General features: G+C 36.2%; 2 protein-coding genes across 2 annotated transcripts; both read right to left on the bottom strand.

Moving 5' to 3' along the window:
• Positions 1 to 9,655: 9,655 nt before the first annotated feature.
• LOC126779209 (uncharacterized) lies at positions 9,656 to 20,833 on the bottom strand. The gene is made up of 4 exons (XM_050503126.1): positions 20,551 to 20,833; positions 14,621 to 14,790; positions 10,530 to 10,653; positions 9,656 to 9,876 (listed from the first exon to the last, which is right to left on the bottom strand). The coding sequence occupies exons 1-4, from the start codon at positions 20,831 to 20,833 to the stop codon at positions 9,728 to 9,730; spliced, it is 726 nt and encodes a 241-aa protein (XP_050359083.1). The 3' UTR covers positions 9,656 to 9,727.
• Positions 20,834 to 33,195: 12,362 nt separating this feature from the next.
• On the bottom strand, positions 33,196 to 43,178 carry LOC126779188 (UBX domain-containing protein 4). The gene is made up of 12 exons (XM_050503100.1): positions 42,945 to 43,178; positions 40,947 to 41,084; positions 40,522 to 40,647; positions 39,522 to 39,764; positions 38,887 to 39,044; positions 37,925 to 38,029; positions 37,296 to 37,391; positions 36,531 to 36,666; positions 36,134 to 36,261; positions 35,486 to 35,660; positions 34,295 to 34,584; positions 33,196 to 33,634 (listed from the first exon to the last, which is right to left on the bottom strand). Exons 1-11 carry the CDS (start codon positions 43,024 to 43,026, stop codon positions 34,304 to 34,306), a joined length of 1,668 nt encoding a protein of 555 aa, XP_050359057.1. The 5' UTR covers positions 43,027 to 43,178; the 3' UTR covers positions 33,196 to 33,634; positions 34,295 to 34,303.
• Positions 43,179 to 60,948: the final 17,770 nt, after the last annotated feature.

The raw sequence follows: 60,948 nt of genomic DNA, 5'->3' as shown, positions 1-60,948 counted from the left end.
TGGCCCGACCTAGGAATTGAACTCAAGACCTCCGGGTCTGCGGCCTTACATCAAGCCACTGGACCAACGAGGCAGTTATTTTTAATATACTTTGTAACCAATGGCGCAACCTCAAGGGGAACGCACTCTGGGCCACGGGCACACAGAATGAAAATATTACGCTGACACAAATAAAATTAACTTAATAATATAGGCGATGTTAAATGGAACTTTTTTTAATATCTAAGTAGTTAAAAACGTGCTTAAAGCTAGAAAAATTCAGATTTCAACCAAGTGTAATAATGTATTTTTTCAAAACTTAGTAACTTAAACTTTAGAGGTTTTATATTTAAAATGTTTGCATCGATTCATCCCTCAACTTCGTTCAATTCCATTTTTTTAAGCATACTAAAGTAAGAGACGTGATGACCCAGTGGTTAATAAAGTGGATTTCAACCGATTATGCAGGTTCCACCCAGAGCAATCATAACTGAATTATCGTTCTATACAAGTCAAATAAAAATCTTGTATCCATCAACCCGCATTGGAGTATCTTGGAATAAGCTCCTGAGCCTTAGAATTAAGCCTTAGCCAAGCGGTGGTACATTCATTTTATATACATTACTTATGTAGTTGAGAAAAAAATGCAAAAACAGGCCCAGAAACAGAATCTGAGCACACAGGCAAGCCAGAACAGAGCTCTCTGGCGCAGACGTACAAGGAGATCCGACCCCAGCTGAACTGGGTAGAAGGACAAAGAAGATGAAGCCTTATGTAGTTGAGAAAGAAATATTTATTCATGGTTTTTTTATTGGACATATTTGTGTGTACACAAATCTCCTACACATAGTTTATTATCTATTATACTTTTGATATATTAAGTTACATGCTCAAAATGTATGTCTAGAACTTAGCACTTTCAATTGTCTCGTAAGTGACCTTAGGCTTACAGAATATTGTGAATTAGAATTGCATTTTTGCTCTTTATATACTTACGCAACGAACAATTTGCATCGAGATCTATTTGTACAGTCTAATCTAGATAAATATTCCAGAACGTATGCCACGTTACGTCTAGAGAAACAATGTTCTATGGAATATTTCTGAATATCATTCGTTCATTCCATAACGCTGCTTCAAATTCATCGTCGTCTTCAAATAATCGTCAGATACATGCAGATACGTGAAAGAGCTATGTGCAAGCTCGTCTCGGTCGATACCACCCACTTATCAGATATTCTACCGCAAAACAGTACTTGGTATTGTTGTTTTCTGGTTTGAAGAGAGCCAGTGTAACAGGCACAAGGGAAATTACATCTTATTTCCATTTCTTACAGCTTCAATAGGTCCTACACTCTATGGGCGATGGTGACCATTTACCGTCCGGTGGGCCCGTCCGCCGGAACTTTATAAAAAAATCTCAAGCAGTCTCTTTAGATACTAACGCTTACTATTTTTATTTTAATCTACATACAAGTTTTTTTTGTGCGTTTGTTTTCAAATGTTTGTAATTTGTTGACATGTTACTTAGTATCATCTACTAAAAAATATCTCACTATGTTTTATCGCTCCCTAAATTTTGTCGCTCCAGAATTTATTTATTTATTTAATTATTTCGAACAAATTATACATTTCATAAACAATATATGCGATAGTAACTACAATAGTATAATACTGTGTCGTAACTACTAACGCCCTCCAATTCGACAGCACATTTATTTATTATTTGTTCATTGCAGACATAAAAATAAAATATCATTTTATTTAACAAAATATACATCTAAATATACATATATACTAAAAATATTTGTACAGTTATTGTTATTTTTTCTTCCTATCCCATCCCTTCCTTAGGGATAGGGTAGGAAGAAAAAATAAGTTAAGTCAATGTTATATTAATCGTTTTAGTAATAATTCAGTCTCATCATAGCCCAAATTGAAAAGCCAGTTGGTCATTTGCATTTTACATTGGTAAGTCGTAAGTGAGTAAATATTAATCTTCTTATTTATTCTATTATATAGAATCGAGCTCAAGTATTTGTATTGTTGATTTGCTATTGCTGTTTTGCGTTTGTTAGATACAAACTTAGCATTATATGGAATATTTTTGTGCTTACGAAGAACATTTTTGCAGTATATACAGTTGACGCACTGTGAGAACTTTACAGGGTTTATATCGTTCAACTGTAGGGAAACGGATAGGCTGAGAGATCATATTTTTTAATAAAAGTCTTTGCGCTCTCTCTAATCGAAGTATATTGATCTTAGCAGCACCTCCCCACGCTGTGATGCAGTAAGTGATATTAGACTGCACAAGTGCGTAATATACAGATTTAAAGTCTGGAAACAAACAGATGCCCTAAGATATCTAAAATACATACATTATTTTCCTTATACGTGAAATTATAGATTGAATGTGATCATTCCAATTTAGCCCCTCATCTATCGTTACTCCGAGATACTTAATGGGTTTAGTGAGAGAGATTTTATTACAGTTGCAAGGAACAGTAACCTGGTATTCAGAACAGTTATGAGCGACTACAGGAAATGACGTAGCCGGTAAAGTATAGCTGGAGCCAAAATTCATATAATGCGTTTTATCTATGTTAAGAGTCAATAAGTTAAATAACAGCCAGTTCATTACAATATCAAGGGACAATTCAGCCTTATTTCGATCATCTGACCAATTTTCACCATGGACAATTAGTGAGGTGTCGGCATATGTTACGATTTTGCAGTTTGGTAATTTAAGCCTCCACAGATCATTAATGTAGACCAAGAATAAAGTCGGCCCGAGCACGCTGCCTTGAGGAACACCATAGAAAAGATCTTCCTCATAACTTACTTGATTATTTATAGAGACATATTGAGTCTGTTCACTAAGATAACTTTCGAAGATACTTAAGGCCAATCCTCCGATGCCAATTCTATCCAATTTATGTAGTAATAAAGTTAGAGAAACGGTGTCGAATGCTTTCGAAAAGTCCAAAAAAATGCGAATGGTGTTCTTATTATTATAAATGTTTTGAACGGTGTCGTTAATCATGCTCATAACAGCATCTTCCGTGGATCTGCTAGTTCTGAACCCGTATTGATTATTAGCCAATATACCGAAATTGTTTAAATAATAGATAAGCCTACGATTAAGGACCTTTTCCAGTACTTTCGAAAAAGTGGTCAGGATTGAAATGGGTTTGTAGTTATTGACATTGTCCTTCGCTCCTTTTTTATGAATAGGGTGGACGATGGCCATATTAAAGACCCTGGGGAAAACTCCTTTAGTCAGGCAAAGATTAAAAACATGTGTAAGCAAAGGGGTAAAAATAGGTTCAGAAGTTTTCACAATAGATTTTGTAATGCCGTCCCAACCCACCGCACAGTTATTTTTTAGGCCGAAAATAATAGATCTGATTCATCATCGACGTTATCTAAAACCATTTAGTTAGACATAGGAAGAGTATTGGGGAGGTATGGGCTATACTTCTGCTGTGGAACTATTGTACTAGAAAGCCAAATTTTTCCCAATATTAGCAAATAATTTTTTAACTTTGTATAGAGGACTAATTGGATCAGAGCATGCCTTAAACAAGTCATCAGAGTCTTAAACAAGTCATCACAGTCTTTGATTTTTTGTTAGGTTAGGTTAGATTTTTTGTTAGGTATATTACCAAACAATTTGACCAATTTTCAAGTATTTTTGTTGCTCTTCCTAGCTTTCTCAAATTCGTTGCATTCGTATTCGAACTTATTTTTTTTAATAAATGATTCCAGAAGTTTTTGTTAGTTTTTGGATATATGTTGTTTTTAAAATAGTATTGTCTGGATTTTTTTTATTCAGTTTACCACGATTACGAATGCAACGAAGTAATCCAGGGGTCATCCAAGGCTTGATTATTCTTTTCCTGCTAGGAACAGGAATAAGACGCGTGTGATTTTTAACGATGGAAGACACCGTTTCCAAAAGTTAAGTGGCTGATTTCTCCGGATTAGTTGAATTAGAGATGGCCGTAAAATCACAGATCGCAAGGTCAGCAACGATAGCGACCTCATTGCAACGAATATAACTACCAGCGGATTTAGTAGATTTGGGTTTAAAGTCACAGTAAAAAATAACCGGAACATGATCTGTAAAAGGAGCGTCAAACACAGCAGTGGTGGTGTTTTTGTTACTTCTTAGGATGACATGATCAAGACACTTCTCATTTCTAGTTGGAGTTACATATGCAGGCAGCATTCCATGGATGGCAGAGATGTTAAGGTAATCATCCATACGAGGATCCTTAATAGCTGGGTTAATATTAATGTTTATATCTCCAATGATTGCTGCAGTTTTAAAGCTCGATAAACTAAGTAGGACTTTATCAAGACTTTGACAGTCGTTATAAAGTCCTACTTCATCCTACTAAATGAAGAAATGTTGTGATGAGCGGTAAATGGTTACTAGAGCAATATCAGAAAGGAATTTTAAAACTAGACAGTTAGCTTCTGCAAAAAGAAACTCCTCAACACGACAATCTAAACAGCTTCTGAAGTATGCAACGACGCAATCATTTTGGTTAGTGTACTGTGGCTTAAAAAAACTGAAACCCGGTAATGTAGGTAGGACTGACAACTTTCTTAACCAACATTCAGATAAAATAAGCACGTCAACCTGGTTGTTCAATCTATTTAGCAAAACCAAGAGTCTATCGAAATTACAGTTCAAGCTTCTTATGTTAACGTGAAACACCTTTAACCCCGTTTCGCATTTAAAAAAATCGCCACACTGCTCAGGGCAAGATATTATGAAATCTGAAGCTGTTATAGCTTCAATATTTTCGTTAATTAAGTTTAGATCATTCATAAAGAAATATTATGAATTGAACAATGGCGTATCATTACTCGTAAGTAACAATCGTTCTAGGGAATTTTTATTTTTATCTGGGCCTTATTAGAAATATTTTGCCATTGGACGTTCTGCAATAGGCGTACTCATAGGGTTTGGCGAAATCACGACTAAGATAAAATAACCTCTTCATTTTAGATGAAAGACTTTCCGAGTTAAAAATCGGTTGAAAGAGGCCATTTATTCCGAGTTTTACTGTTGTTAATACATTTTTTTCTCGGCTCGATTTCTTATACATCCTGATAATCTTCTCTTTCATCATTACACTAGTGAAATCGACGAGCACTGTTCTGTTACTGGTATCGCGGAAATTGAGACGGAAGACATCCTTAATTTCATAACGGTTAATGGCGACGTTGTAAAGCTTGCCAATAGAAACAATCCTATTTTACAAATTTTCTTAGGTTTCAGATTTATCCGATGGTATATTTTTAATTTCAATACAAGTAGACCTGGAAAACCGTTCAAAGTTGTCGAGCCTTACTTCTAAAAGTTGTAAAAATCGAAGATTCTTTTGTTTCTCATTTTCTAGTTTCTCAATTTGATCATATTATATATTATGATAATAATTGATTCATATTTCTGTGACAAAAAATCAATAGACGCCTGAATTTCGTTATTTTGTTTCAAGATTTCACCCACCGCTGAGGAAATTTTCTCAATTTTTTTATTCTGGTCATTGTTAAAAGATTCTAATATGTCCTTTATTTCGCACATGAAAGAGGCAAATCGTTCGCCATCATCGTCAGAACGTCGCCGCTTATGACGGTAAGTGTCATTTGTTGTTTGGGAAACAATTTCTTGAGACGCCTCTTTATTAAGATTAATTCCGAAGGTCTGAGCAGAAGCCAACGAAGCTGGAGGTGGAGTTCTGTTGAGTGGCATGGTTGTTGTTAAATAAGACCCGGCCTAAGCGGCCTTTATGGAAATTCTCGCCTACGAGGAACAGGGGGAATATAACCAACTTCCTGAATCCAGACTGTGGTTAAGAAAACCAACAACTTTTAATATATTATTATTTGACCAACTTAAATGTGCATGAGATAATATATTACCAAGATGGCCCAGTGGTAAGAACGCGTGAATCTTAACCGATGACCGTGGTTGACTGGATAATCTCGGTAATATATACCCGGGCAAGCACCAATGAATTTTCATATGCTTAATTTGTTGTTATAATTCATCTCGTGCTTGACGGTGAACGAAAACATCGTGAGGAAGCCTGCATGTGTCTAATTTCACTGAAATTCTGCCACATGTGTATTCCACCGACCCGCATTGGAGCAGCGTGGTGGAATAAGCTCGAAACCTTCTCCTCAAAAAGGGAGAGGAGGCTAAGGCCTCCCAGCAATGGGACAATCACAGGCTGTTACTGTACACATTTAGCGACTCTGGGAATGACATTGGATTGTATGGTCAAATTTTACATGAAGAATATTATATTATAAATAAATAATAAACTTTATTGTCAAAAATATTTTTTTATCTTTATAAACAACTTTGACATCGAATTGACGCCATATAATTGGTCGAGATCTTTTTTTAATGTAAGTAGGCGGAAAATAAACGGCATATGGGCCACCTGATGATAAATGGCAACCAACCATAGACATTGGCATTGTAAGAAATTTTAACCATCGCTTACATTGCCAATGCGCCAGCGACCTTGGGAACTAAAATGTTATGTCCCATGTGCCTGTGACTGGCTCACTCACCCTTCAAATCGGAACACAACAATAACAAGTACTGCTATTTTGCAGTAGAATATCTAATAAGTGGGTAACCTACCCAGACGAGCTTGTAAAAAGGCCTACCATTTACTATGGATTAGCGAATGGCGTTTTGATTGTCGGCGTAGTTGATTTGAAACTTTGGAAGTAAAATTAAATTTTAACTTTATTTATAAACTTTATTATCACATAATAATATAATAAATAAACATCGGGTATATTAATCTAGAACTGTTTATATATAGCAGAGCTATCAGCAAATCCCATGGAATATATGTCTTTGGTTTGTTCATTTTTACTTCTTATTTTGGAATATAATAGTGATAGAAGTTGCGTGCTAAGGTACAATATTAAAATTGTAATGAAAACGAACTATCGTGTCAAGGAAAACGCGGTCGTGTGACGTCAGGTTAGATTAAACTCTAATGACTTTATAGTGGACTAGTTACCGGCTTTGCTTGTGTGTGTGTGCAGAGAGGGGAAGTCAGGTTTTAGATACCATATGTCCTCTGTAATGTATAATGTTTCTGTATTGTATGTAAAATATAATGATGATCAATTAAGAAGTTAAGATGTGAAAGCGTTTGACAAAGTGACTTTCGCATTTCTAGTATTAGTAAGGTTTTTTATTGGTCTCTCTGCCTCGTTGGTCTAGTGGCTTGATGTAATTCCAGACCCGAAAGTTCAATTCCTAGGTTGGGCCAATAAAAAAGTCATTGGGGTTTTCTGTCAGAAAAAATCTCAGTAGCAGTAACGGATTATGAGAGTCAGGGAATAGAGAGTGCACCTGTGTTTGCTTTAACACTTGTGCACTATATCCCCTGCGTAGTTGGCTAATCTCTCTTGAGATTGACCGCCGTGGCCGAAATCAGTCTGGAGGACATTATTATTATTATTAAAGTCTTTTATTATATCAGAAGACATGATCAACTTAGTATGTTGTGCTAGGTAATATTTACCACCCCTGAGGAGAGCTCCGCCGAGCCACGAGCGGAGCAAAGCAGGGGAGAGGCCGCGGATGCGTTGTATCAACACGATCCCGCAGCCTCTCCGATCCGTGCCGAGGACGGCCATCGCAGGGGTTTTAGTGGGGAAGAATCCCACATAACCCACTTTTCTCCCCCCCTATGGGAGCTAGATACATTTCTGAAGGTTTCCACTGCGTGAAAAAAAAGGTAATATTTACAAGCATTTAAGGACAGTCAATGATCTAAATTTAAGCGAGTGAAACTGCGAAGCGCAGCTACTTATGTAATAATATTATATACTAACCCCTTCTCCGAAACGCGCCGTGTCATCTTTTATAAGTTTCATTAATATTGGTTTAGTAGATTAGTTTTAGTTATTACCAAAATACATAATCAGTTCTTAACTGTTATTATAATACAATTCTTCTTCTTTTTCTTTGTCGTGACACTCTTGTCAGAGCGGTCGTGGTCGCCATGAAGTATTATAAATTATTCGGCGCAGATGTTATTCGCCTCACGAGCCTGCGCCATATACAATTGACTTTATATATACTAGTTAAGGAAATAAAATATATATAGGTTGACAAAAAGACCCCGTGTTTATTCTGATTAACAGATCTGGGTTGTTTTTTTCCGAAATGGTGACAGTTTTTAATAAAAAAAAAAATAGCACGGATGTGTCATAATTTTATTTGATACAGTTTGAAATTGAAGCCTGGCAACATTTCTCAATTAAATAGCGAAAGTACTTCCAAGAAACTTCAACAAAAGAAATATCCTATAATTTCAAAGTAGTTATAATAATAATAATAATATCCTGGGACATTTTTCACACACGGCCATCTGATCCCAAATTAAGCTTGTACAAAGCTTGTGCTATGGAAACCAGACAACTGATATACTACATATACTACTTTTCTTTTGTAAATACATACTTATATAGATAATTACACCCAGACTCAGGACAAACAGACATGTTCATGCACACAAATGTCCTGGGTGGGAATCGAACCCACAACTTTCGATGTGAAAGGAAAGCATCCACCAACCACGCCAACCGGCTCCGCGGAGTAGGGAAATTAAAACTCAATATGACAATTATATTTTTATTGTAATCATACGAATATTGAGGAACTTATTATATTTAGTCTTTTTACCGCCATCTTGAATATATTGGTCACATTACTAAATCACGCCTTTCAATAAATTTATAATAATATGTGCATATTAGTTTAAGTTATGAATAACTACGTACTAAGTACTGAGTAACTAAATAAATAAAATATTGACTGCCTCGTTGGTCTAGCGGCTAAATAGTAAGGCCGCAGACCCGGAGGTTCTGAGTTAAATTCCCAGGTCGTAAACGCGTTTTTCCAGCGAAAAAAAAAATAAGATAAAAGGTCGGCCCAATAAAAAGTCATTGGGTTTTTCTGTCAGAAAATTCTCAGCAGCAGCCCGGAGTCGGAAGTTGGAAGTGTGTACACTCCCGTGCCTCGGAAAGCACGTAAAGCCGTTGGTCCTGCGTCTGAACTCTTTCCGGTCGTGTCGGATTGCCGTCCCGTCGGATTATGAGAGTCAGGGAATAGAGAGTGCACTATAATACCTCCAGCGCAGTTCGCTAATCTCTCTTGAGATGGGCCGCCGTGGCCGAAATCGGGAGGACATTATTATTTATAAAAATTAAATAAATAAATTAACTTTATACAAGTATCTTATTGTTTTAAGGTAACTACGATATTAAGATATCATTAATACTTTCAGTTTAAGAACTAATTAAAATACTGGAATATATATTTGTCTTCTAAATATATTATCTAGAAGAATTTAATAATTACTAGTTTTGTAGCCTCGTTCATCTTTTTTAAAATTAATATAATAAAATACTTATAAAATACAATTTTCTTATTAAATTTATATAATTTATACAAAAAAAAGGCATTATTATATGAATTTAACAGTTACAATATTTTAAGTTGCAATCAACTTAAAATATATTCATATAGATACCAGCCTCATTGCCAATTATACTGGCTCGCTCACTCAAATCATATTAACAAATGTTGCTGCTAAATAACCCGGTGGATAAGTTGACCCAGCACGTACCACCAATTTAATCTTCGAAACTTTCATATTTGGTCAGTAGGTACTCATATGTCTATTTATTGTCATTGCGTGGCTTGGGCCCCAGGTTCGATTTTCACGTAGTGTCCATACGGTGTCCGTATGGTTTGAGGTCCGGGATACGAGTCGTAAATAACGTTGACATTTTTGGTGTCTGCTTCACCAGGATCAGAACCCGCCTTGCTCCAGGGGGCTGTGAAATATAAATAATTATAATTGTCTAAAATTAAAAACATACCGCCATCTAGTGTCGATTAGATGAACTTACCATGTTTCACAGTGACATCTAGTAACTGTGTTATTCATTCAATTCGTGTAGAATTAAGATACCATATTACAGAATTAAAAAAAATGTTTAGAGAATAGATTTTAAGATATATATAAATGTATATATATTTTAAACTTGGTTTATTATTAGCATTTTCAGTTTTCATTCCAATATATTAAATATTAAGTATTGTTAACTAGCTCGCCATCTAGTGAACAAGTGTTCACTTACAAAGGGTTTATCGTCTTAAACCTTCCAAGTTCGTTAACGATATTACTATTCGCCGCTAGATGTCGCTATAAATAATTATTTATATCAATTCCATAGTTACATACGGCCTTATAAACGATGGCGGGTGAATAATGCTGTGTCTTCTTTCGAATCATTGATGATAAATAGACAGAAACAAATCTGTATTTAAGTTAACAGCCGTTAAGCAACGTTTATAAGTAATTATATTGAAAATTAAGAAATACTGGATAAAAATCTAAGACATAAAGACAGCATTTTTATATTACTATTGACAAAAAACTTGTCCGGTTTTGATGAAACTTTCAAAATTGAAACATTTTTCTTACATATAGGAAAACTGTGTTCGTCTCCGTGCAATCCATTATTGTGTATATGGAGGTGTATTTCCTTCTGCTGCGGGGTCCATCCTTGATGATGATCATGACCCTTGGAACCGAACAGCGCTCCAATCTGTAATAAAACACATGTTTTCATCACTACATATTATAAAACAAAGCCCCCCCCGTCATGTATGTCTGTATGAACGGGATAAGCTTAAAAATTACTAATTTTTACTGCTGGTAGAGCTTTGTGCAAGCTCGTCTGGGTAGGTACCAACCACTCATCAGATATTCTACCGCAAAACAGCAGTACTTGGTATTGTTGTGTATCGATTTGAAGGGTGAGTGAGCCAGTGTAACTACAGGCACAAGGGTCATAACATCTTAGTTCACAAGGTTGGTGGCGCATTGGTGATGTAAGCGATGGTTAACATTTCTTACAATGCCAATGTCTATGGACGTTGTTGACAACTTACACTGTGGCCCATATGCTCGTCCGCCTTCCTATTCTATACAAAAAATAATTAACGAACATATTTTCATAGGGTTTTCACCAATGAACGAAGTGATTCACGTGGAACTTTTAGGTACATTAAAATTGTAGGTAATAAATGAAAACCAAAAAATGTGACCGTCATAAGACGACTGTCGTCTATACTAATATTATAAATGCGCTGTCTGTTGGCTGCTGTTTACAGTTTTCTCTAAAAGTTTTCTATTCATTTCAACACACAGTCTACCATGTACATTTTTAATAATATATTACAAATCAAACGATCTTTGTGTTTCATAATAAAGATTTCCTGTCACGGTACAAAACGAAAGTATATAATAATTATCAGATTATTTATAGCAATTATAATATTTAATTGAAATTTCAACTTATATAAAATAAAAAAAAATACTTAGAAAGTTAGGAAAGGGTAAAAATTTTCGTCATTTGAGCCTTTTTCTGAAGGGGTGAGTGATTAAAATTTGTAAGTGTTGAGCTTAATTTTAAAAATAATTTACAATTATAATTATTTAACTCTACATGAAACTGTTAATGTATTTTTCATCCACCGGACAAGAACCGGTAAGAAGCAGTAATCATAACAGCTCACTGAGCTGGGCTCAACTGGGATCAGCCTGGCTCACTTGATGGAAATTCATGAAGCAATCTTAAAACATTGTAAGATTGTAACATTTACTGTACAGGTAACCAGTCACCAGATAATCTACCGCTGACAGCAACACTTAAACAGCAGTACTTAGTATATGCGTTCCAGTTTGAAGGGTGAGTGAGCCAGTGTAACTACAGGCACAACGGTCATAACATCTTAGTTCACAAGGTTGGTGGCGCATTGGCGATGCAAGGAATAGTTAATATTTCTCACATCGTCAATGTCTTTGGGCTGTATTGACCACTTACCATCATCTGGCCCTTTGCTCGCCTTGCCTTCCTATAACATTAAAAAAGCAGCTACATATTTATACAATAGATAATTTGTGCATGTGTGTGTGCGCGCGTGTATGTAAGTGTGTGCGCGCACGCGTATTACAGAATATATAGTACCTATTACATATATAAAATTGTATTGTTAGCAGCTTCAAAAGGTGGTTTTAAATCAGCGTAAACTTATGTCAATATATTAAAAACTATTTATGAGTCGCCAGTACCGGCAATAAACATTAAATCCTCTTTGCAACCTTATCACTACATATTAAAAAAGAAAATCGCCGTTGTGTGTGTTTGTCTGAGATAAACGCAATAAAAACCAAGCGGGCTTTCATACGGTTCTCACCATTGGACGCTGTGATTCATGAGGAATGTTTAGGTGTATCATTCATTATGGTTTTGTGTAAATTGACTTAAATATGACAAATATTAAAGATGTCGGAAAAAAACATTCCGAAAGGGAGTTTTACTGGCGAGCGTACGTAAACCAAGAGTTATATTTATTACGATATAAAAGTTTTATACGAAAGCCGTGCGAAACCGGGACTTAACTAGTTCGATTAAATCACACTTCCAGACGGCGTATTCTTTTTTCTTTAAACATAATATACATGTTTAGTGACTGTATTTTTGAAATGCAAATATTTGAACTTAAATTATACATTAATCTTATTTAAGCTAATTACAAGAAATTTCATTACATACTAAATAAATGTCAAATATTTATTGAAGGAATTCTTTAATCGCGTAAAATCATTTGTCAATCAACCAGTCATGTAATTTTTTTCTTAAATCTTAAATGAGGCAGATCCTTAATGTCGGAAGGTAACTTATTATAAATTTTCACTAACATAGGGTCACGACTCTGAGCAGAGAGCTGTTTTACACGGTGGCATGTACAATTTATTTGGATATCGCGTTTTAATGACAGTGTTATCTGATTAGTCTCAAAGTAATTGTTTTTTAATTTCTTTACGAAACATGCTGCAATATATTAGTACCTGATGGTTTATTTATGAATCTTTCATGTGGATTGCGGGTTCAAATCCTCGTGTGATTAATTTGTTTGTAATTCATCACTTGCTCGGTGTGGAACGAAAACAACACGTCTAGGATGAAGTTCTGCCTCATTCATATCTACCAACCTACATTGAAGCGTGGTGGAATGAGTTTTTCAAACGTTTTCAAGAGATATTTAACTTTACTTTTGATAAAAATATGGATAACGTTACTGACACACATTACCCTAAATTATAATTTTTAGTGTATTAATAACGTATTTAATAAAAACTATATGAATTTTTGAACGAATTATTGAGATACCAATTCATCCATCTCTCTCTATATCCAAGTAAATATATCTCTTATCCTCTTCACTCACACGTTAGAAAGTTACTTTCACTCCATTGCCTGATATTTAACATAGATTTTTGTAAATAAAAAATGACATTCTACTTCTTCCAAGTTGCTTAGTGGATAGAACAGGTGGATATCAATCAAAGGTCATGGGTTTATATCCAACAACTGATTGTATTGCTTATTTTGCTACCTAAAAGAATTGATTCGTTTAAGATGTTTGTCGTATGAAATCTAACACATATGTTAACTTTACTTACCCACCGAACCGCATTAGAGCAACGTGGTGGAACGGAATATGACTCAAAATATTTCCATAACAGACGAGAGGAGATCCAGCATTGGGAAAATTAGATTACATTTTAGGGGTATACAATCATAAAACATTTACCCTAATGATAAACACTCCGGAATTTTACTTTAGCTTACAAATTTATTATACATTCATTGTTTGTGATATATTTGTGTGTGTGCAATACAAATACTATAAAGCATAAGTGTGAGTGCTTTTGGAGGCAGAAGACTTGTTACTTTACTAAGAATATATTAATATAAAGCCCATAAAGAACAATAACAGATTTAAAAAAAATTATCGTCACAAGACAAAAATCCTCGTAATTATGTACTTGGTTTGTATGGGTTTAGATGAGTGAGCCAATAACTACAGACACAAGGGACATAACATCTTAGTTCTCAAGTTTGGTGGCGCATTGTAAGGAATGGTTGTTAAACCGCAAATGTCTGGACGGTGGTGACAAATTACCATCAGGGGCAACACCTGCCCGTCCACCTACCTATATAAAAAATTGAATGAATTTTTAATTAAATCAAAACAAATAATTATTAACAATCTCGTTAAAAATATATGTCTTACTTATAATTATAATATTGTATAGCAACGAAATATATAGTGTACGCACAACGCACACAACAATTAATAATATTAATAATAATATCCTGGGACATTTTTCACACACGGCCATCTGATCCCAAATTAAGCTTATACAAAGCTTGTGCTATGGAAACCAGACAACTGATATACTACATATACTACTTTTCTTTTGTAAATACATACTTATATAGATAATTACACCCAGACCCAGGACAAACAGACATGTTCATGCACACAAATGTCTTTCCTGGGTGGGAATCGAACCCACAACCTTCGGCGTGAAAGGCAAGTATCTACCAACTACGCCAACCAGCTCGTCAACAACAACAAAAGGGAGTATAGAGCAGCATACGAGTCAGGCGTACGCCCAAGGGGCGCCAATCCACGTGGTGTGGTATTAGGAACGCTTACCTTAGCAGCACCAGCAATCAGGAGTAGTTTCAGTATGATCAAGGTAACAGCCAGGGTCTTGACGCCCACTATGGCTGCCACCGTCGCCCAAGTCGCTGCGGCTCCAAGCTGGAACGCGAGAGGTATCATAGCTTGGATCATTTTCTTGAACGGCCGGCCAAATGTTCGTCCTGAAATTTTAATGATAAATTTGTATTCTTGAATCCACTAATCACTTGGTAGGGCTTCGTATAAGTCCGTCTGGGTAGGTACCACAATTTTACCGCCAAATAGCATTACTTAATATCGTGTTCCGTTTTGGAGGGTGAGTGAGCCAGTATTATCCCTTAATTCCCTCTTAGTTCTCAAAGTTGGTGCCGCATTGACGATGTAAGGGACTGTTTACATTTCTTACACTGTCAATGTCTATGGGCATCCTTGACCAAATTTTTAGTTAAAAAAAAAGTAAAAACCCGTACATTTCCCATGGGACAAAAACCTCATTCACGGTATGCGTAAGCGATCCCGTAACATCCCACTAAGAGACGGAGAGTTATACCGACGGCGAGTCCCACATACCCCACCCCACTTCACGTATTGAAAACGCGTAAACGCGGTTTTTCAAAGAGGAAAAAAACCCTTTGTTCTCCAGGACATGGTTTGATTTTACACGAATCCGTATTGCACATGACATCACAAAAGTAACAGATTATAAATGTCCCACTGCTGGGTTAAGAGCTCCTCTTCTTTTTTAAGAAGTCTTGTAACTTATTCCACCACGCTGCTCGAATTCGGGTTGGTGTATACACATATGGCAGATTTTAATTGATTTCTTAACGACGTGAATAAGAGATAAATAACTTTAAAACAATACAAATGCTGCGGCTTCGTTCGCGTCATGATTCAGAATTGCTAAGTACCAATTTCCATAGCTCTTTCATCAAAAACGAAGGAATTCATACTTTCACCCCCTTTATCACTAACTTAGGAGTTAAATTTTCAAGAATCCTTCTTATTGTAAAAGGAACCGTATGCAAATTATCATAGTGCTAAAATATTACAACTTTTTCCTATACTAACAGGATCGAATTCTGATAAGAAATATTGTAGTGTTATGTACCCATGCCAGTTGTCTCCAATTAGCAAGCATTTATTTTCATAAGCCGAGATGGCCCAGTGGTAATGCGTGAATCTTAACCGATGATCGTGGTTCAAACCCGGACAAGCACCACTGAATATGTATGTGCTAAATTTGTAATTATAATTCATCTCGTGCTTGACGGTGAAGGAAAACATCGTGTCAAACAACCTAACCTGCATGTGTCTAATTTCACTGAAATTCTGCCACATGTGTATTCCACCAACCCGCATTGGAGCAGCATGGTGTAATAAGCTGCAAACCTTCTCCTCAAAAGGAGGAGGAGGCCTTAGCCCAGCAGTGGGACATTCACAGGCTGTTACTGTATTTTCATAGAAAAGAAAATCGTTTGTGTTTTTTATATTTCGTGTTTTCCATATAATAATACCGTTTGTTTCCAAAATAAATAAGTCCTTAATGTAAATAATTATTATGTAAGTTAAGTTAGTGTTAAAGTTATTATTGTAATTATTAAAACACTTATAATATTTTAATTTATATAATATACAATTTCATTCTGGGTACAGGACAATCTTTTGGAAGGCGTGTTTTTTCAATGTATAGTTTTATTTTATTCGTTTCTTTTTTGTCAGTGTTTTTATAATATTGTAAATGAACAAATGAAGTGGAACATGAATTGCAAAAAAAAAATAAGTGTGCATGCAGGTAAATTTTTAGTTTTTTTTTTCAAATAAGATCGAAGTACGCGCTGACCATTGCCAATTCGGATTTGCGTTGTCCTTACAGATAATCACTACATATTACAAAGCAAAGTCTGTCTGTCTCTCTGTCTGAACGCGATAAACTCAAGAGCCATTCATGAGGAAGATCTAGGTGTATAATTCAATTAGATTTTGTGTAAATTGGCTTAAATATGAGGAATGTTGAAGATGCCGGAAAAAATCAATCCGACTGGGAGCTTTGCTGTGTTAAATCAATGAAGTTATGTGTGTTACCATATGAAAGTTTTTGTCGTTATTATATAAGTGGGAAGCCAGGACGGGTAGGTCTTTGAGCAAGCTCGTCTGGGTAGGTACCACCCACTCATCTGATATTCTACCGTAAAATAGCAGTAATTGGTATTGTAGTGTTACGGTTTGAAGGGTGTGTGAGCCAGTGTAATTACAGGCACAAGGGACATAACATCTTAGTTCCAACGGTGGTGGCGCATTGGCGATGTAAGAAATGGTTAAAATTTCTTACAATGCCAATGTCTACGGGCGTTGGTGACCACTTACCATCAGGTGGCCCACACCTACCTACCATTTCTATAAAAAAAAAAATTATAAAAACGAATACTGACGCAATCTTTAAATTTGTTATATAATATTCAATCGAATTCGTTAATAACAAGCGAACAAAAATATATTGATTACAACTTTCTATCAATACCATCTGGTAACACTTTCGTTTGATAATAATTTCCATCACCGCAAGCACGAGATGAATTATAAACACAAATTGAGCACACGATAGCTCAGTAGTGCTTATCCGGGTTCGAATCCGTAAAGATAAACGTCATCTATTATTTTGTGCGCTTAATAATTAATTATACATTTATTATATATATGAAATAAAGTCTTTTTATTTCCTATAACTATTTTAACGGTCAATGTTTATTACCAGGCAACATCATAAGCGGGGTAAGGGGGTTTCTGTACCCCTAGAAACCCCTAGGACTTGGACTAAGACTTCACGTGGGGGAAATGCGTTTTTCCAGCGAGTAAGGTAACATTATAAGCTTTACAGGCTTAAAAACGTACAGAGACAAGTAAGCCAAAGGTAATCAATTGCAGTATAAATATTTGTTTGCATTTGATACGTAAGCCTGGACGATTTCTTCATTGACTTGGAAAGTGTGCCAGGTGACTTATTTAAGAGGGGTTTTTTTATTTAAAAAAACAACTTACACCCCTTCAACGTCTCTTCGTCGCCTCTCCCGTGCTTTGCTCCGCTCGTGGCTCGGCGGAGCTCTCCTCAGGGGTGGTAAATACATTAAGATTTATTTATGTAAAATCAATATAAAATGATTTCTTATTTCTTTAAAAAAAATCTGAGATAAAAAAATGGAAAATATTTACTAAAATTTTATTGTGAAGGTACGGAATATGTCCTTTATCATACATATTTCAATCTTAGCAAAAGGCTGTTTTCTTGTAAAAATATGATGATGGACAGGCAAATGGGCCACCTAATGGTACGTGGTCACCACCATATAGACATGGCAAAAACACAACCAACTTTGGAAACTAAGATGTTACGTCCCTTGTGCCTGTAGTTACACCGGCTCATTCGTACTTCAGAGCGAAACTCAACAATACCAAGTACTGCTGTTTAGCGGTAGAATATCTGATGAGTGGGTGGTACCCACCAAGACAATCCCAAAGCCCTACCAACGGTAAAGTACTGAGTTTTTCGATCGCTGTATTCATGTTCGCGATTCATAATGAACTCCGTTAAGGTAAACAGTATGGAGCAATTTGCATATCTTGAATTTCTCATACATCCGCATCGCATCGTTACTGGGTTTTTCTGGCGAGAAATTCTCAATTCGGAGTCGGGAAGTTAAGTGTTTACAACTATATGCTTCGGAAATTATGTTTTTTTTTATTTACTTTGTAATAGTTTCCTAAAAATCTATGGCCATTCTTGCGATTCAAGCTTGCTTCATACTGAATTTAATCAAAATCAGTTGTTTTATAGTCGTGAAAGTATAAAAAACAAATTTACTTACGCATTTAATATTAGTTGGGTGGTTTGAAGCTAAACCCACGACCTCGATCGACAGCCTTATGCGTAAAACCACTGCGTCAATACCAATTAAATAATATAAGGGAAAATGACCAGTTATCATGACGATAGATTTAAATTTACGATTAATTTATTTACCTATTTCCTATATTAAGTACTTTTAGGAAGCCGAGATGGCCTAGTGGTTAGAACGCGTGAATCTTAACCAATGATCGTGGGTCAAACCCGGGCAAGCACCACTGAATATTCATGTGCTTAATTTGTATTTATAATTCATCTTCTCCTTTTTTTAGGAGAAGGTTTGGAGCTTATTCCACCACTTGCTCCAATGCGGGTTGGCAGAATACACATGTAGCAGAGTTTCAATTAAATTAGGCATATGCAGGTTTCCTCAAAATGTTTTCCTTCACCGTCAAGCACGAGAATTACTAACACAAATTAAACACATGAAAATTCAGTATTGCTTGCCCGGGCTTGAACCCACGATCATCGGTTAAGATTCACGCGTTCTAACCACTCAGCCATCTCGGCTTTTTTAGCTTTTTCAGATTAGTTATTGTGAGTTCGTTAATGTGTGCGTGACATTTACACATCAATACTCGTGAGTACCTACGCACTCATACCATTTTTTCTTATTGTGTTTATTTATATACTACATAATGTATTCAGTTTTACGAAATAAATAAATTATAAGTTATAAAGTAGGTGTAAGTCTAGTGGGTCACGCTGACGCGCGATATCAATTCATTCGTGTCAAAATGAAAATATGCGTGTTAACTTGTTTGTAAACAGGTAAATGGTACATATAATTTATAGGATATATTATATAGGTGTAAACTATGTTTGCTTGTTTGAAAAACTTTTTAAAAAGCTTTTTACGTTATATAGCAAATTTATTAAGAAAAGTTGATTACAGTTTCGTAACTAGTATATAAGCTATTAATAAAAAGTGTTTAGCCAATGCACCAACCATTTGTGTGAGAGTATTATTCATATGGCCATATAGTTAAGCATATTATTATTTAAATAATCAAAAAAATTTCGCAGATTGACATTAGCGATGTAAGAAATGTTAACCATCCCTTACATCGCCAAAGCGCCACCAACCTTGGGAACTAAGATGTGCCTGTAATTACACTGGCTACTGACCCTTCAAACCGGAACACACCAATATTAAGTACTGTTTTGCGGAAGAATGATGAGTGGGTGGTGCTTACCCAGACGAGCTTGCACAAGGCCCTGCCATCAAGTATTCCGGTTTATCATGTTTCACGCAATATAAAGCCTTAAATAAGTTATACTATACCCTTAAGCACCATGTCTGTGTCTAGACTTCTATAGTTATTAAGCGATCACTTGTATATACAAATTGCTTATATAGTACGTACACTCCGAGAGTAAAATGTATTTTTTTACATCTTACTAATAATAGATAGCAAGGTATATAGATTATTTGATATAGAGCCAAGTTAAAATTCGGATTCAGCATCACAGAAATATATAATCTGTATCCTATCACCGTTTGAGTGGACTAATGTAGTTAAGTGAAATTGTGTTGTATTATAAATATTTATATATTAATCAAGATATGTTTGTAGTACATAATAGAGTATTAGCAGCATTGGAATATGTAAATCGAGGGTTTATTTTTACTTCAGACATTGCAAAATAATACCTACTTTTATTAAATTGATATAATACAAAAATGGTGCGTAATTTCATTAATACTTAACTCAAATCAAACTAGAAATAATATAAAAACAACATTTGAAAATAGACCAGTATAAATGTTTTTTTTATTTTTTTTATTTACGAAAAGTTCTGCACAACTTTGTACAGGTTGAGAATAACTTTTTAATATATATAAAAACTTTCTGCGTGGTTATGTGGAATGCGCTATCGTGTGTTATTTACCTTATTATTAAAAGAGAAATCGGCATACTCTTTATATGTTCGAGTTAAATTTTTGTGCCTTTAAAATAATACGTTCGATTTCATAATCCACAATTAAAAAAAAAACGATTAGGAATTTTAGAATTAATATTTAAATGTATAAACTTACCGACAGAATTATCCTCAAAATATTTATAAGTACGAGGGGCATTAATCCTATCATGGCCGCTTTGGTCCTGATATTCGTTAAATAAACCTAAATATTTGGTATTATTATTTATATTATCACTACCTAAAACAACGTCACTATGGTACACTTTGCCCGCGAAACTGGGACACGGAAAAAGTAAAAACAAACAAATAGTCAAACGAAAGTCCATTTTGTATATTCTATAATATAGTAAAACGTGGAAACACGGTATAAACCATTTTATAATCTCTTTTAAGTCCATTTTAATTTAATAATAAATTTATGTTATAATTTACGAACTTTTCGCGCGATTTATGTTATGAAAACGAAATACGTCATGGCGCATCGAACGCGCCGTCAAAACTGACAGTGAACGCGAGTCACGAATGGCAATGGCCGCCGTGCAATTCTCTATTCAACGGATATGGCCCCTTTCACACTGGCAAAAGTAATTAGCAAGGAATTATACAGTTATGCTTCGGAAGATCATGTAATGAAACATTATTAGTAACAATGTAGACACATAGATAGTACTCATAGTCGCAATATTAAAAAACGCCTTGTTTTATCATAAATTTCTTGCGAATTTCAAAATCCGGTATGGAACTCATGGAATTAATGGCATATGTCAGCGCATACCCCTCATAGATCTCGCTTGCTCGTTTTTAGGGTTCCGTACCTCTGAAGGAAAAAAGGAACCCTTGTAAGATCACTTCTGTCTATCTGTCCGTCAAAACCCTTTTTCTTAGGAAGGCGTAGAGGTATAAGGGTCCGTTCACACAGACCGGCTCGGAGAGGAGAGCAGATTTTTATCACGTTGGAAACAGTGTTTTGAGTGATTGTAGTAAAGTTTATTTTTGCATTTGCACCTTTTTTGTCATTAAAAATGCCTGAACGCGCTTCGTGTGAAGTAATAAAAGGAGCCGACCGGCTCCGCTTGCGTGCTCTTTCTCGCTCGCACCCGCTTTCAGATCTCTTCCAGCCGGTCGATGTGAAATAGTTGGCGGCTCCGCTCCGGCCAATTCCAAGCGTATACGACCCGGTCTGTGTGAAAAGAAAAAAGCAGGCCGATGCTCTCCGAGCCGGTCTGTGTGAACGGACCCTAAAGTTGAAATTTCTACTTAATACTGAGGTTAAAGGTCCCGTGGAGCCGTGAAAAAAATTAAACATCTAAGTCTACGCAATCAAAAGATTCAGAAGTCTTTTATTTGCATTTCCCATACATTCGCAAAGGGAATCAAAACCCATAGGGTACTTTTGCCTAGAATCATGAAATTTGGCAAGAAGAAATTTCTTGTAGCACGAGTATAGGAAAAAATCCGAAAACCAAAAAATTGTTGTTTAAAAAAATTAAGGAAATTAATTTTAACGAACAAATTAAAGGCAAACCAATGAAAAGTCAAAATTTTTAAAATAACCTGGTAAATATATTGCGTGGTGGTACGGAACCCTCACCCTTTTTTATGTTTCTGATTATTTATTACAAATTGGTAAGTGATTAACAACACAATTGTTTTTTATGTACCTACTTATGTATTGACGCATGTCAGTTCGTCTCCCGATAATGTTGGTGCGCATGTCGCCAAAAGTTATTATATCAAATCAATTGAATTAAAATCCGATAGTTGGTTCTTTCGCGTATGCAATTGGTTCATCGTACCCTGAAAGCTCGTATGCATACCAACAACTTATTGCATCTACAGTAATAAGGAAACCTTAAAATATCACATTTGAACTAAAGCCGCTTTGGGATAAGTTTCAAACATTTTCCTTAGGAATAAGAGAAATCTACTCTCCATATTATACATTATCACGGTTTTGAACATGGCGTTTATAATTCATCAACATGGCGTATTATAATTCATCTCGTGCTTGACGGTGAAGGAAAACATCTTGAGGAAACCTGCACGTGTCTAATTTCAATGAAATTCTGCCACATGTGTATTCCACCAACCCGCATTGGAGCAGCGTGGTGGAATAAGCTCCAAACCTTCTCCTCAAAAAGAGGTGCGGAGGCCTTTAGCCCAGCAGTGGGACATTCACAGGCTGTTACGGTACGGAACATGGCGTTTATAAAACGCCACTGTGAAAGAATCTTTAAGCGGCATTTGAAGAAATTATGCGTCTAACCTTAGGAGAATTAATTAATACAAATACGTAATTTAGTTATGGTTGAAAACATTATGCTTATGCTTACTATGCAATATGCATATTTGTTTTTATTATTGTTTTCATAACATCTATGGGAGGTATTAACCACTTATCATTCTTTTAATCGTTTAATTTAAATCGTCAATGGTTTACTTCACGAGGTTTAAATTTTTTTAGTATTTAATAAAATTCAAATATTATTCTTATATATATTATGTTTTACGTATGGATGTGTGTGTATTATACATATATCTTCATATACTTCATAAGTAGATGAAGGTAATAAGTCACAAATTTGTAATTTTATAGAAATGTGCATCAAAGTTTCAATTATTATTTTGCAAATAATTGAACTTTATGTTATATGTATATAAAGCTTACAATAAATAGATTTATATTAAAAATAGGTACATAATACCTTCCGTCGGTTCATGTAATAAGCAAATGCACTAATAGAGAATAAATGAAAGTAATAGATAAAAATACGAATAAATTTCATGGTTCTTATAAGAAACGTAAGAAATTATGTGAAGGGCCATAATGCCTTATATTATGACATAAAATTAAAAAATGTTACTTATCACCTTTATCCACTCATGTCTTTATATTAAGCTAAGCTTTAGTTTCTTTGTGAACGCTTTATATTTAACAATGATGACAATAAATACCGTTACACGTCACTTACTGACCTACTAGTCAGTGGCAACAACGGAAAACTTTCGTTTTTTATCTATGCATGTCCCGTAAAGCCACAGATAATTTAAATAAATATATAAAATAAACTACGTTTTAGTTAACAGATTTAAAAAGGTTTTAGAAAATTCGAAAGCGATTTTCCTTTACAGAAATTTGAATATTTACATGTTCGATTTGTAAAGGACGGTTTTGAATTTTTAAATTTGTTGACTTTGTTCAAGTAATACAAATACAAAATGGTGGAGAAATTTTACAATATTATCTTTAACGTTTCTTAATGCTATACGCATATATTTCCTCTTTTCATAATGTTCAAAATAGTTATAAATGTATATTTTTTTTTAATTTTTATGAATAAATAATATATAGCCGAGATGGCCCAGTGGTTAGAACGCGTGAATCTTATCCGATGATCGTGGGTTCAAACCCGGGCAAGCACCACTGTATTTTCATGTGCTTAATTTGTGATTATAATTCATCTCGTGCTTAACGGTGAAGGAAAACATCGTGAGGAAACCTGCATGTGTCTCATTTCATTGAAATTCTGCCACATGTGTATTCTACCAACCCGCATTGGAGCAGCGTGGTGGAATAAGTTCCACAACCTTCTCCTCAAAAGGGAGAGGAGGCCTTAGCCCAGCAGTGGGACATTAACAGGCTGTTACTATACTATTACTATAAATAATATATAAGAACTTTTTAAGCTATAATTTATTTTTTGTATTGAAACAGTACAATTGTAATAATATATTATTATATTGTATTGTAATAATATATTATATTATATATAGTAATATATTATTACAATTGTACTGTTATGCCAGAATTAAAAGTGCAAAATTGCAGTTTAATTAGTTGCTTAGAAGTGGTTTAAAATTGGAGTTATAATAGTTTGACCCGCTACATACCTAATATTAATAACTACTTTCCGTTTCATTTAGCCAGTAATTCTAGATCAACAAGAAATCGAATTAAAAATAGTTAATCAACATAAGTCAAAAAAACTCAATACGGACAAATCCGAATGGATTGCCAGGGGTGGATTAGACACTAGGGTCTTTAACTCCTAGAGAATTTAAAGAATAATTAGGTCATTTGAAGGTTGAGTGTGCCAGTGTAAAGTCAGTGCTAGTCTGATTGTGAACGAATCGTTCAGGATATAAAAATAAACAAAAAAATTACATAAAAACTTTTAGCAAACAGTAAGCAGTTAAATAAACTCTAAGTCCCTTTCAATATCTAACTCGTTGAACCGAAAAGGTCATTACACCATATTTGCACCGTTACTAGTCGTAACGGATGCGATGACTCGATAACGTTACAACACAGATGATTATAGAATCTGTAAGCTTATTAGAATCTGATATGTGGATAAACATCCGTGCAGTGACGGAGAAAGAATACATTTCACTGCCCCTCTCTTTCCCATGGGTGTCGTAAGAGGCGACTAAGGGATATCTGAGCGACCATCTGCTCATCTGGTGGTAGGATGCTAACATCCGCCTGGCTTGTTACCACCGTACGCATGGTGAAAAACTCGTGAAGTGGCTTGCAGCCGCGTTTCGAGGTCAGCCAGCGTACAGCCAGAGCCCGAGCGAGTATTGCCGCGATGGGTGTCGGTCCGGTTGGAGACGGCTGTTGAACCAATGCCGGGGGAAACTGTATTGACCTGCCGGTCAGGGAGACCCGAAGAAACGGCTGTTCCGCTGGCCGCCCGTGGCATAGTACAGGGGCCCGAGCGTGCCTAACCAGCTCGTGAGGCTGCCCCACCAGGCCACGCATAATCTCGGGGTGGACCGTCGTGCCGGTTGGTGACCGGTAGGTGGGGTCCCGGCGGCCACTTCCGGGGGGGTTCGGGGGCCCTTCCGTCCGGCGGGTCAGTGTATTTTTCCTTTTGGCAACCACTTGGGGAAACACGCCTCCACACTTTGCCCATCCCTATCGTGGCAATACATCGCTCGCTTCACGTCTCTTTTCCATTTAATTTCTCCCAAATGGCGCAACAAAAAAGAAATAACGGTCGTACAGCGGTGCTCACCCCCACCATACCCTCGCTGTTTGAGGTCGAGTTCTCTAACATCCGAGGACTCCACACTAACCTCAACGCTGTCCACCACCATCTCGAGACAGCACGGCCAGCAATGTTGTTTCTCACGGAGACACAAATACTCCGTCCTGCCGATACCAGCTACCTTAATTATCCCGGCTACACGCTTGAAGAATCCTTCAAAGCGAAAGCCGGAGTATGCTTGTTCGTCAGGACGGATGTTTGCTGTCACCGACTGCGCTGTTTGGAGGACCCCTCCTTCTCCATGTTGGTGGTACGTGTGGACCTGGTTCGTCAGAGCCGAGTCTACGTGTGCCTCTACAGATCCCACAATGGTGACTTGGAGACAAGCCGACTATTTGACCATCTTAGTCGGGTGGCAGATGCTGCGCAAGAGCAATTTCCTAACGCGGAATTGGTGTTTTTGGGGGACTTTAATGCTCACCACGAATCCTGGTTGAAATCCCTCAAAACTGACCATGCTGGAAGGACTGCTCATGCTTTTGCTCTCACACATGACTTGACCCAACTGGTTGATCAGCCCACCAGGATCCCAGACATTGATGGGCAAGCACCTTCTCTACTGGACCTTCTGCTGACTTCTCACCCGGTGGAATATCAGGTTGTGGTTCAGGCTCCTCTTGGCTCTTCGGATCACAGCCTTATTTCTACCAGAGTGCCACAGGCCAAGCTGCCGCCACTAGCGGTATGCAAACGTCGCGTTTGGCACTATAAGTCGGCGGATTGGGACGGTATGCGCGATTACTATGCGTCGGTCCCTTGGAAGGAACGTTGCTTCAGTGGGAATGACCCGACAGCTAGTGCCGCTGCTGTTGCTGGCGAGATCATGCTGGGAATGGAATACTACATTCCTAGCTCAGATCTCGTCAGTAGGAGTACGCGTAACCGTTGGTTCACTCGTGAATGTGCCGATGCTGTATCAGCTAAGCAGGCGGCATATCGCAAGTGGATCAACGGCTGCATTAGCGGGGCATCTAACATTGACTCACTGAAAGCAAACTATAATAAAAATTCCAAGTCCTGTAGAAAGGCATACACGAAAGCGGATGCACAGCGCATTGTACAGATTGGTCATGACCTTGTTTCGCATCCTAGGGGCTCCCGTAGCTTCTGGCGTCTGACCAAGTCTGTGCAAAACAATTTCTGCCAACCTTCGCTGCCACCGCTCAGAAATCCGGACGGATCGCTAGCTCACAGTCCGCAAGAGCAAGCTGATCTCCTGGCTAAACTCTTTGCCGACAATTCCGTCATCGATGATTGTAGTGCACTGCCACCTACAATACCTGCATGTGGCCATACGATGCCTGACATTAAAATCAGGCAACGTGATGTGCGTGCGGAGCTGCAATCACTTGATGTACGAAAAGCTAGCGGTCCCGATGGAATACCAGCCATAGTGCTGAAGAAGTGCGCAGCGGAGCTGTCTCCTGTGTTAACGCGCCTGTTCCAACTTTCTCTCTCTTCGGGAAGTGTGCCGGAGGCTTGGAGAAGAGCTAATGTGCAAGCGGTTCCCAAAAAAGGGGATCGGTCTGACCCGGCAAATTATCGGCCAATAGCTATCACCTCAGTACTTTGTAAGGTGATGGAACGGATTTTAAACAACCAACTGATCCATTACCTAGAAGATCACTGTCTGATTAATGATCGTCAGTACGGGTTTCGACCAAAACGGTCCACAGGTGATCTTCTAGCGTACGTAACACACCTCTGGGGTGAGGCTATCGACAAGCATGGAGAATCGTTGGCTGTCAGCCTCGATATCTCCAAGGCTTTCGACAGGGTCTGGCACAGAAGTCTTCTCTCCAAGCTACCGGCATATGGTCTGCCTGCTCAGCTATGCACCTGGATTGCCAGCTTCCTACACAAGCGTAGCCTTCGTGTTTTAGTAGATGGTTGCGCTTCACAATTCTATGTAGTGAATGCTGGGGTCCCCCAGGGATCTGTGCTATCTCCCACACTCTTTCTTTTGCATATCAATGATATGCTCTCCCTTGGGAACATACATTGCTATGCAGATGATAGTACAGTGCATGGTGGATACCACGGACGCGCAGTGGCTGGGCGGGCGGAAACTGAGGAGAGGCGGGAGAATCTTGTCATTGAACTCGATAGGACGTTAGATCTCATCGCCAAATGGGGCTCTGATAATCTTGTTGAGTTTAATGCCAAGAAAACACAGGTATGCGCTCTCACGGCGAAAAAGTCAACATTTTCCCCTCTTCCCTCCCTCTGTGGTACTCCGCTGGTGATGCAAAGCAAAATCGCCATGCTGGGGATTGACGTTCGCTGCGACCTTAGTCCAAGGGATTACATCGAGGCTGTTATAAAAACAGCTTCACGGAAACTCGGAGTTCTGAACAAGGTGCGGCGCTTTTTCACGCCACAACAACTGTGCCTGCTGTACAAAACACAGGTACGGTCTTGCGTGGAATATTGCTCGCACCTTTGGTATGGCTCCGCTAAGTACCTACTTGAGGCCTTGGACCGGTTGCAGCGACGTGCCGTACGCATTATTGGCGACGTAAAGGTCACAAACACCCTTGAACCTTTACAATTGCGTCGTGAGATAGCAGCACTGAGCGCTTTCTATCGACTGTATCACGGCGAGTGCTCTGAGGAATTATTCTCTCTAATTCCTGCTTCCCCCTTCCTTCTTAAGTCCACGCGAGCTGGTTCTCGATGTCACCGCCTAACTGTGACATCAATTCCATCGCGAACAAAGAAATTTGGCAACTCCTTTCTTTGTCGCACTTCCAAAAAATGGAATTCCTTACCAGCTCACGTATTTCCCTCCTCTTACAACCCGGGTTCCTTCAAACGAGGCGTGAAGAGGCATCTTGCGGGCCGGCAAGGCGAAGGTGGCTAGTGCAGAACGTTTTTCCCGTCTGTACTGGCCGTAGTCGCGTTTGGACTCTACTACCACTTACCATCAGGTGGAGTAGAGTCATTTGCCCTCCCGGCGATATAAAAAAAAAAAAAAAAAAAATAAATAAACAAAATGGTCAACGTTATTTAAATTAATTAATTAATCAGTATTTATGCAAACCCCGTGTAAATCTACTGTCCCTCTGCTGAGCTAAAAACTCCTCTTCTATTGAGGAGAAGAGTTGGAGCCTATTCCTCAACGCTGCGATGCAGGTTGGTGTGTAAAAATTTAGTAAAATTTCATACGACACATGTAGGTTTCCTCACGACGTTTTTCTTCATCACCGAGCACGACATGAATTATAAACACAAATTAAACATATGAAAACTCAGTGGTGCTTGCCGAGTTTGAACCATTAATCTTCAATTAAGATTTACATAATTTGCACATTGACTTATGTAATTAATAACATTCCATATTTGGAACAACATTTATATCAATATATTTGGGCCGGTAGGCGTGGCGTGGTTGTTGGCAGAATTTAAAAAACCAACCAACCGAATATGTATTCCTGGTCATATGGCTTTATTGTCTCATCTTTGACGAGCCGGTTGGCGTTGTTGGTAGATACTTGCTTTTCACGCCGAAGGTTATGGGTTCGATTCCCACCCAGGACAGATATTTGTGTGCATGAACCTGTCTATATAAGTATGTATTTACAAAAGAAAAGTATATATAGTATTAGTTGTCTGGTTTCCATAGTACAAGCTCTGCTTAGTTTGGAATTAAATGGCCGTGTGTGAATAACGTCCGAGGATATTATCATTATATGTTTTAAATAATTTTAAAATTTATATCAGTCGTTCAGCAGCACGGCCAGTAAATAGACGCATTGTATTATTGATTTTACTATCCTAAGTAAGGTATATTTGGTGACCCGAAGTGAAGTATGATAAGCTACTGGGCCATCTCCTTGATTATCTTTATAAAAAAACAAAAGACTATTACTTTTAATTAACTTATATCCACTTTAATTTTACTTTCAAAGCTCCGATAACAATTTCTTCGGATAAACACATTTTTTTCACGACATCCAAATTAATACTATAAATTATTATTTAAAATCTCGACCAATGATGAGATATCAATAAAAGGTCAAAGTTGTTTATTAGGGGGGTGGGTATGTGGGGCTCGCCGGTGTCCAAGGCGCCGAGTGCGCCCCGAACATCGGAATACCCAGTAAAAAACCAGCGGTACCCTTTCCGTCTTAACGAGGAGCGCCACGGGATCGCTTTCGCATGCTACCGTGAAAAGGAACCTATACCATATTCTAATCGGAGTAGGAATAAAGGTAAACAAGCCTTAGATTTACAAATTGAATGCGACTTTCTAATTGTTCAGCTGTATTCCGCACTTTAAATTGTTCTTGATTAATTTACCTTTATTTATAATACAACACAATTCCACTTAACTATTTATAACCGCATTAATTTAACTTTCGAAGTTCCGATTACAACTCTGTGGACATTGAATACGCCATTTTTTCGCAAATCCATAGTGAATATCATAGATTATTCAAGATCTCGACCAATGGTGTCGGTGTCAAAATTGTTTATTTTGGTTTATTTCTTTTGTGGTTGGAATAGGCTATATACTAATATTATAAATGCGAAAGTATGTCTGTATGTTCCGCTTTCACGGCGAGACCACTAAACCGATTTTGGTAAAATTTGGTACGAAGTAAGCTTGAACTCCAAGAAAGGATATAGATTTTTCATGTTTATTTCTAATTGCCTTACATAAACAAAATAAATACGTTCATTAACGCATTATACATACCATCTTTCGTGCAAAACAGCACGTGTGTTATCAGTCATAACAAGTGAAAGCGACTTGTAGGAAGTCACGCTTTAGTTACTTCATTAATTTGTTGTGATATATTGTGTACCGTTTTAGTGATTAGCGTTCAGTACCGATCCTAAAATCCCGGGTTCAAACCCGTTTCGATCAAGTATAATTTTGGATATATATGTCAATAAATCTCAGCAGCAGACCAGTAATTTGGAGTTTATATTAACATGCCTCGGATTGCACGTAAAGCCGATGATTCTGGGCGTGAATATCTTTTTTTGTACTTCTTTCAGCGCGGATAACCGCAGTGGAATGTCAGAAAGTGATATGTGACATTGACCGTAATAATTATAACATTTCAAGAATACACGCATCATAATACTTCAGGTTTCAGACGAGATTGAAACAGATATTGTTTGCAAGGAATTTTTGTTAACTATTTATACTTCCTTGTATTCGTTGTTATTTTTTCTTTAGATAAGTACAACTTACGTCTCTTTACTTCTCGTTTATTTATCTATACATACAAATAAATAAAAGTGAAGTGACATTTAATATGGTTATTTGCGAAATAACAGAACCAACACAATCATTGTTTTATTTTTGTCTGTCTGTTTGTATAGGGTACTATATAAAAAGTCTTCATAATGGATATAATATATTATAAAATATCATATATTATATCTATGTTTATTTCATTTAAATAACTGAATTATTATAAACAGTATTTCAAGGTATATTTTAATCTTTATTTGATCAAAATCTATATATATATACTTATTCTTATATTATTATACAATCTATTTACCTACTACCACCAGATTAATTAAAGCAATACTGTGGCAAACCTACGCTGTTTTTTATGTCGGCATGTGTGGATGCGCCATTATATCATAAGATCATAACTCCAGCGTGACTCAATTCTACTTAGTTTAGTGAAAGCAAACGCCGACAAGCACTATTTCACTTCAAAACAGGAAAAAGTTCGAATGAATTTTAATTGTAAATGGTTATTTTATTTTCACTAACGAATGCTCGCAAGAGATGGCTCAGTGAATAGATATCTTAAACGATGATACCGGGTTCCAATCCAGGTGAGCACCACTGAATTTTCATGTCCTTTTTTTGTGTATTTTGATGTGTGTATCCTTTAAATTGTATTATTATTAATTACATAATCGTTCCGGCTTCACGCGAGTACAAAAGAAGAGAAATGTATTTTTGATAGAATTTGCGTACTGTCCGTTCTCAGTGAGCGTCTACGTCGGGGAAGGAGTAACTGCTTCAAGTCAATCGGGCGCATAGTTTAAGAGATCTCGTGATGAGTGGTATTTTGTCTGTTTGTCTTGAGTCTGGGTGTGATTATCTATATAAGTATGTTTTTACAAAAGAAAAGTAGTGTATATAGTATCAGTTGTCTGGTTTCCATAGTACAAGCTCTGTACAAGCTTAATTTGGGATCAGATGGCCGTGTGTGAGTAATGTCCCAGGATATTATTATTATATATAGGTTAAATCCAATGTCGCCACTGTCTGATATTTCACAATTGGGTTCTTTTTAATTAGTATGTGGCCGGAATATGTGCTACCTGATGGTAAGTTTTCACTGCCCATAGACAATGGCATCGTAAAAAATATTAACAGTTACATCCTTAATTCGCCAATGTGCCACAAACCTTGGGATCTAAGATGTTGTCACTTGTGCCTGTAGTTACACTGGCCTAATCACCGTTTCAATCGGTAAACAACAATACGCTAGTTGCCTTTTACATTACGATATAGCTATTTATTTTTGTGAGTACTTAATAAGGCTTGGCGTATAAGTAGTACACACTTAACGTTGGAAAAACTCGTTACGCGTTTCCTCCACGGGAACAGTGGGGGTGGATGTGGGGCTCGCCGGAGTCCAAGCCGACGAGATCATCGGTACCCTTTCGGTCTTAACGAGGAGAACCACGGGGTCGCTTTTGCATGCTACCGTGACGCATAAGTAGGTCTCACTGGGTAACCCAAACAGTATCAATTTTGAATTTAAGCTCTATTAATCAAAGCGTAAAGAGAAATTGTAATAACCAAGTACACTGTTTCATTGTCTTCGGCTTCATTATAATAGCAGCGGAATAGTAACTTGATGTTAAATGGTCACTATTACCATTTTTATTTAAATCAATTGTTTTCAATAGATCGGCAGACTGCCATATTAGCCACCTGAATGTAAGTCACTACCACTGCACTGCTGACCTTTGGAACTAAAAAATATTATTATTTTTAAATATATTGATTATAATTAAAAAACCGAATATCTAACACGGCAGCAATTTATTATATCACCCGTAAACGGTTACAACACTATTTATTACGTCCTTTTTTTTTAAAAAAAAAAACGATGTTGCCATCCTAAATATATTAAAGACAGTTACCACTTAACAGGAAAATTATACGACATACTTATTTATAAATTATAACCAAATCAATTAAACATGAGAAAAAAGTAAACGTAGTATTTATATGAAATATTTATAAATCTCCTTAATCTCTTATGTAGATAGTTTAGATAGGCGATTTACTTACCTTCCAAACCGGAACACAACAATACTAAGTACTCCGGTTTCGCTATAGAATATCTGATGAGTGTGGTACTAACACAGATGAGCTTGCCAGAACACAATACCGCCAAGTCCAAATGTGACCCTTTCCTTTTTTAACGCTGTAAAAACGCATTATCCGTTTCCCCCACGGGAGCAGTCGTATGTGGGGCTCGCCGATGTCCAATGCGCCGACTAAAAAAACAGCGGTACCTTTTTCGTCTTAACGAGGTGCGCCATGGGATCGCTTGCGCATGCTACCGTGAAGCGACCTAACCCGTTCATCTACTTATGTCTTCCATGAACTTAATTTTAACTCACAGTGAAAAAAAATCGTATAAGGATGAAGAGAAATAAGCAATATGGTTATTTAAAAAAAAAAAACATTCTCCGTACGAATTACTATATTTTCCATAAATACGTCAAAATTAAAACCTAAACTATTAAACCAGGAGCAAAGAAAATACTTAAATAAATGCTGTAATTTTACATTCATCAATTAAAATATATATATCACAATAACAAATATTATAAAATATACAATTGCCAGTAAAAAAAAATCAGATAGGAAATAAATTATTGCCATTACAACCTTTTTTAAAATAATATATAGATAATAAAAAAATATAATCGAAAATCCTAGTCGGTAAATTATTGTTTAGATAGAAGGCAACATTCATTTAGACTATCTAAATGTATTTTAATTACACAGATTATATAAAATTTATAAATTAATTTTACAGCATATATTTTTAATTGCCTAGCGATATTTAACGAACATATGTGATTATCTATCATATTTTTATTTGTATATGAAACCATTTTTTAATGGACACGCTGGATTACCTGTAAGAAGAAAAAATATGTCATTAATTGCATAAATAGTTGGGGGGGGGGGGGGAAGGGATTTTCGTAACCAATGTCTCTTTCGTCGTGAAAGCGTAACAAACTAACAAACAAACTCACTTTTCCATTTATAATATTAGTAAGGATAGCTGCTTTGTACGTTTCCTCTGCGTTAAACGTGATTGTTCCACCCCCGTGGATGCGTTTTAAAGTTAATATTATAAAATTAATAATAACATGAAATTTACGCTTCAAGCGCTTCTAAGCGACTGCGAAGTGCAGTTAGTTGTATAATAATATTATACTATAAACTTTCACCGAAACGCGCTACATCTGCTCGTATAATTTTTATGTATGCTGGTCTAGTAGTTTTCTTAGTTAGCATTACAAAAAAAAAAATCTCGATCGATCGATGGGCGTTTGGTTTTTTGTTTTTTATTTCAAATAAGTAGAGAAATTTAGAACTGCAAGATTTTTTTTTTTAACTAACCCTTGCATCGTCAATGCTCAACCAACCTTGGGGACTAAGATGTTTTGTCTCTTGTGTTGGTAGTTACATTGGCTCACTGATCCTTCAAATAATACTAAGGATTTCTGTTTGGAGGTAGAGTATGTAGAGTGGTGTGGCCTTAAAACCAAGCAAATATAATTTGTACTTACCACGAATAATTACATCTGCTGTGTTGAGTTACCATTCCAGGTGTTATTTTCATCATCACCAGACCTGTCGCCCGTTAGCCTGTGGATGTTGCCCCTTCGCCTCAGACCGGGGAGGGTGGAAGGGTTGGCTGGGCCGGTGGGACTAGTGGGAGTGGTCGGACTGGTGGGCCTGGGTGTAGTGGGTTCCGTGGGATTGGTCGGGGGCGCAGCGAAGAAGCGGCTGTGGATCCAGTTGTATATCTGGTAGGTGGGGTCGACCACCAGCGATGTGAAGATCTGGGTGATGAATGCTAGAACAATTTTTTATTGTTATTTTATTTTTATTAGGAAAACAAATAGTATAGAATCACATTCAATAAACATTAATTTCCGGACAAAAACTATCAAATTTACTTCTTAAAAATATGTAGTACAAAAATAGAACAGTGTAACGAGAAAACAAAACTATTAAATGATCACAAATAATCTACATAAAAATAAAATCAAGATAAATTAACAAATTACCAGACAATAATAATAAAATTATACTAATACTACATATATTTATTTATGTTTTGCCATTTTGTGATTTCAAAGCATCTGCACAATAGTATGTATAACTTCAGGTTCAGATTTGTGTCTACAATAGTATATGAAAAAATATTGCTAATATTATTTATGTAACATAATAATGTAGTGTGCATGTAGGTGGTATGGTGCGTGCGATGCGTTGTAGTGTGGTGTGGTGTGGTGTGGTGTGGTGTGGTGCGGTGCGGTGCGGTGCGGTGCGGTGCAGTGCGGCGCGGTGCGGTACGGTGCGGTGCGGTGCGGTGTGATGTAGTGTGGTGTGGTGTGGTGTGGTGTGGTGTGGTTTGGTGTGGTGTGTTGTGGTGTGTTGTGGTGCGGTGCAGTGTGGTGTGTTGTGGTGCGGTGCAGTGTGGTGTGTTGTGGTGTAGTGTAGTGTGGTGTGGTGTGGTGTGGTGTGATGTGGTGTGGTGTGGTGTGGTGTGGTGTGGTGTGGTGTGGTGTGGTGTGGTGTGGTGTGGTGTGGTGTGGTGTGGTGTGGTGTGGTGTGGTGTGGTGTGGTGTGGTGTGGTGTGGTGTAGTGTGGTGTGGTGTAGTGTAGTGTGGTGTGTTGTGGTGTAGTGTGGTGTGGTGCGGGGCGGTGCGGTGTGGTGCGGTGCGGGGTGGGGCGGTGCGGTGCGCGCTCACCGAGCAGCGCGGCGAAGGGCGCGGGCGCGGGCGCGGGCGCGAGCGCGGCGGCCCCGCGCGGCAGCACGAGCAGCGCGGCGGAGGGCGCGAGCTGCAGCGCGCGCAGGCTGGCGCCGCCATCCGTCAGCTCGCGGCGCGGGAACGCCGTCCACAGCGAGAACGACGACGCCGACAGCTGTCGAGACCGATGGGTTTACGTAATCGTTTATTTTTTTTAAATAATCTCCTTTAATAAGGCAATGGTTTTCCTCTATTCGGCTTCTAGCTCAGTGTTGTTGTCCAAACTTTCGTTTTTACTTATGAATTGGAAAAAAAACTTTAGTTACGCCTTTTAATACGGAACTAAAATTGAACGAGTCATTTAATAGAACAATTTATAACAATGAAAATATTACATTTTTAATACAGAATACATTATCAATTTCGCTATCCGTCTACTACAGGTAAGATTGGCAAACCTCAGTAACAGTTATAGTACCGGCTATAATCGATCGATCCTGGTACTAAATTTTCAGCAGCCTCTGTACCCACACTGTAGTGTAATGTAGCCCACATTAATTATTCCAAGATAATTTTTAAGAATAACTACCTAACCGTTAAAACACGTGCAAAATTTTAAAAGTACAATAAAGGCGTGTTGGTACTCACGTGCAGGTTGTCGGCCACGTAGCGCTGCAGGTCGGCCAGCGTGTCGGCCGCGTCGAAGTGCGCCGTGTGCGCGCCGCCGTCCGGCAACTTGAACTGCACGCGCGCGCGCCCCGACGTGTCACCCACCACTGGGGGGAGGGGGGGGCTTTATGAGACAAACACTTGCTCATTTGTTACTTTTGAATAATTCATTTGTTTAAAGTTAACCTCGTACTCGATGACGGTTATTTTAAGGATAAATAGCATGTTTAGATTAAAATTCAATCAAATTCAAGGCCACAAGAGAAATGACCTTTTAACCTCTCGTTAAAATGAGACGAAATATCTCACGGAGAACTTACAGACTGTTCATAATTATACTTATAATAATGTGATTGACAGGTTAACGAATTCTAACCGGTGGGCTGGTTGACTGTTGCTGGCGCGGGTGGGGGTTGCTCGCGAGCCTTCCTCTCAGCGCGATCCTGCGCTATTTGCTCCAAAATTCGCTGCCTCGCCAAATTATTTTCCATTTTTTCACGTTTTCTCTCCTCCTAAAATATAAAACCAATCTATGTAACATATAAGTATATATATATATATATATATATATATATATATATATACACATTATTATAGAATTTATGATACACTTTCGCTGGGTAGCCTTAACTTCAAAAGCGCAATGGTTTACGATTCGCCTAGCGATAAAAGTCGCAGTCGTAAGAAACATTACCCATCTCCTACATCAGGAATGCGCCACCGCTTGGAGACGAAGACGTTATGTCCCTTGTGCCTGTAGTTACGCTGGCTCATTTTTTTTTTTTTTTTATAGAATAGGAAGGTGGACGAGCATATGGGCCACCTGATGGTAAGTGGTCACCAAACGCCCTTAGACATTGGCATTCTAAGAAATGTCAACCATCGCTTATAGACAATGCGCCACCAACCTTGGGAACTAAGATTTTATGTCCCTTGTGCCTGTAATTACACTGGCTCACTCACCCTTCAAACCGGAACACAACAATATCAAGTATTGCTGTTTTGCGGTAGAATATCTGATGAGTGGGTGATACCTACCCAGACGAGCTTGCACAAAGCCCTACCACCAAATAAGCTAAACACAGGTGCACTCTCTTTTCCTTCTCAAATCCGGATATTAAAGTACAATATCAAATTATACCTGAATTTGTTTCAACTCCTGCTCCGCTTGCCACCTCTTCAATTCAGCAACCCCTTGTCCCATTGTCCTTCGTTCTAATTCCTTCTCTTTCTCCAACTGTAATAAAAAAATGAATTTATTTAAACAATTCTTTCAAAACAAACATCATCTAATATTCATTAAATTTGTTTTATGATCCTTTTATGGAAATACTATTATTCCTATTTACCCCTCCAATTAAGCGTAAAACTTGTGTCAGGGGTCAGGACGACAGTATCCTAAGGGGATATTAGAAAGGGGACAGTATTACAAGAATCATTTGATTGATTCCACCATGATACCACCACCACCACTTACGATAACCACTTATGATAAAGTAAAAACTAGACAGTACCTTGGTAATACACCTTATAATATAATATATAATACTATATACATATATAAAGTTATTTGGCACTTGTATATTTTATCAATTTAGAAGATTACCCCGGATAAACAGAGGGACAAAAATAAAATTAAGTTTGTTTTAAGAGTGTTTGTGTTAGCATTAATTGATTAACAAGATTAATTAATAGAAGCAAGTGAACACTCCTTTAAAAAAAAATAGGCTCAGTAAAATTCAAGCAGGTATCTTCAAAGATTTCATTTACCTCCTTTTCTTTATCAGCCTTCTCCCTCCTCCTTATCTCTATTAATTCCTTAGCCTTCTCCATCTTTTCTTCTATGCTGGCTGCGCTTTCAGCTGGCGCTGGTTCCTGAAATATTTTATCATTTTAAGTTATTTAATCATAAATTATCTTGAAAAAAATTTATCCCATTGCATAATCAAGCCTGTAAATGTTCCACCACTGAGCAAAAACATTTTTTTTCACTTGGAATATTTTCTCTTTCGCGCGGTTGGTGGATAGAATTTCATCCAATCCATTTCATTAGATAACGAATCGCAATTATATCAGAAAATGGGACATTCACAAACCTTTCAATAATTATGGCATATATATATATAGTCCCTTTTTTTAACGCGGGAAAAACACGTTAGGGCGAAGCCCCATTAATCCGTTGCGTTGCATCGCGTTGTCGCAACGGAACAACGCATTGTATGCCACATCTGCGTTGCGTTGACGCTGCGCCCTCGCAACGCAAGAGGGTACGCACGCCTTCGCAGTTGCGTCTCAGTTCTGCCCATGGATAGATGACAAACGTGTTCTTTTGTTGCTTTTATTACGCCACCGCCGAAATAAACGTAGAAATCATAGAAGATTCTGGATATCTCCTTTGATATCATTAAGAAATAGTGATGGTCAGTTTTCAGCTCCGACAACGCAGCGCATCACCTTCCCTCCCGCTTCGTCTCTTGTCCGTCGGTCCGTTAAAACGTCGCGCGCGACGACGCAATGGTCTAATGGGGCATGTTATAAAAAATATATGGAAAATAACGCAGCGACGACACTGCGACGACGCAACAAAATGCAACGCAGCGCAACGCACTAATGGGGCCTCGCTCTTACGCGTTTCCCAAACGCGAACAGTGGGGGGTGTATGTGGGGCTCGCCGGTGTCCAAGGTACCTAACATGCGAGCGAACACCAGTTTATAATATAAAAGTGGCGTACCTCCTTCGCTGGCTGACTGCTGCTGCTAGGTCCAGGCAGGCCCGCCTTAGGACGCCTGACGCAGACGTCTCCTTCACAGACCACTTCGTACTCCACGCCTGACTTGGTCGCTTCGTTGTGCTCTGTCTTCGCTATCTTAGCTGCCGGACCGGATATTTCTGAAAGGTACATTTTATTAATTTTGACAAGTGTGTCGCTTAGTGGTATGGCTTCCTAGGCACAAGGGACATAACAACTTAGTTCCCTATGGGCGGTGAACACTCATGAATCAGCAGGTGTCAATATATATTAAAACCTAAACAATGAAAATACATACATTTTACTGGTGGTAGGACTTTGTGCAAACTTGTCTGGGTAGGTACCACTTACTCATCAGATATTCTACCGAAAAACAACAGTACTTGGTATAATTGTTTTCCGGTTTGAAGTATAAAAGACCCAGTGTAATTACAGACACAAGGGACATAACAGTCCCAGTCATATCTTAGTTCTGGAGGTTGGTTGTGCATTGGTGATGCAAGCGATGGTTAACATTTCTTACATTGTCAATGTCTATGGGTGTTGGTGACCACATACCATCAGGTGGCCCATACGCTCATCCACCTACCTATTCTATAAAAAATATATATATTGACCTGGTTCATTATCTAACGGAGCAGTGTTTTTAGGTGATTCTGGACTCTTTGGAATAGTATCTGGAGCACTTGGTGAAGCCACTGGACTTTTCGGGGCACCAGAAGCACTATGGACTTGTTCTGAATCCGGTGAAGCTTGTGCCTTTGTTACACTTGCTTCGGTTTGGAGGAAATTCACGGTCTGGTCTTTGATATTGCTGGTTGACGTTGACGGTTGAACTGGAGAACTTGTTTGGTCTTTTCCTGAAAATTTCAATGTGAATTGAATATATTTGGTGTGATTATTTTATTTATGATCAAATAGAAGTAATGGAAAGGATGTAAGATCAGCATTGGTCAACTGGTATCTTAGTTGATTGAAACAAGTTGGTACCTTTGTGCAGGCCAAGCCTAATGGTGTACGGCTAAAGTGGTCATAGTTATATGCGTAAGCGATAAGGTGTCGTACCATGACGGTGAGTATATTGCATCCTAAGAATCCCATCCCTTCGCTTATAGTTGGAGGGATGTGTAAATACATTGACCAGCAGGACAAAGAGATTCTTGGTACACTTCACTAGCCGAGATGGCCTAGTGGTTAGAACGGGTGAATCTTAATCGATGTTCGTGGATTCAAACCCGGGCAAGCACCACTGAATTCTCATGTGCTTAATTTGTATTTATATAATTCATCTCGTGCTCGACGGTGAAGGAAAACATTATGAGGAAACCTGCATGTGCCTAATTTTACTGAAATTCTGCCACATGTGTATTCCACCAATTCGCATTTGAGCAGTGTGGTGAAATCAGCTACAAATCTTCTACTCAAAAATGGAGAGGAGGGCTTAGCCCAGCAGTGGGACATTCACAGGCTGTTACTTTACTTTATACTCTACTGACCAGCTAATATTGAAATGTTCCTGTTTTATGATGAGTGGCTCACTCATCAGGTAGTGTGATGTTAGCAGCATGAAAATTCCTACATAAGTCTGATGGAAATATACTAATAATGTTCACTTACTGTGTTCTTGTAAAATACGATCAATTCTCGTCGCTAGATTTTGTGGCTCAATACCAGCGCATACAACTTCTAGTGGAGTACCGTTCCTTCCGATGAAGAATAGTGATGGGACCGGTACAAACTGGTCTGATGTTGAGTTAAGGATATAAAGTATACAAGGCTTTGTAAAGGGTAAATTAGTGTGGATAAAATTCACATGTAAATAGGCAAAGACAAATCAGACTTTTTTTTCTATTCGGTAACCATAGCCACGAACTTTAATGTTATCAATAAAAAAAAATGTTGGTAATAATTGTCGAATAGAAAATGCTCGAAACATGCAAACTCCTGTATATTTTCCAACATATCGCTATTACTTTTGGCTAATGGAAACAGAAACTTCTGTTCACATCTAAAACCTCATAAGCTAAATTCATAAAGGATACAGATTTGAGCAAAGAATGTGTAGTTCTCTGAACCGCTTTTAAGTTTCACAGCAAGAAAATTATTTGGGTCACCGAGGCGTTTCAAAACAACACTGTCATCTATAGTCGAGGCCAGCTCCTTGGATAGATCATTGTCACCTGTAAACATTATTTTATTTAAGTAAATCAAAGTTCATTATTGCTGGGAATCCACTTAAATTAATTACAATTAATTAATCATAATATAATTACTGCATTGTTTAAAAAATCATTATTTACAATAACTTATTTACTGTCTGACTGCATCATAATGCTTGATGTAAGGCCGCAGACTCGGAGGTGCTAGGTTCAATTCCCAGGTCAGGCCAATAAAAAGTTATTGGGTTTTTCTGTCAGAAAATTCTTAGTAGCAGCCGGAGTCAGGAAGTTGGAAGTGTGTACACTCCTGTGCCTCGGAAAGCACGTAAAGCCATTGGTCCTGCGCCTGAACTCTTTCCAGTCCTGTCCGTTTGCCGTCCCATCGGATTATGAGAGTTAGGGAATAGAGAGTACACCTGTGTTTGCGCACACACTTGTGCACTATAATATCTCCTGCGTAGATGGCAAATCTCGAGAGAAATTCGACCTTCGATCTCGACCGTGCCCAAAATCGATCTGGAGGACATTATTTGACTGCCTCGTTGGTCTAGTGGCTTGGTGTCCGGAGTTCAATTCCCAAGTCGAGCCAATAAAAAGTTATTGGGTTTTTCGGTTTCATTAATGTGCATATCTCTAAATAAAGATTTTACTGCTTACATAATTGATTAAAAAGATGGTCTCACAACACATGCACTGTTTTATTTACATACTAAATTAAAATTAAAATATATCTTATTCAAGTTGAAGTATGAGGGATTATTGTCACTATATAATGTTAGTCACACAATTGTTATTAATAACTTATCAAAATCTGTATAATATATTATGTTAGTAACTATATATGCTATAATATATTTTAAGCTAGATGATTTTAATGGTGGTTTCACTAAAATTATATATTTTCAACTTTGGCATCAAGCCAAAATTTATTAAGAATATGAGTCATTTCATTCTATAAAATATAGACTAGTAAATAACACAGCGCCATCTAGCACCTACCTTAGCAATACTATGAAGAATTGTCTCAACAAAATCTATTTATTGCGTAAATATGACTCGAATTGGTCAAGTCTTTAAGAGATTATATAATCACTAAACAATATATTGTTATATAAAACAGTAAGAAATCATGAATATAATAAGAGTCCCTAGATATTCTAGAGTTTCATATAAATGTTAAATACTTCTAATGATAGATAATAAGGTGTCTCGTATGATAAAGCCGATACTTCCCTTTGCCACTTGGGTATCTCAATATAAATGGCAATGTAATACATATAAGACTGATTGAGAACAGTTGATTAAAAAAACAATTCTTTAACTTTATAATATTAATATAAATGTATTAAATAATAACATTAACTATAGGCTAACATAACATACATACATACATAACAACATATATTATATATATGTTGTTCATGATTTCTATAACTGGAGACTACTGAAATTAATCATGAATCTCATGAGTGTGAATAATTAGCAAAGTTTAACTTATTGAACAAATTTACACAAATGTTTGGTTTAAAAAGGAATATTTTAGTGAAAAACTTTTTTTAAAACATAATTACTGTTTTAAAACGTAATAAAATAACAGTAATTTTTATTATTATAAGTCTTTACTTATTGATGTTTGTCTTTATGAAAATAGATTAAAAAATATCTAAAAATGATTTGTCTAAATTAAGTTTGTCCGCGTCATTGAAGATCAGGGTTTTATAATTTGTGTAAAAGTAATTTGAAATATTGACGATAATCTTATAAGCCATATTTGTTACTATGACGAATACATGACGTTATAAGTATTTTTTTGTTGCTTTGTTTAAAATATATAAATTTAACGAAATGAATTTAAATTATGTTTTGTTATTTGTACATTACCTTCTACAAAAACCACGAAAATTGCATTTCTCTGTTTCGAAAGTGTGACCGCTTCGGCCATACTTCCGCCGTACCAATGCATTTTGGATGACCCTATTCCACTATTTCAGGTCCAAAGTAAGCTGTACGCACTCAGTTTACTATTTTTTTGGTAAATTTTTCAATTGCTCACTGCTACGAAAATATTAGCATGACATGACACAACGAATTTTGACAAATTGATAGAACTGACGTGTTTATTTTTAAAATTCTCTTATCAAATGATCATAAATGAGATCAGTGATCAAATATCTTAAATTACAATATTTAAAACTGATATTTTCTTTGGTAAATAAAATAAATTTTGTTATATACGGTGAATTGACATTATTTAATATATCAACATTAAATTAGATTTATTATTTTTAATAAAATTATTTGTCTATGACATTTTCATGTGACCTTGAAAAACTCTATTGGACGCTAGATGGCTCTGCTAACTACTAATAATAGCTCAACACAAGATGTCGTTGGTTTTAATACAAACGTAACTTTAGACAACCTATATTCAAACAATTTTAAAACAATAGGTACTTTACGCAACGATGGGATTAAACGCATTATTTTGTTGTAAGTAGCTAAATCCTAATTTTTTAACTGCTTCTAAGAAAAAAAATCAATTCGAATAAAATATTATTTCATACTAATTGTCCAGTTAAGGAATATTTATATCAAAAATTCAAAATTTTTGTAAACATTTGCTTGTCCTTTTGCAACTTTCATGTTTGTATATTTTATAATTTCTATAAAAGGTAAGGAAAAAATTAACGTTTAAAACGTATTAATTATATAATGTTAATCTTAGAAAGCTTTATGGATTACCTATAGAACTCGTTTTTCGTTGTGTAGTTAATTTTTTATATAGAAATGGTTTTGTTAGTGTGCATCTAAGAATAAAATACTTTTTTCTGTATGCACGGCTATAAAAAACGATTCTACTGCTTAGGTATGCTATTACAAACATAGCCACCACACAATCGTCGTTTTATTTACATACAAAATTAAAAAAAAACTATGTATTATACCATGTTCAAGTTAACTTTTTCTATCCTTTTTGTAGTCATTAGATTAAAATCATACCGATAATATATATATTTCTACCGATTAGAAAATAAAGAAGTAAAGTAACGGCCTGTGACTGTTCCACTGCTGGGTGAAGGATTCCTCTCCTTTTGATTAAAAGGCTTAGAGTTCATTCTACCGCGCTGCTTCAATGTATACCCTATTCCAATCGGAGAAAAGTAAAGGTAAACAAACCTTAGATTTACATATTCCATGCGATTTGCTAATATTTCCTGCTGTATAACGCAATATAAACAGTTCTTGATTAATTTACCTTTATTTATAATACAATTATACAACAATAGTCCACTTAACTAGTTATAACTACATTAATTTATCATTCGAAGTTCCGACTACAACTTCGCGGACATTGAAAACGCCATTTTTTTGCAAATCCATAGTGAATATCATAGATTATTAAACATCTAGATATTGCGTCAATACGGTGTCAAAGTTGTTTATTTGGGTTTACTCTTGTGGTTAGAATAGGCTACAGATTGGTGGATAGTCATGTGGGATTTAACACAAATCAAGCACATGAATCTTTAGTGGTGCTTGCCTGGGCTCGAAACCGCGATCATTGGTTAAGATTCACGCGTTCTAACTGGGCTATCTGCTGTTGTTGATTATAACCTACAAGAAAATTAAGTTACACTTAAATTCATAAAATTAAATAGTATATGGAAAACAATATGGCCGTCAAATAAAGCTTTAAATAAGCAAATTATAGTAGTATAATTCATTTGTATAGAAAACAAAATTTATGCAATAATTAGTTTAAAATACTATTGCTAGATGTAATCGGTAATAAAACAGGTGAAGTTAAAAATATCCATCTAATGGTAAGTCACCACCGCCCATAGACATCAGCACTGAAGAAATATTAATTACTTACATCGCTAATACGCCACCATATTTTTTTTTATAGAGGAAGGCGGACGAGCATATGGGCCACCTGATGGTAAGTGGTCACCAAACGCCCTTAGACATTGGCATTGTAAGAAATGTTAACCATCGCTTACATCACCAATGCGCCTACTAAGATGTTATGTCCCTTGTGCCTGTAATTACACTGGTTCACTCACCCTTTAAACCGGAACACAACAATACCAAGTACTGCTGTTTTGCGGTAGAATATCTGATGAGTGGGTGGTACCTACCCAGACGAGCTTGCACAAAGCTCTACCACCAGTGAACCACCATATTTGGTAACTAGGGTGTTATGTCTTTTGTGACTGTTACAGAATTTTTTTATTAAAATTTTATTGTGAACGTACATATTCCTTTGTCATACATATCTTTTTATTAGCAAAAGGCTTTTTTTATAAAAATATATTGGTGAACAGGCAAGGCCACCTATTGGAAAGTAAACACCAACCCGCATTGGAGCAGCGTGGTGGAATAAGCTCCAAACCTTCTCCTCAAAAAGGGAGAGGCTGTTAGTGTTACATACATTGTCAAACCTGAAAACAACTACAATGTTTCTAATTCATAAGTTAATTTTTAGTTGCGTAACTTTTTTTTTAAATAGCAACTCTCATTTTTATCTTTTTACATCTCTCTCTCCGACAGCTTTAAGGCTGTAGATCTCGATTTTGAATTAATATATGAGTTCAGCTAACAAACTATATCCTAAGACGTCATAATAAATCGTACAACACTTGTCATAAGCGTGTCACAATAATATTAACGTTGTTCGAAGAGGTCTATTAAGTAAGTCACTGTATATTCTTTTTTTACTATTATAGTTTTATAATAGTAATAAAACTAATAACAGCATTATTAATAATAACTATAATATTATTTTTAATTTTTGAACTGTTTGTCGGGGCTTTGTTTATTATTAAAGTTACTTACTTCAAGAACATAGAAAGTTTGCATAACAATAAAGCAAAATTGTTTTGTACAATAAATTTTAATTTAAAGCATGTTTAATTGAATTATTCTTATTATTAAGTTTAGTTTAACTATAATAATAATATCCCGGGACATTATTCACACACGGCGATCTGATCCCAAACTAAGCAGAGCTCGTACTATGGAAACCAAACATCTGATATACTACATATACTACTTTTCTTTTGTAACTACATACTTATATAGATAACTAAGTATGATAAGTATTAAATAAATCCACTATATATAATATATACGAATAAAAAAACTTCGCAAATATAAAATTTATAAAGAGGTTTTTTTATGTTATGTCTAACTGAAAAAACCTACTTATACTAATATAATAATTGCGAAAGTAACTCTGTTTCTATCAATCTGCTACGCTTTCACGGCTAGACCATTGGATTTTGATGAAATTTAATAGTTATCACCTTAAACGCGGGCGAGGCTGCGGGCGAATATTATTATTATTATATAACTAGCTGCTCTTCGCAGTTTCACCCGCTTTAAATTTAGACTTAACATGACAAGCGTGAATTTCATGTTGTATATAATGAAACATTTAGTAAATAAAATATAAACCTACTTAGTTATTTTCCCGGGTTTGCTTTTGATATTAATACGATCGAAGTTTTCCATGAAGTAATTTTTGTAAGCGCAGGCGTGGCTCCGATTGTCTGTTCTAAGATCTCCATTGCAAAGCCATACCTTGTTCTATGCTAAACGGCCACAGATACCATCATTATTGTCTATGACTCGTTCCAATTTCAAAATGCAAATCGATAATAGGGAACAGTGGAAGCGATGTTTTATTTTTTAATTTGTAAGCATATGCTTATATGTAATAGGCATACTATAGGATAGGTGTATTTATAGCATTTTGTTAATTTAAAAAAAAAAACGTTACCCACATATAAAAATATCTATATTTTTATTTGTATTATTATAATTATTAATTAAAATTGCTGATTATGTTAAGGTTACTTTAATTAATATATATTAGTCAGTTTAATAAATATAATTAGGTAAACATTTAAATCATTTAAATCAATTTCATGCTTTATTTTTTATGTTTCGTTAAGTTAAAATTAGCAGGCAATGGTTTCATATGTATCATTTAAATACAGGCATGCGTACATTAATACTACTTACAGAGTACATGTATTTTAAAAATTTATATATGCTGCGTATATCTCGTTTTTAAAGACTGTCTACTCATGGGAATAATCTAGGCCGAATAAAACTCGTCCTTTGTTCATTTGATATTTTAAAAAAGTAACTCTAATCAACTCTATTGCACTTCTGTTCCTCAACCAATAGGCAAATGGCGGGCCCAGAACAAATTGGTTTGATGACGTTGCATCAATAAATAATGATATTTACATATTGTTTTGTCACTTTCTACTTTATTATTGACTATCGATATACCCGGCTTTGCTTCGGTTTGAAATAAATATTTGAAATCGTAATTTTTTTTTCATAGTTGAACATATAAGCAATAAAATCTTTGTATTTAAAAATATTCCCTTAGGAAATATATATATATATATTATTAAATATTAGACTAACGGGCAAATGGACCACCTAATCGTAAGTGGTCACCACCGGCCATGTATATATTGGCACTGTACAAAATATTAAGAATTCCTTAAATCGCCAATGCTCCACCAACCTTGGGAACTAAAGTGTTATGCCCCTTGTGCCTGTAGTTACTGGCTCACCGAGAATCCACTTCCGCAACGAAAGTTAAATAATTTGCTAATCTACCATTCTATTTATTTCCATTGAAAATACCAACCGAGGAATCGAATTATTATTATATATAGTCTATGTATTTTATACTTAATGTCCTCCAGACCGATTTCGGCCACGGCGGCCAATCTCAAGAGAGATTAGCCAACTGCGCAGGAGATATTATAGTGCACAAGTGTGTGCGCATACACAGGTGCACTCTCTATTCCCTAACTCTCATAATCCTACGGGACGGCAATCCGACACGACCGGAAAGAGTTCAGGCGCAGGACTAACGGCTTTACGTGCTTTCCGAGGCAGTGTACTCACTTCCAGACTCGGGGCGACTACTTTGAATTTTCTAAAAAAAAATTCCAATAACTTTTTACTGGCCCGACCTGGGAATTGAACCCAGGAACTCCGGGTCTGCGGCCTTACATCAATCCACTAGACCAACAAGGCAGTCAAAGATATTTTATACGTACAGTGAAACTAAATACGCTCATTTTTAAAATTATTTCACGAAGCTTTCAATATTTTCATGTGTTATATTATTGTGGTTTTATTTAAAATGAATGAAATAGTAAATACTCATGCTAAGTTAAAAGTTATTTGAAATTTAAAATTACAACACACTGACGCATCTACTTTTAAATCTTACTGTAGATTTATCTTTGTTTTTTTTTTCTAGATATTATCGTACCTGTTGAGCGTTTGTTTGGAAATTTGGCGGTTGTCTATGGTCGGGCATTGTTTTATTTTTAACAAGTCATCGCTGGACTAAGGTCTCTGTTTTGTAATCCTAACTAATCTAATTGTTTCCACTTCCGGTTATTTTTTATATAATCAAAATATACTTTCTTTAAATTATAAGCCCTTTTAGTGTTTTATCTTTGTTTAAAAAAAATCAGGTATCCGATCTCAGCGCCACCTATTAGGTGAAATCTAAACCAAGCAATCCATTCAATTACAGTGTCTTTTCTTTCGATCCAGCCGTTAAGGTTTTATTTACTGACGTAAACACGTATAGAAGAATGATATAAGTATATATATAAATATGTATATAAAAGCTACCATCGATTCGAAATCTAGTTCCAACTTCTACCATGAAAAAACGGCAAGAAGTCAGTAGTTTCTCTATTCTATGAAGTGCATGTATATATATTTAGTTCCAAAAATCTTGCCAGCGCGATTCAGGAATGCTAACTAAAACAACTAACGCCATCTATCGGTATTAGTGTAAAGCACACATTTAACGATCTATTTGTCTAAATATTATGACTGATACCAGGAAATGATAAGGAAGTGCTCTTGAGGAATTCGAAGTCTATTGACGATCCGTCACGAATCACGAACGGCAGCGCGAATTAAATCAATTTGGCTATATCCAGTCACCTATTGTATAAAGATAATGAATATATCTACTGAGTTTATATATTCCGTCAGATTGTACGTATGCTTAAATAATAGTTTTTTTTTTAATACGAAACATGTAATAAATACACCAGCAATAAATTTTATTATTGGTTAATTTTAGTATCCTGTAACTTCTGAGATGTTTATAAATCTAATTAAAACAAAATATCATATATCGTTAATTCGATGACAGTCATTCAGTTCTTTTTCAATAAAAGCGCAGGAACACTTCTTTTTTATCTTTATTTTTACCAATGACGTTCTGAAACCGCTAATATTTTTATTAAATCGGATACAATACAAAAATATGTAATTATTAAATATATTAATTGAAGTACATAAATATTTCCAACGCATGTTTAATTTGTCGGCTTGTTTTTTTTTTTAATTGCTTATTCAATAAGATATTATATATAAGAGGTTTTTCTGTCAAAAATTCTTAGTCCCGAAGTCAGGAAATTGATACTTTGTACACACCGGTGCCTCAAAAAGCTGTTCTACGCCTGAAATTTTTCCAATCGTGTCGGATTGCTGTCATCGGGTAATGAAAGTAACATTGAGTGCACTTGTGTTTCCGCTTGTATATTATAATATGCAACATAATATTTGCTGTGTTGTTGGTTAGTCTCATTAGAAATGGTCACCGTTGCCGAAATATATTTGTTATTTTAACTTAGCCCAACGAATTACTCCTACTAAATAAATCCTTTAGACTTTTTCAGACTTTTTAATTGCAACTATATTTGTCAATTAACTTGTTAATTAAGAAATAATAAACATCAATCGTCAAGTCCAGAAAATTACCACAATTTAATTTTTTAAAAATTAATTTTTTGAAAAAAAAAATCTTATTTGAAAAATATACAATTAAAAAGAAATATTATTTGATTTCGAATTACAAAGCTGTTTGGTGCAATGTCTTTGCCATATGCGAGAGAAAATTAACGAAAACATAAGATGTCGCTTAAATTCTAACGTTATTTTTTACTTATATCTTTAACAACAGCTTAAGACCGATTTTCGAAAATGCCTGGCAAAGTGAATTAAAATGGATAGCGTTTCCTAAAAGCGAGCTTTCGTTCGTTCACATCTGTAGTGAAAATTTTGCAACACGCGATTTTAAAACTAAAGTAATTTGACTAAAACTAACAATATTGTTGTCTCCTTATCTATTTAAAAATCAATAGTTTTATTGAAGTGTTTACGCTTTGTTTAATAACAGTTGTTATGTGGGTGTACAGAATAAGTACTTGGGTGTCCGAGATATAGTGTGACCGACCGAGACCGCTCGGTTCTATGATTTACTGGTGGTAGGGCTTTGTGCAAGCTCGTCTGGGTAGGTACCACCCACTCATCAGATATTCTACCGCAAAACAGCAATACTTGATATTGTTGTGTTCCGGTTTGAAGGGTGAGTGAGCCAGTGTAATTACAGGCACAAGGGACATAAAATCTTAGTTCCCAAGGTTGGTGGCGCATTGGCTATAAGCGATGGTTGACATTTCTTACAATGCCAATGTCTAAGGGCGTTTGATGACCACTTACCATCAGGTGGCCCATATGCTCGTCCGCCTTCCCATTCTATAAAAAAAAAGATTCGAGTTATTCTATTTTCATGTGTATTTATTTCGTTAAATATAAAGTTATTTGAATATAGATAATATGCAAAACAATATCTTGTAAGCATACCCCAGTAAAACAATCCTTCACATTTACTTTTAACATTTTATTCTCTTTCACACGTATCTTGTTATATAGTTTATTACTAATTAATATTTTACAATTCTATTACAATTTTATTTGCAATTCTTCCAATCACCCTGGCAACCATCGAACGAGTCATTTTTTCCGTGCTTTGTTTCTTTTTTTATATATCGCGTAGTTTTTTTTGCTCAATAATTTCCAACCAGTGTTAATTTAGTTAAAAATATTACCATTATATTCTAAAAATCTCAAAATAATTATTAAAAATCAGTAGAATTCTAATTAATTACAATCTTAATAAAAAAATTGAGCCAAATCGTTAAACCCGTTACCGAGATATGCAATAAATATAAGAATTGCTCATTTTATATATATATATATATGTGTATATGTATTGTGTATATAAAAATTTCAATATGTCTGTGCTTTTATATATATTCATTGAAATAACTAATACACGTTTACTGTAACAGCCTGTGAATGTCCCACTGCTGGGCTAAAGGCCTCCTCTCCTCTTTTTAAGGAGAAGGTTTGGAGCTTATTCCACCACGCTGCTCCAATGCGGGTTGGTGGAATACACATGTGGCAGAATTTTAGTGAAATAAGACACATGCAGGTTTCCTCACGATGTTTTCCTTCACCGTCAAGCACGAGATGAATTATAATCACAAATTAAGCACATGAAAATTCAGTGGTGCTTGCCCGGGTTTGAACCCACGATCATCGGTTAAGATTCACATGTTCTTACCACTGGGCCATCTCGTAATATATATAAATAATACACGTTTGTGTTTATGTAATAAAACCTGAATTTTCGGCAACGAATATGATTCAATCCGTAACTTTTTACAATTAATGTACAATGTACACTGTAAGAATTATTTATAAAATAAAAAAGATACTTTATTCAAATACGCTCTTATAAGTTATTTTGAATCGTAATTTTTAAGTTCTATTAAAGTAGTCTTCGCCCGCGGCTTCGCCCGCTTAGGGGGACAAATATTAATTATAATAAATAGCAAATTTCCTTCCTTGGGGTTCAAGCATGTTTCATACCAAACTTTATCAAAATCGGTTACCATCATAGATTCGAACGAGTATGACAAGAAACTCAGTAGTAACTTTTTTATCAAACAATAAAAATATATGTAATAAATAATCATATACAATACATGTTCGTTTGTCCTGAGTCTGAGTGTAATTATCTATATAAGTATGTATTTACAACAGAAAAGTAGTATATGTAGTATATCAGTTGTTTGGTTTCCATCGTACTAAGCTCTGCTTAGTTTGGGATCAGATGGCCGTGTGTGAATAATGTCCCAGGATATTTATTAATATTTATATCTGTGTATACTGTGTGAACATCAATGAATACTAACTCCAAGCTTTTCTATCATTTATATGCTTGTGTCGATGCAGAAACGTTACTCTGATTAAATAGCTATGCTGTTGAAATCACTTAACTCCAGCAAGCTCTTCAATCATGGTCTCAGCTAAGTATTGCTCACAGTAACAGCCTGTAAATGTCCCACTCTTAGGATAAGGCCTCCTCTCCCTTTTTGAGGAGAAGGTTTGAGGCTCATTCCATCACGTTGCTCCAATGCGGGTTGGTGGAATACACAAGTGGCAGGATTTCAGTGAAATTAGACACATGCAGGTTTCCTCACGATGTTTTCCTTCAGCACGAGATGAATTATAATCACAAATTAAGCATGTGAAAATTCAGTGGTGCTTGCCCGGTTTGATCCCACGATTATCGGTTAGGATTCACGCGTTCTTACCACTGGGCCATCTCGGCTGCAAGTAAGAATTGCGTGTTATCATTTAATGGTTAAAGTCACACAACATAGCTAGTATTATTAATATCTATATAATAAGCGAATGGTGATGTAATCGGTTTGTGGTAATAAAATCGATCATTGCTTCCGATTCGTACGTTCTATGAATAGTAATGAGTTACTTAGAACTTCGTCAGCGCGGTAACCAGGTTTGATTCCCGATTATTAAACGATTTTTTCACGTACTTTTTGATATTTGATAAATCACACATGTGATGATCATGATGTCTCGTCCGATTTCGGCCATGGTGACCAATCTTAAAAGGGTTTAGCCAATTGCGCAGGACATTATAGTGCACAAGTACGTGAAAACGCAGATGCACTCTCTATTCCCTAACTCTCATAATCCGAAGGGACGGCAAACCGTCACTACTAGTAAGAGTTCAGGCGCTAAACTGACCTTACGTGATTTTCGAGGCTCATGAGTACTCTCTTCCAAATTACAGACTCCAACTACTGACAATTTTACGTCATACAAGCTCAATATTATTTTATCCTCCTCCTCCTCCTGACCCCGGGATTCCTGACCCCGGGATCTGTGGCTTAATTTTATTTATAGTATAGGTAGGCGGACTAGCATATGGGCCACCTCACAATATCCAATCTATTAATCTTCGAATGGATAATATTTCTATAGAAACAGTAGAAAATATAAACTATCCTAGGGTTGTGGTTGAATCGGAAATTAAAATGGGGAACTCATGTAAGAGATAAAGTGTCCAAGTTTTTAAATTTATTTAAAGTTTTAGCAGGTTCTGGCTGGGGTATCCATCAGAGGCATTTAAGGAAGCTATACATCTCTCTATTAAGAAGTAGAATTGAATACGCAAGTTTTTTGTTCGATGACGGCCCGCACTCACATTTGTCCAAATTAGATCAAATTCAAAACCAATGTATGAGAGTAATTGGTGGGTTTATAAGAACAACCCCTATTCAAGTGATGGAAAGCGAATTAGGTTTACCACCTTTAGATATTCGTAGACGCTACTTGGGCGGAAAATATTTGTTAAAAGCAAAATCTTTAGAAAACAATAGTATTATTTATTTACTTAGTGACTATGCACCTCAATTCGAAAATTCATATTGGAACAGAAGAAAAAAGCCTTTATTAGTTATATTATTTAATGAAATTCAAATTATGCCAGTTCATAGAAGCATTCAACTAGAAATGTTTAATTTAAATATTTGGCCTTCAAACATTGACTTGGATCCACATATTAAGATAGATATACCCCATATTTAAAGCAAAACGCTCATATAACTCTCTTGATATTAAAATAAAATGTATAAATTATTTAAATTTAGAATATCCTAACTATTATAAATTATTTACTGATGCGTCTATAGAAAACAATGAGACGGGAATTGCCGTTTATGATCCCCAAGCAGAAACGAATATAAGATTTAAAAATAATTACAAAATTTCGATAATGTACGCAGAAGCATTATGTTATATTGAGACAATTAATTCTAATAAATTTATTATTCTCACTGACTCAAAAAGTTCATTACAACATTTGACTCGTTGCACCTCGACTTTTCGAGGAACACCGATAGCCAATAATAATATAATAATAATAATAGCCATCATTAAACTGATTCTTAAAATTAAGTCCTTCGGAAAATTTGTTGTTTTGCAGTGGATTCATTCTCATATTGGAATTATTGGTAACGAGAAGGTCGATCAGTTTGCCAAACAGGCATGCACTGATGGAGACATAATTAGTTACCTTTCTATACAAATGGCGTTTATTTTATAAAAGATAAATTTGTAAAAGCTTGGAAAGAATATTTTGATAAGAGGTCTAAAGAAAAAAGGCATATGGTACAAAACGATTCAACCACAACCTTCCAATTATTCTTGGGTGGAAAAATGTGATTTGAAACGTGAACGTGCGTCGAGACTGCGTTCCGGACACATTCCATTAAATAAGTTTAGATATATGAAGAAAGTTCCTTCTCCCAATTGCCCCAATTGCGGGGCTGTAGAGGATGTATATCACATTTTAATGGAATGTGTTCGTAGCGAACCCCTCCTATCACAATTAATAGATCAATGGGACTATGTAATATCTATCTTGCAAATTATACTCCAGAACTAGCCAAAATTATGTATAAGATAGGTAAGCATAATATAAATAAGCGAAACTATACATAGTCGAGATGGCCCAGTGGTAAGAACGCGTGAATCTTAACCGATGAACGTGGGTTCAAACCCGGGCAAGCACCTCTGAATTTTCATGTGCTTAATTTCTGTTATAATTCATCTCGTGCTTTTCGGTGAAGGAAAACATCGTGAGGAAAACTGCATGTGTCTAATTTCATCGAAATTCTGCCACATGTGTATTCCGCCAACCCGCATTGGAGCAGCGTGGTAGAATAAGCTCCAAACCTTCTCCTCAAAAAGGGAGAGGAGGCCTTAGCCCAGCAGTGGGACATTTAGAGGCTGTTACTGTACTTTACTGTACATTACAATATATTATAATTAATGTATATGAAAAAACAACTTAACAGACAACCAAGGCGTCTTACACGAAGTGATTAATCAAAATCTCGACCAATGAGACCGCGCCAATTTAAGGTCATTGTTGTCTATTTGTCTTTACTCTTGTGGTTGGAATAGGCTGTACGTTTTTTTTTATAGAATACAAGGCGGACGAGCATGTGGGCCACCTGATGGTAAGTGTTCACCAACGCCCTTAGACATTGGCATTGTAAGAAATGTTAACCATCGCTTACATCACTAATGAACACAACAATACCAAGTACTGCTGTTTTGCGATTATTCAGTCTAGAATAATATTATGCTATATTAAAATATTTTTAACATAATAAACTTGAATTGCTTTACACCCAAGTGTTGTTTACGGGGTTATTAGTTAACGGATGCTGTCTGCTTCTTTCGCGTGTCAAATTAAGTATGTCAGAAAGAGATAAATCAGTGTTCATGGGTAAGGTAGTAAATATTTAACTTAATTTAATATTAAAGTGTCTATGGATACTTTAAGTCCTAGAAATGAAACGATAAATGCTCTGAAAAGTAATTACACTCCATTCAATATAACGGGTAAAAATTATTAATAATAAGAAAATTCTATTGGCGTGCCTTTGGCATAAACCGAATAGAATCTCTTGACGGCAAACGGCATGTCACTCTCTTATGCCTTCAGGTGTGGTCATGCCCCTTCTTGTTGGTTCTATGCTCAATTGTATATAATGGCGCGTATACTGTATACTTGTGGCTATGTTAAAGCAACCGCTTGTGAATGTATGCTGGGTTAAGACCTCCTCTCCCTTTGAGGAGAAGTAGCTTATTCCACTACGCTGCTCCAAAAAATCATCACTTAAACTTCACACTTACTAAAAATGGGTCAAAATTATAATTCTTATTTATTTTACTTCACATTTCGACGTTTTTAATCTGTCAGGCGAACCGTAACGGCCATTTTTTGTCATAGACTATAATATGTCCATTAATGATAACTAAAATCGATACTGATGTATCGAATCACAAATCGAGTCACTTAACCGGAGTCTGTATTATAATTAGGTTGATTTACGATCGATTCATTAGAAACAGGGCGCTGAACGTGGTTTGGGTAATGTGATGTAGTATAGAGTAGCCTATACAGAGAAAACTGTTTATAACAAGATTATATTTAGTATGTGTGTGTCAAATATTAACTGGATGAAACCAGTGCAATCCAGTTAATTGAGTAGAGATTTTCCAAGCACTCGATTATATAGTATAAGTATATATATTTTTTTTATAGTATAGAAAGGCGGACGAGTATATCTGCCACCTGATGGTAAGTGGTCATCAACGCCCATAGACATTGGCACTGTATGAAAAGTTAACTTTCGCCCACATCGCCAAAGCGCCACCAACCTTGGGAACTAAGATGTTATGTCCCTTGTGCCTGTAATTACACTGGCTCACTCTCCCTTCAAACCGGAACACAACAATACTAAGGACTGCTGTTGCGCGGTAGAATATCTGATGAGTGGGCGGTACCTAGCCAGACGAGCTTGCACGAACCAGTGAAAACTATTATTATTGTTTTTTTATTTATATTATTACAATGACCCAAATAATTCTTATTTTTTTTATATAAGTGAATGTCGTTGATGTTTAGTTCGTGGTGATTGGCTTCGAGCATCACTTTAATTGTTGTTTGATATCACTTGCTTTTATATTGTATGTGTTTGTGTTAAATATAGCAATTATTGTACATATGTAACTACCTACTTTCTAATGATATTGTCCACCTGAACGCAATCTCACAGCGGCCGAACATTAGTTGTACAGAAGATGGTTACATTTACAACCATTTATAAAAATATTTATCAATATGACAATAAAAAAAAAAAAAACATTTAAAATTTTGCAAATCGAAAATACAGATTAACAAAATTCGTTCATGTAATTCAATTGCATTCCTCGATTGAATATAAAATGTTCTCTGTACGAAGATACTCTGTACGAGACACCTGATTTAGTTCCATGAAGAATTTTTAGTTCGGGCAAGAATTCCGTCTGTGTTAAAACTCCGTAGTCGCCACCCGATGGTGAATGGTCACCATTAACAAAATAATAATAGTGTCCTCCAGACCGATTTCGGCCACGGCGGTCAATCTCAAGAGAGATTAGCGAACTGCGCAGGAGATATTATAGTGCACAAGTGTGTGCGCAAACACAGGTGCACTCTCTATTCCCTAACTCTCATAATCCGATGGGACGGCAATCCGATACGACCGGAAAGAGTTCAGAAGCAGGACCAACGACTTTGTGTTTTCCGAGGCACGGGAGTGAACACACTTCCAATTTCCAGACTCCGGGCTGCTACTGAGAATTTTCTAACAAAAACCCAATAACTTTTTACTGGCCCGACCTTGGAATTGAACCCAGGACCTCCGGGTCTGCGGCCTTACATCAAGCCACTAGACCAACGAGGCATTAACAAAATATATATGAGTATTGAATATAAATCAATTATTATTGTATCTGTAATTGAATGGCTGTAACTACTGAGTTTCTTGCCGGTTTTTCTCGGCTCCATCAAAAACATAAATGTGTAATGCGAGCCAAGTTCAGTATTATGATATATGTCTTGGTTGTTGACAACGACAAAAGAGTGCCAAGTTCAATGGTCAGTCCTGAAGGTTATTTATAACGACATAAAATATCATTTCTTCTTATAACTTAGGACAATATATTGAAGCCTAATACGCTACCGCCTGTCTAGATTTCGAACCGGTCCTAGCTTTACATTCTATACTGTAACAACACGATACTTGAATAAAAGAATGAATTCATTTGATTTTGAATTGAATACATACATTGACTGTAACCTTATTTGGTGGTAGGGTTTCCTGGTGGTAACCACCCTTTCATTAATAACTGTATCCCCAAACATAAACATTCTATACTAGTAACACGTAAGTCGCTTTTATTACCTGTAAATGTGCCACTGCTGAACCAAAACCCCTTTTAAAATTATTAGAGCTCATTCCACCACGCAACAATAGTGGATACACATGTGATAGAATCTCATCAGAGAAATGCAGGTTACCTAACGGCAAGTCACCGCTCAGAACGAGATGAATTATAAATATTAATTAGAAACTTAAAATTTATGTGATCTTAGCATAGGGCCATCTCAGTCCTACGCATTGACGTAAAGATGAGAGAGAAAGAGAGATAAGCAACCGCTTTTGACATAATTGTTAAATATATTTTTAATTCAATAACTAAACATCGTATCGCATAATTATCGCAAACGCACGTGCCCTTTTCCAAGTCTAGATTTGGATAAAATTTAATAAGATGATTAATTTTTTGATTACTTTCATTATACTGTAATCATGTTTGATAATTACACGTTGTAACCGTAATCGCTAATGTGATTGCAACTTGCCCAAGTCTCTTCGTGTCTCATAGACCAACAGTATTACATTCCTTTCGATGCTTAGGAGTGTAGCGCCGTCCACTTCCAGACTTCGAGCTACTGTACATTGGTTGGGATTCCCAGTACCAGGTCAACTCTCACAAAGTATGATAACATATTTTTTCTTTTTCTGGCGTTTATCTAAGCTGAGCGTAAAGTATTTTGCCAATGTCACTTATAAAAGAGATCAATCGGTTATAAATTTTGAAATGTTTAATGATGAGTAGAAACTATGTAATAAACAGTAAATGTCTAGAATAACATTATTATTAAATTAATTAATTTATTGAATACAACATATAAATTGTATAAATACATAACGATAATTATAATTTTAATTCATATATTATTGTGAATATTATATTTTAACAATAAGTGACAGTTCACTAACGACAACCACAGATTATAATATTGCCTATGACTCATAGACAACAAATACTTGATGACATATGGATGTACAGTAATAAAAATATCCGTTAACAGTTAAATTAATTCTGAGAAATAGATTGACTCACATTAAAAATGCAATTCGTATGACAGACGTAGCTAATAAAACGCTGCACCGACCATTTTTGCATACAATCGCTATACATTCGGACGGACACGTATAAAAATCTCAATTCAAACATGGAATAATGTTTTTTAAACATATGCGTTAAAGAATATATTTGCGCGTATTAAATTATTGTAATTTCGTCATCGTTCGTGGCTGTATTCGAATTTATTCCGAATGCTAAGCGACAGGTAATTGGCGGCCATTTTGAATCTATTTGGCGCCATAGATGGCTGACATTGTTTCGTTCTAATTTGTCATAACAATACTTTGGATAGCTAATTGTTCTTGTAATTGGCATTCTATTAATGAAACCAATTGTCTTAGGGTTCCGTATGTGGTGGTTAGAGGGACAATTATCGTTCAACGTTCTGATTATTATTCGAATAAATAAGTTAATATCAATCAAAGCACTTATACCAATAATTACAATTATTAAAAAGATTGGGTAGGTACCAACCACTCAAATATTCTACCTCCATATATTTAGTATTGTTGTGTTCCAGTTAGAAAGGTGAGTAAACCTGTGTAATTACAGGTACAAGGGCCTTACCATCTTAGTTCCCACATTTGGTGGTGCATTGGTGATGTAAAAAATGGTAAATATTTCATGCGGCGCCAATGTCTATGAGCAGTGACTTACTATGGCCAATACGCCCGACCATCTACCTATATTGTAAAAAAAAACTTATAAAGAACAAAACAGTAAAGTAATTTAAAATTTTTTTTTTTAATTAAATTGAGATATTCAGACAGTCACTTCAATTAAAACACGCGATCTATTAAAAAATACGTGTTCTATAGTATACATTATGCGTTATATTGCTTTAAGAACGTTTTTAATCTGATATTCTATGACAGATATTTTTTTAGTGTTAATGCGAGTAAAGACCTCTAATAACCTCAATAAAACTGTTATGGCTTCGGAATCGATTTTTAAATATCCGAAATATATAATTAATACATAATAATATCCGCCTTACCATAGACAATGATAATTATCATAATAAAGAGATTTGTTCACGCTACAGAGAAGTCACCGGACGCAGGCGCCCGTTTGTACAGACAGAAAAAAATATATCGATATAAAATTATATATGTATATTCTGGATCATATTACAAGTTTTAAACGTTACTTAAAATCAATAAGCTTATTTTTTATATTATGGGCTATCTGATGGTAAGTGGTCACCAACGCCTATAGACATTGGCATTGTAAGATTGTTAACCATCGCTTACATCGCCAAGCACCACCAACCTTGTGTACTAAGATGTTATGTCCCTTGTGTCTGTAATTTCACTTGCTCACTCACCCTTTAAACCGGAACACAACGATACCAAGTACTGCTGTTTTGCGGTGGAATACATGACAAGTGGGTGGTACCTACCCAGACGAGTTTGCACAAAGCCCACCAGCAAATATAATATATACACTAATAACAAAACAAGTATAGATTATATTTATTTAATACAAGTTATGCTTCCTAGCTTCGCATGGATATAATACGGTTCTAGATATATATATATAGGCCTCTGCATCTTTGACAGATGATTTAAGCGGCATCGCGAAGGCACTTGCGTTCATGACTGAAAAGACCAATGCGAGAGAGGATCCCCCGGCCGCACTTCCGACAAGTGTATGCGCCCCCAGATGGGCGGGGGTTTGAAGCCCGCTCATAACGCCTAGTGCGTTTTTCTTTTAGTAGTTTAAACCAGTCATTGTCATGCTTTGATTGACCTTCGTAAATAAGGCGTCGCCACTTGGCACGGTCCTCTGCCAGTTCCTCCCATCGATTGCTAGGGATGTTAAACGC

This window comes from Nymphalis io, chromosome 28, assembly GCF_905147045.1.
Source record: "Nymphalis io chromosome 28, ilAglIoxx1.1, whole genome shotgun sequence".
NCBI lineage: Eukaryota > Metazoa > Arthropoda > Insecta > Lepidoptera > Nymphalidae > Nymphalis > Nymphalis io.
The sequence above is the reverse complement of the archived record's forward strand: the minus strand, read 5'-3'. Positions and strand labels throughout refer to the sequence as shown.

Bases quoted from the DNA above. Each gene is read 5' to 3' on its own strand.
- LOC126779209 (XM_050503126.1), bottom strand. From the start codon at position 20,833: ATGGACTTAAAAGAGATTATAAAATGGTTTATACCGTGTTTCCACGTT. The intron at 10,654-14,620 runs GTAAGCGTTCCT...GTTTTATTACAG, and splicing joins TGATTGCTGGTGCTGCTAAG to ATTGGAGCGCTGTTCGGTTC. The intron at 9,877-10,529 runs GTAAGAAAAATG...TATATTTCACAG, and splicing joins CGAACACAGTTTTCCTATAT to CCCCCTGGAGCAAGGCGGGT.
- LOC126779188 (XM_050503100.1), bottom strand. From the start codon at position 43,026: ATGCATTGGTACGGCGGAAGTATGGCCGAAGCGGTCACACTTTCGAAA. The intron at 39,765-40,521 runs GTAAGTGAACAT...TGAAATTTTCAG, and splicing joins TCGTATTTTACAAGAACACA to GAAAAGACCAAACAAGTTCT. The intron at 37,392-37,924 runs GTAAATGAAATC...TTTTTATTACAG, and splicing joins AGGCTGATAAAGAAAAGGAG to TTGGAGAAAGAGAAGGAATT.